The following is a 68,469-nucleotide window of genomic DNA, read 5'->3' as shown; positions in this document are numbered from 1 at the left end:
TGTGTGTCAAGAGCCTGCTCTGATACCAATTGTTATTCCTAGAAGACTAACAATGAGATTTACAGAAGGGGGGTTGAATGTAAATCTCAAAACTTTTTCAAGTTTTGAGCAGTTTATAAAGTTGTGTGTTCAAGAAGAACAAGTGTGTGAATTGCTTTAAGCTAATACAGACAGATATATATTCAAGCACAAATGTAAAGAACACAACAGACCTTAAAAACTTTTCTGGTGGATTTGTTGTTCCACCAGAGATGGTATATTAGAAAATCTGTGTTCAACAATGTTGATCACAGCTGCATCCTAGTACAAACTAGATGAATTTTCTCTCAAGATATTTCTTAACAGCTCTGGAAAAATCTATCTAATTACTAGCTTCTTCTTGGTTCATATATATTACCAAGTGTACAAGTGAAAAACAATATAAAATTACAATAGTAAAATAAGTTCTTCACTTGCTTCTTTTCCTGTTCACTCAAGTACTTTGTTGACTATTGCAACTTTGTACAAAAGAAGAACGGCTGCTTTTTCTGTTGATCCTGAAATTCGGCTACCACATCTCAGTTTTCTCTGTCAACCCACGTGCCTCTGCTTGTAGGTACAACTACCACTTATCAACGGCTGATTAGCAGAACATCCGTTGAAGCTTTCATCCGTTGATGACTTCATCCGTTGAAGGATGTTATCCGTTGAAGCTTTCATCCGTTGATGCTCTCATCCGTTGAAGGATGTTATCCGTTGAAGCTTTAGAGACATCCGTTGAAGCTTAGCTTCTCATCCGTTGAAGGTCTTTTAAGTCATCCGTTGATACCACTTCATTTATACAAAATTACAAGGCATGAAATATTTACAATTGGCCTTCCTATCTGCATATCATCTAGTAGTCAACATGACTCATAGTTTCTCTCAACTTCTAAGAATTACAATTTTAAATACAGAGACTGAAATATGCTACAATACTAGACTTATTTCTAAGTAAAGCTACACCATCAACGGATAGCCAAAGTGGTCTTATCCGTTGAGGCTACAGACACTAAATTTCTACTTAAGTGTTTTGTTAAACATATCATCAAACTAATGCACATATATTCCTAACAAAGACCCTTTCAGATCTTACAAGGAACTTATATTATTAATTTAACGCCTCGTGTCACATAATTGTATGATCATATGAGTACAAAATTATTTATGTTTTGTTATAACTGAATAAAAATAAAAATTATATATATTCAATTATCTTTAAACATTTACCTTGACGGAGGAATTTGTTAGCAACAAAATTCGAGGTTTGTGGCCGGAAACAAGATATGTGATGGTCGTTCTTCGTCGGAAAACATGAATAGTGTTTGGTGGTTGTGATAAATGGTGGTTGAGATTGCTTAGGGTTAGTGGTGGCTTCTTTGTGCTCTCAACTTCTTACCCCTTACAATTTGGCTATGTATCCCTATTTATAGGGAATCAAGCCAACGTAGTTCTTGGGGAACAAGAAACCTAATAGGCTCATATTTCTAATCTTGAAGCCCAGTAGGAAACCTACTGGAAACGTCTTCTACTAGTTTTAGGAATGTCCGCCGATGAGGCCCAACCACAAAGGCCCAAGGCTCGTCCGTCACTTCGAGACTTCGCGGATAATGCATCTCCCCAACCGAGGATAACCTTCCACTACCAGTTGATTCTCTAGTCCGCGGATGTAGGTATAGTCGTGGTTCACCCCAAATATTTAACGCATCCATGTTCCCCGGATAAGGAGCCCCTGCCAGATTGCAGGACAAATGATCCTAAGCTTTTGGGCACAAAGTGCGGGATACTCCGAGGTCTCCCAACGAGGACACCCATTGATTACAGAGACAGAGCTTCCAAAGCACACACCAGTGTTCACCCCGCATCCCTAATGATGACACTCATTGACTACAAGAGGAGGTCTTCCGTCCAGGCATACCCTGGAAGTCTCTGACCACGAACACCGCCTTTCTGTGGTTGTATTACAAAAAGGAGTTTTTCAATAGAGTACCTACAACAAATACGTTAGTAATAATAATCCTCTTCCTTCTTGAAGCTTTCAAAGAATTCGTCCATGTAATATGTTGAAGTTTCCTCCCAAGCCATTTTCTTCAATGAGGGCGCGCTCTAACACTTTTATGTGTTAGTGCCATCTCAAGAAATCAGTCAAAATTTCTTTTCTATACAACTTGAGGGCGCGCCTTCTATTTTTATAACATATAGGGCGCGTCCTTGAGTTAAAGGTTTCCTTTATTCATATCAGTCTAAGAGCGCGCCCTGAGTTTCCAAAGCACTCCTGATCCATACATTGTAGAGGGCGCGCCCTTACATTTACGGGAGAAAGTGCGTGCCCTATCCTTCTTTAATTTTGGGTAGGGGTGAGCATCGGTCGGTTTGGGCGGTTTGGAGGCTCCAAACCGAACCAAACCGAAATTAGCGGTTTCCCTAAAATCCAATCCGAAACCAAACCGTTATGTGAAAAAAACCAAACCAAACCAATCTGTTTAAAACGGTTCGGTTTGGTTTCAGTTTAAACCGTTATTCCCGTAAAACAAAGTTGAAAATTAAATTAAACTTGAATTTGTAAATAAGAATCGAAATTTTGTATCATATTATAGAATTATATTTTTTTTATAATCATATTCAAAAATAATATATAAAAATAATGATTTTGAAAAATAAAAAAAGGCAAGAAGACGAAAAAGATGCGACCAATTCTTATGTTTTTATTGAATAAAAATAAAAATAGTGAAAACATAACACATAACATAATATCTTAGAATAAACTATATTATGATTAGTTCTTTTATATGTTTTAGTTTACACATATGTTGTACATTATAAATTTTATTATTAATTTCACTTACGAATATATGTATATTAATGTTTTAATTTAAATATTCGGTTCGGTTCGGTTCGGTTCGGTTTAACGGTCGGTTTGGAGGTAAAAACCGAAACCAAACCGAAAAAAATCGGTTTTTAAAATGCCAATCCGTAACCGAACCAAACCGTTAATAAACCGTAAAATTCGGTATGGTCGGTTTGGATTAGGCGGTTTCGGTCGGTTTGGATAATTTATGCCCAGCCCTAATTTTGGGCACACATGTCCTAATTTCATTTAATTGACCTGAATTTGACCCGAATATTATTTTTATCAAATATTTGGCATAAAAATTTACAAAGATAAAAATAATATTGCATAAAAAGATTTTTGAGTGAATTATATTAATAACCAAATAAATAAATTGATTATTATTCCCATATCGGACTAATCCAATTATAGATTCGGAACTCGTTAAAATTTTGTAAAGTTAAAACTTTTGGAGACAAATGAATGTAGATTATGATCATTTCCGAGGGAAGCAAATATATATAAAAAAAGTTTGAAATGATGGTCCTATAGTCCTATAGTCCTATATATAACGTGTGTGATAGAGTGATATGTTAGCGTAGCAGTTGATGTACGTGAGGGAGTTATTATTGGCTGTTGCTCAATGTATGGTCAACTGTATACGTAGCAGTAGCAGGAGTACAGTAAAGTACTTCATTATATTTTTAACTCTTTCACTTCACAAGCTTCTCTTTACTTCGTGTGTCTTCGGAAATGCGGGATTTACTTGAGTAAATTCAAACCAAGAAGCAATGTACAGTTTATGTTTATCCCTATGCATGCTATATTTTGTTTCTATCTATCCGTTTAAAAAAACACAAAAAATTATAACACCTCCAATCATATTTTAAATTTGCACTTTTACATCATTTTTGTGTAAAAAATTTCTCCAAGGCAACTCTAAAGTTGCATTATTTTGATGTTACACCAAATTTTGGTGTCACACTAATTTTTTAGAGTTTTTTTTTATATATATATATATATTATCATATTATCCTTGTTGTCCTTTAGTAAAACAAATTTGTTTAATTGGTATCCCACCATTTTATTATATTTAACTTTATTTTTGTATTTTAGGAATAAAATAATGCATATAGTATAAAAATGGTGTAAAATTTAGTGTTGATGGGTTGGAGTTGAATTTGAATATAGTGTAGTTTTTACACTATTTTAATATAAAAATTACACCAAAATAATATAATGGGTTGAAGTTGCTCTTACAAAATAAAAAATAAATTAACCATCAGCACATATATTGGTTGTTTTATAGAATACTCCCTTTGCAGGGGAAGTGGAATGATGATTAAGAAAATAATATAATTTAATAAGAAAAAATAGAAAAAATAGAAAAAATGGATAAAGTGATGAGACAAACTAATATTAAAGTGAGTACTGTGAGGATAGAAGTGATATATTTAATTTTTTATATTATAAAATTTTACTATTTTTAAAATGTATACAATTAAGAGGAGGATAGTTAATATTTTATATTATAAAATTTTATTATTTTTGAAATATATACAATTATGAGGTGGGAAAAGAGCACTAGAGGAGACTATACGCGGACTTGGAACAAAATAAAATTAAAATGAATATTATTGTTATATTTTGAGATAAAAAGTAACATTTTGTTTGAAAATAGAAATTCAACTTTAATACTAATTCTATTTTACAAACAAATATTTTTACATTTAATGAAATTTTGTGCCCCTCTCCTAAATTTCATTAAAAATAAACTAAAATATATTTCATTTATAATTATTTAATGATGTACCAAGGATAATTATAGTTATTTTTTAGTCTTAAATTTAGAATTTATTATTCACTTATATATTTATAAGACCAAATAGTTATGTATTAAAGGTTTTTTTCATTTTAATCCTATAATATAGTTATAATACCAACTATAATTATGTATTGGACTTGCTCTTATATTTTAATATTTTGGTATGATAAATAGTTAAATTCAAACACTATTTATTTAAGAATAGTGTATTTTATTATTATGCACTATCATGCAGTGTTGAAACTAAAAATAAAAATAGAAATAAATATAAGATATCAAAACTATAGGTATTAAATAAATATTATATATTATCATATACAATATAATTACATACAATATTGTAAAAGTATGTATATTATACAATAAAAATATATTTATATATATATTTGTTCTAAATATTATATTTAAGTATTAATGTATAAATGTTGAATATTTTATTCAGTATTCTAAAAATCGATACTCGGTTCGACTCAGCAAAAAATATGGAGTAATAAGAGTACTCGATTGAAAACTCGGATAATAAAATACTAATGTTTAATTTTAATGTTTATTTAACTTAAAATATTTTATAAATAAATGATCTACAAGATAGTTAATTATATTTCGAGTATCTCAAAAGAATACTTAATATAAAACTCAAAATTTTTAAACGACTGGTAATTTTTATTTTAGTATGAATTTAACTTGTATTATTTTATAAATGATATGCAATATATTAATCATTTTAGCATTAAAAATATTTAAAAGTTGTATTTCTTTTAGAAACTAAGTCCATTTGCGACTTTTTTTGGGAATGTTACTCATTTTTTCAATTTATTTTTTAAAATCGAGTTTTTCTGAGTAATTCGAGTTTTGCCCGAATTTGACACGAATAGTGTAAAAAACCCGACTTATGATCGAGTATACCAAATCCAATCAAAATTAGGTCTGAATCTGAGTACTCCCGAATACTCGTCCAAGTGCTCTCGAATTTTATAACAGTGATTTTATGTCACACCTGTCAAAACTACGACACCAACTCTTATAAAAATTGATACTAAAAATATGTTGTATAGTTAAAAATATCAAAATTGTTATTTTAATCTTTGAAATAGTAACTGACTTTATCAAATTTATTTAAATGTTTAATTCATTGAAAAACAAAAATGGGTTTGTGGTGCCTGAGGACTGGCAATAGGAAAATATCCGCACATTAAAAGAAAAATAAGTATGAGATTGAAGAATTTTTGTGAATGCAAGGATGGTTTGTTTTACATTTACAAATTTATTAATTAATTTTTATATTTGAAATGGCCTAATCTCATGTAACTGGTAGACTGCACATGGGTTGGGTTGGGTCGATTCGACCATTTTAACGACCCAACCTATTTAGTACGTGTTATAAAAAAATCAATCCATTAATTTGAAAAAAATGAAAAACTCAACTCTATTTACAGGTTAGGTTGATTATGGTTGGGTTGATCGGGTTGGTTAAAGGTATAAACACACATTATAAACACAACTAAGATAGCGGCATAACAAACACAACTAAGATAGCGGCATAACACTGGGAAATAAATAACACTCAAATGATAAAGATTCCAATTATCTGTAGGCTGCACTTATTGTGTAATATGAAACGATCGACAGCTCCTATGTCTAATTAAATAGAGAAATTTGATATTATTTCTATCCTATAATACAAAAAATCGAGGTTGCAAAATATTAAGAGCGTGCATGCATCAGCACACTGTAAATGTTGTGCAAGACATGCATGTACTATAACGAGACTAAATCAAATTGACAACTCTAAGTAAGTTGTATGGTAATCTTTGTTTGCATTGTGTATTCTAACACTTAAGTCTGTAAAATTGTAAATAGACTAGATTGAAGTTTTTTTCTGAAAACAGTATCAAGGCTAAGAATTTTATCTGAAAGAAGATCAAGAAGATCATGTCTCAGAAGAATTATGAAGAAGTTTGAAGTTGAATAAATCTGTTTTGTGAAAAACATTCTAAGTCAAGAAGTTTACAAGTCACAGATTTTGTATTATAGAGAAGTCATTCAAGAACTTCAGAATGACTTATCGAGAAGTCAAGAAAAGCTACTAGAGAACTCAGAGATATCGACAAGCCAAGTTGAAGACATGAAGAATGGAGATATCGACAAGTCATTTCTTCACCAGAGAACTCTAAATTATCTATAAGCCAATTTGTCACTAGAGAACTCAGAGTTATCGATAAGCCAAAGTGAAGACATGAAGGCGAGAGATCTCGATAAGCCAAATTCTCTTATAGAGAACTCAGAGACTTCGATAAGCTAAAACAACTGTAGAGTGATGAGAGATCTCGATAAACTAATATACTTATCGAGATGTCAAGTTCTCTATATACCAAACTAGAGATCTCGAAGTAAAACTCTAAGTACAAAGTGCAGACCATTTAAATATCCAAGATTATCAATCAACAAACAATCTAATTAGTTGGATTGACAAGTCTACAAAAACAGTTTGAAGAGTACAAGATCAAAGACCAAGATTAACTAGCAAAGTAAACGTCACAGGCGTGCAAGATTAGCAAAGATACACTAATCCAGAAATAGAAAGATTTGGTTATTCAAAAATAGGTTTAGTACATGCTACTGCATACTGTGTAATAACCAGTGTTTACTGTTCTATAAAGTAAACACTGGATGCTTTGTTTAAGTAGTAACAATTAGATAAAAAAATATTGCATTCTCTCAAGGAAGTAGCTAAGCTCTTTACCAACAAAGAGCCTAAAAATTTTGTATCAAAATATTCTTAATTTTAATATAAAATTAAGTGAGTTTTGAAAGATATGTGTCAACTGTTCTTACTTGTTTAATTTCAGTATTAACACATTTCACTACAAGATTTAATTTACTTTGTTCACCACCTTAAACAAATCAAGAAAAGTAGAAAAACACAAAAACACATTCACCCCCCCCCCCTTTGTGTGTAATTCATTACCTAACAGTAAACACGGGGACAAAAACCTAGCAGGCCAACTTAAAACATAAAAACCATTTGGAAGGCAACAAATATTTAAATCTACTAATAGAAAATTCGCCATGATGAAAAGTCAAAATAACACAAACTGTGTAATTTATTTGATATGTAACTAAAGGATTTTTATCATCACGGAAGCATGGTAAAACAATTTACTTGATATAAAATCCAAATAAAGGCATACAAATCCTGATTAAATCATATGTGATCGTTTCTAACCTTTAAAAGCGATCCAAGAACGACGAGCGGAGATCCCTAGCAGCTGCTCCTCAAGTGTGAAGCACTCCACCGGTATCCACCAATAGATCAATGTGATGGAAGAGGAAGGGGTGGGAGAATTAGGGTTTTCTTCAATTTTAGGTTAAAACAAAAATAAGGTTTATAATAGTATATTTATAGACAAAATTTTCAGCTGAAAATTTTCCCATAAAAAATTATTATTATTAACCCTTTATTCTTATTAACCAATTAACCAATTAACTAATAATTAAAACACCTTTTAATTATTAATCCTCTTTCTAAACACTTTAGAAATAATTCTCTCACTTGATTTAATTTCCAAAAAATTAAATTCTTAATTAATAATATTAAGAAATTTTTCTTAATTAATTTATAATCAATTAAATCTCATTTAATCAATTATTAAATTTGCCAATTAATTATTTATTACATAAATAAATAATTATCGGCCATTATTAATTAATTCCTCCACCATTAAATCATTCTCTTTTATGGTGTGACTCTGTAGGTTCAATATTAAGCCGGTAGTAGAAATAAATAATAATAAAACTATTTTATCATTATTTATATAAATTCTCTAATTCATTAAATATGATTAATTAATTAATCATATTTATTCTACATCGTGAGGGATACTTCTCAGCATATCGTGACTATCTGGATAATACGAATTCACTGCTTAGAATACCAAGAACCCATTCAGTGAATAGTTACCGTACAATCAATTCCTTCTACCCTGCAATGTCATGATTAAATACAAGGCATGAAACTTGTGTCAAGCCTATCTTATTTAATCATATGCTTTCCCATTCACTATGCTTAGTTCTAATTAATGTAAATTAGAAACTCCTTTCTAATTTCATTCACTCTGGCCAGAGATTCCTGAACTAGCATAAGTGGATCAGCATTGAACATTCTCTTCCTTCACTGGAAGGGGTAGATCCTTTATTGATCATACACTATCTTCGTGTATAAATTCCTATACCCAGTAGAGCCCTTATAATTGTCCCTAGAGACTAAGAACTAAACTAAAACATAGTTCAGTGTACACAAGATGACTATGATGACCTCAAGTCTAAGGATACTTGTACAACTATCACTATGTGAACATCTGCTGACACGTGAGTGAACTCCATCAGTTGTTCAGCTGTGTGAGTCATGTTCAGTGAACTTATTCTATAATAAGCACCTACATACTAGCTATAGTGTCACCACACAAATGTCTATGAGAACAGACATCCTTCATAATGAATCAAGCATAGTATGTACCGATCTTTGCGGATTACTAATTACAGTTAGTAATCCTACGACCAGGAAATATTTAAGTTCAGAGTTATCATCTTTTAGGTCTCATTATTATGATCTCATCATAATCCATAAAAAGCTTTACTCTAAACTATGGTATATCTTATTTAAACACTTAAATAGACAAAACCCACAATAAAACCAAAACAAGTCTTTTATTAATATCAATGAAATCAAAACAGATTACATAAAAGTTATTCCTAAATTATCATACATGATTGGACTTAGGACACATCTCTTTCAATCTCCCACTTGTACTAAAGCCAATCACTCTGGTATCTAATACCCATCTTGTCTTTATGACGATCAAAGTGACTTTGAGAAAATGGCTTTGTTAAAGGGTCTGCTATGTTGTTATGTGTGTCAACTCTCTCGACGTTGACGTCTCCTCTTTCAACAATCTCCCTAATCAGATGAAAGCGCCGCAGGACATGTTTGGAATTTTTATGAGACCTAGGTTCCTTGGCTTGTGCTATTGCTGCGTTGTTATCACAATACAACACAATAGGCTCTTCAACGCTAGGAACAACTCCCAACTCAGAAACAAATTTCCTCATCCAAACAGCTTCTTTTGCAGCCTCACTTGCAGCTATATATTCTGCTTCCGCTGTGGAGTCAGCCGTTGTAGACTGTTTGGAACTCTTCCAACTAATCGCACCACCATTTAGAGTAAACACATACCCTGACATGGATTTGCTATCATCACTTTCTGAGTGAAAACTAGAGTCAGTATAACACTCTATTTTCAACTCAGATTCACCATCAAAAACAAGAAAAATGTCCCTAGTCCTTCGCAAGTACTTAAGGATGTTCTTCACTGCTTTCCAGTGGTCTTCACCTGGATTGGACTGATATCTGCTCGTCACACTAATTGAATAAGCAACATCAGGCCTAGTACACAACATCGCGTACATGATAGATCCTATTGCTGAAGCATAAGGAATATTACTCATACGCTCTCTTTCCTCAGGTGTCTTAGGAGACATCTTTCCGGAAAGGGACACTCCATGGCTCATCGGTATGAGACCTCTTTTGGAGTTTTCCATGCTAAACCTTCTAAGCACTTTCTGGATGTATGTACCCTGGGTAAGACCTATCATTCTTCTAGATCTATCTCTATAGATCTTCATACCGAGAATGTAGGATGCTTCTCCCAAGTCCTTCATGGTGAAGTTCTTCGATAGCCATACTTTGACTGATTGCAGCATCGGTATATCATTTCCTATAAGAAGTATGTCATCCACATACAATACAAGAAATGTTAGTGCGCTCCCACTAACCTTCTTGTAGACACATGGTTCATCTAGGTTTTTGATAAAACCAAACTCTTTGATTGTCTCATCAAAACGGATGTTCCATCTACGAGAAGCTTTCCTTAAACCATATATAGTTCGCAGCAGCTTACACACTAGGTGTTCATTTCCCTTGGAAAGAAAACCCTCTGGCTGTGTCATATACACTTCCTCTTCAAGTTCTCCATTGAGGAAGGCCATTTTCACGTCCATTTGCCAGATCTCATAGTCGTAGTAAGAAGCAATCGCAAGCAAAATCCGAATTGATTTTAAAAGGGCTACAGGCAAAAAAGTTTCATCAAAGTCAATCCTTTGCCTTTGTTTAAATCCTTTTGCCACGAGCCTGGCCTTATAGGTCTCCACCTGGCCATCTACTCCAATCTTTCTTTTGTATACCCACTTGCACCCAATAGGCTTAACACCTTCAGGCGCCTCAACCAGAGTCCATACTTGGTTGGTATACATAGATACCATTTCGAATTTCATGACACTATGCCATTTCTCTGAGTCAACACTACTTAAATCCTCATTATAGGTCAGAGGGTCGTCATCATCAATGATTGACAAATCATTGTCATTCTCAATGACAAGGCCATAATACCTCTCAGGTTGGCGAGACACTCTCCCTGACCTATGAATGGGCTGTTCCACAGAAGGTTGTTCAGTCTGAACAGGTGTTTCCACTTGATCCGTAGTAGTTTGTGCTTCTTGAACTTCATCAAGTTCAATTTTGCTCCCACTATTTCCTTCAAGGATAAACTGCTTTTCCAAGAAGGTAGCATGTCTGGAGACAAACACCCGATGATCGGTGTAAAAGTAATACCCTAAAGTCTCTTTAGGATATCCCACAAAATTACATTTTACGGATCGAGATTCCAGCTTATCTGGGTCAACTTTCTTGACATAAGCTGGACATCCCCAAATCTTAACGTGTTTAAGACTCGGTTTCCTTTTTTTCCATATCTCATATGGAGTTTGAGGAACAGATTTGGAAGGCACCTTATTCAGTAAATATGATGAGGTTTCCAATGCATAACCCCATAGGAATACTGGAAGATTCGCATAGCTCATCATGGACCGAACCATGTCTAACAAAGTTCGATTTCTCCTTTCAGATACCCCATTCAACTGTGGAGTATATGGAGGAGTCCACTGAGAGACTATACCATTTTCTTTGACATAATCTAGAAACTCTCCATTCAAGTATTCACCACCTAGATCTGATCAAAGAGTTATAATACTATGTTTGGTTTGTTTCTCCACTTCATGCTTATATTCTTTGAACTTTTCAAAGGCTTCAGACTTGTGTTTCAATAAATACACATATCTGAATCTAGATCGATCATCTATGAAAGTAATGAAGTATGAAAATCCACCCATGGCTTGCGTTGATATTGGTCCACATACATCTGTGTGTACCAATCCTAGCAAATCTGCAGCCCTCTCTCCATGTCCACTAAATGAAGATTTGGTCATTTTACCCAATAGACAAGACTCGCATGTAGGATATGATTCAAAATCAAAGGGGTCTAGTAACCCTTCCTTATGCAATGTCCGCAGTCTATTTTCACTAATATGACCAAGTCTGTAGTGCCACAAGAAAGTGAGATTTTCATCATCCCTTTTTCTTTTATTTGTTTGTTCAATCTGGAGCAAATTATGCTCTACGTCACATACATACAGACCATTATTTAAAGTACCACGTCCATAAAGAAAATTATCTCTAAGAATAGAACATTCATTATTCTTAATAATAAATGAAAAACCATCCAAATCCAACATAGGAATAAAAACAATATTTCTCACAATAGATGGAACATAATAACAATTATTCAAAATAATAGTCTTGCCCGTAGGCATATGTAAACTAAATGATCCTACAGATATGGCGGCAACCCTTGCTCCATTGCCCATACGTAGAATCACCTCATCTTCTTCAAGAGTCCTACTTCTCTTTAGTCCCTGCAACGAATTGCAAATATGAGAACCATAGGCGGTATCTAATACCCAAGTAGAAATTTGACTTAGTGACATATTAACTTCGATCATGAACATACCTGAATCAGAAGCGGTAGTCTCACTACCCTTCTTCTTCTTCAATTCTGCACGGTAAACCTTGCAGTTCCTCTTTTAGTGCCCCACCTTGTTACAGTGAAAGCAAACAGCTTTGCTATTGGGGTCTTCAGCTTTTGGTGGAACCGGCTTTTTTCACCTATTTTCTTCTTCATGGAAGGGTTCTTCTTCCTTTTCTTAGGATTGTAACCTTCACCAATTAGAAGAACAGAACTCTTCTTAGGGGGAAAATTCGATTCCACGGTCTTTAACATGTTGTGGAGTTCTGGCAGGCTGACATCCAGCTTATTCATGTGAAAGTTCACAACAAACTGCGAGAACGAACTCAGAAGTGATTGCAAGACCAAGTCTTGGCTCAGCTCCCCATCCATGACAAAACCAAGTTGTCCAAGACGTTCAATCAAATTGATCATCTTAAGTACATGGTCATTCACAGATGATCCTCAGACATCCTACAACCGAACAGCTCCTTCGATATCTCATATCGAGCTGTCCTTCCTGCCACATCATACAACTCTTGTAGATGCATAAGGATAGTGTGAGCATCCATATGCTCATGTTGCTTCTGTAGCTTAATGTTCATGGAAGCTTTCATGGAAGCTATCATGATGCATTGAGCAATATTTGCATCATCTATCAACTTACGATACACAACATGTTCATCATTATGTGCATCGCTAGCAGGTTCAGTAGGCTTAGGTGAGTCAAGCACATATTCCAGCTTCTCAACCCTGAGAACAATTCTCAAGTTTCGAAGCCAGTCAGCAAAATTAGGACCAGTCAACTTGTGAGCATCTAGTATACTCCGGAGTGATAGTTCAGAAGACATAATGTATATAGTAAATCTGTAAATGATGAACACATAACAACACTTAGCAAATATTTAATTTCATTTCAAAAACACTATATGAATCGGGTCTTTATTCATAAGTGGCTCCCACTAGTTTATCTAATTCATACAACCCCTAAGTGAAAATTAAGCATTCATAATGCTAGTGGGAATAGGGATCCTACATTCCATCACACAACCTCGGCTGTAGCACGAAACATCATGTGATGTTCAATAGGCAGACAACTCTTGTCAATTACATCTTATGTTATTCCCTAATAAAACTTTAGCCTCTTGAATAATTGAGTCACAGATGTAGCATGACAAACTCAATATTCTAAGTCAAGTCTAACCCAACATTTTGTACAATTGAATCAGTCTCCAACAGCCCATGGCTGCAGCACGTAACGACCTTTAGATTCTAATTCAATGCACACATCTCTATGTAATAGACAAGTATTTCTTATTTCGAAATCAAAGCCCTAGGCTGTAGCACGAAATGACAATGATTCAAAAATAAGAACTACTTTCTATCATGTTAGAAGGCTTTGACCGACACAAGCCCGTTGTGTCATTGGCCAATTACTACTTGATATTATTTAATTTTAGAGGGATTATATTATGTTAAAATCATAATCATATTATAAAGAGATTCTTCCTTTTAAATTAAATATTTTAAATTAATAATCGATAATCAGATGATTCCCAGATCGGGGGGAACATTGTCAAGAGGCGTCACTTAATACCCCTTTCTTACAGATAGAAATCTGCTTTTGACAGAATCATCCTTTCTCTCAATATTGAAAATTCATATTTAATTACGTGTTTCATAAATACAAGAATTTCATTATTGTATTCATAATATTATTGTTAAGGCAAGAAACGATTCATATTCTAGATTTTCTATAGCACGCCTTATATTGATTTAAGTTCACCTAAATCTGTCATCGCATGGTAAACATAGGCATATATCTCATATATAAAAATAAATAAACAAGCATGCAAGCAATTATCATGTCACACATTGATATAATGATGTATGAATTTATTATAGCATTTAAAATCAATTAAAACAATTAAAACATGCTTTAAAACACTTTCGAGAATATAAACAGTTCAAAAATTTTATATAAAAAATATTTGACCATTCCATTAGATCCTTCTCGGAAAAATGAATCCAACGATATATTGCACGCCCAAAACGGAGTTACGAAACTCCCAGAATCAAATTTTAAAAATAACAGATGGGTTGTAACGCATTACAGGAACGCGTTACAAGCCCTGTAATGCATTCCGATAATGCGTTACAAGCCTTTTAAGTCATTAAAAGGTGTAACGCATTCCGTGAATGCGCCACAGGGTGTAACGCATTCCTGGAATGCGCGACACCCTTTTCCCCGCGTTTCTGCGCCTGTCAGAACAGCCGTCGCCGCCTGTCTTTTTTCGAACGACGTGCAAACCCACCATCAACATCAGTCAGCAGATTCATTCTTTAATACAGCATCAAACAAATATATATATATATATATATACTATATATACATATATTTAATTACGAATTTTAATTAAAACAACTTCAAAAAATCATAATAATTAATCCACACATCAGAAAATTATGAAAAAAATACCCAGATGATCTACAACACTTGTAGAACCTAGATCTACAGTCAAAATAATTTTGAGAAACAATTTATAATCAATTTTAATTAATCCATGATATAACTTGCAAAAATCATAATAAATTAATACAATATCATAAAATTCTGAAATTTTTATCACATATCTATATGCATACAACCTCTGCTCTGATACCATTATAGGATTTTAATCATCACGGAAGCATGTTAAAATAATTTACTTGATATAAAATCCAAATAAAGGCATACAAATTGTGATTAAATCATATGGGATCGTTTCTAACCTTTAAAAGCGATCCAAGAACGACGAGCGGAGATCCCTAGCAGCTGCTCCTCAAGTGTGAAGCACTCCACCGGTATCCACCAAGAGATCAATATGATGGAGGAGGAAGTGTTGTGCATATGTTGTGTACTTGATGATTTCTTAAACAAAACATCTAAGTAGATTTTACTTAGTGAAATTATGTAGCACTCGACGGATAAAAATTATAGTCCCGACGGATAACTCATTATAGTCCCGACGGATGATTAACTTATTATCCATCGAGTGAGTAGCTTATGTAATAATAAGTTTGTAGCACAGTTATGTATGCACCTTTGTATAGAATCTGTAGTAGCATATAAGTCATGTTGACTTTAACTAGATATGCAGAATAGGTTGATTAATTGTACATAATTGATGTCTTGTAATTCTGCATAAGTGATATAGAGTCAAGTGCCAAAATAGCTACCGACGAATGATTAACAAAGCCATCGACAGATGATCAAATGACTATCAACGGATGTTTAATATAGCAGTCGACGGATGATCAATTAAATCATTAACGGATATTCTGAAAGTCGACGGATGATCATATGAAGAATTCAAACAGCAGTTGAACAGTGAAAGCTGACACACAGCCGTCGAGATGTATACAAATACACTGTGGAAGCCCGTTAACTGGGTAATAGAGGACGAAAAGCAGCAAAGCTTAAGACTGTTAGATTTTATATTTGTTCAGTCTTTTTGACTTTGTAATCTTGGTATTATATAAACCAAGAGAGTAGCAAATAGAAAAATAACTGAGATAGCTGAAAACACAAAAACAGAGAAATCTTTGTAAGCAGAATCTTTAGCATTTTATGTATTCTCAGTAGTTCTATTTTGTAAGCAGCGGTGAGCATTTTTGCACACAGAGTCCTCTCGATATATTTTATATATCTCTGGTGGAATTGTTTAAATCCACCAGAAAGTTTTTAAAGACTCTTATTTTTAATTACTTATGTTTTGGTTCAATTAAGTTTACATTCCGCATTGTGCTAATCAAAACAAATATATCTATAATCGAGTTGAACATTTTTATTTCAAGAAAAAGGTTCAAGAATTCCATTCAACCCCCCTTCTGTAATTCTTGCTACATTGTTAAGGGACTAACAATTGGTATCAGAGCGGGCTCTTAATCTACAAAGAGTTTAAAGATCAAAACAATTCAGCAAGATGAACAAGAAAGTTGTTGGAGTCAAGATTCCTTTTCTTGATAAAGATAATTACCATCATTGGAAGGTAAAGATGCATCTTCATATGCTTTCTCAAGATGAGGCCTATGTGCACTGCATAGAAAGAGGCCCTCATGTTCCAATGAGAGCTGCAACAGGAAATGAGCCATCTGTTCCAAAGCCAAGACATGAATGGTCTGATCCTGACATTGAACAAGTCAGGAAAGATAAAAAGGCCATGAAAATTTTGTTCAATGGTGTTGATGCAGATATGTTTGATAACATCATCAACTGCAAAACTGCCAAGGAAGTTTGGGACACAATACAGATAATTTGTGATGGCACTGAGCAAGTAAGAGAAAATAAAATACAGCTCCTGATTCAGCAATATGAGCACTTTCACAATGAAGAAAGTGAGTCACTCACTGACATTTTTAGTAGATTCCAAAAACTACTAAATGCTCTTAAGTTGCATGGAAGAGTCTATCAGACTAAAGACTCCAATCTGAAATTTCTCAGATCTCTTCCAAAGGAATGGAAACCAATGACAGTCTCATTGAGAAACTCACAAGATTATAAGGAGTTTACTTTGGAGAGACTATATGGCATTCTTAAGACCTATGAGCTTGAGATAGAGCAGGATGAAAGAATGAAGAGAGTAAAGAAGAAAGGAGGATCCATTGCACTAGTTGCTGATCTGGAAAAGGAGAAGGAAGTGAAGATGGAAGCTGTAGAATCAACTTCAAAGGTCTGTGAGAATAAGGGTAAGGATCTAGCTGCCAGAAAGTGAAGATTCATTAAGCCAGGATTACATGGAGGACATTGATGAGCACCTAGCATTTCTTTCAAGAAGATTTGCCAAGCTCAAGTTCAAGAAGAACTTTGGAGCAGCCAAGCCAAATAGAAACATGGTGGATAAGTCAAAATTCAAATGTTTCAAATGTGGCTTGGCAGTGCATTTTGCAAATGAGTGTAGAAAGTCAGATTCCAGTAAGAAAAGGTTTGAGTCTGTGGATTATAAGCAAAAATACTTTGATCTACTCAAACAGAAGGAAATGGCTTTTATTACACAAGAGAATGACTGGGCAGCTGATGGTTTGGATGAAGATGAAGCTGTCAGCTATGTCAATCTAGCCCTAATGGCCAAGTCCGATGAAACAGAGACAAGTTCCTCAAGCAATCAGGTAATCACTACAAACCTTGCACATTTATCTAAAGCTGAGTGTAATGATGCAATAAATGACATGTCTACAGAATTGTATCATTAGCGTGTTACACTTAAGTCTCTCACTAAAGAAAATGCTAAAATCAAAGAAAACAACTTGTTTTTAAGTGAGAGGAATAATGTGCTTGAGTCTCAGTTTGTTGAGTTTGAGAAACTAAAAATTGAGTGTAAGATTGCCAAGGAGGAATTAACTGAGTCCTTGAAAAAGGAAGAAATTCTGAAAAAGCAGCTCGAGCGTGAACAAGAGGTGATTAAAGCATGGAAAACATCCAAGGATGTTCATGCTCAAATCACCAAAGTTCAAGGAATTGAGTCTTTTTGTGATGAAGCCTGGAAAAAGAATAAAGAGAAATTAGAACCTATTTTGGTAGATGGGTTACTGACAGATGTAGACTCAACGGATGATGAGGACTATCCGTCGGATAACAAAAAGTGTTATCCGTCGAATGATAAAAATCCTCATTTGTCGGCTGTAAGCAAACCTATTAGCAAAGCCAAATTAATCAAATTAAATGATAAGTATGGGTCTGTTTCCAAGAACTTTGTTTCAGGAGAGTCAAGTCAAGCTAAGAAAGGGAAAAAAGCTAATGTTGGTCACATGACTGTCAAACAGTTAAGTGACAGACTTGAGAAAATAGAGGTAAAAATAGAGACTAAAAAGAAAAACAATAGGAATGGTAAAGTAGGGATTGACAAACGCAATAACTACACACCTGATAAATATGCTCCTAGAAAAATCTGTGTCAAGTGTGGTAGTGTAAATCATTTGTCTGTTAATTGCAAATCTGCCATGCCTACTCCCATGTCTGTTCAGCCTCAATTTCCTAACATGAATGTCATGCCTCCCATGCCTGTTAATGCTATGCCTACACAGAATATGAATGCACAGTTTGCTAATATGCCATTTGCACCTAATCCATATTATGCTGCATACAATATGCCTCAAATTCCATTTAGCATGCCTTACTGGAATAACATGTTTGCACCAAGCATGCCATTTCCTGTTAGCCATAACATGCATGATAATTCTGTTGCATTTAGTGGTTTCAAAGGTACAACCCAATTGACTAAGGAAGAATCTGAAATTCCTAAGTCAAATGAGATAAAACCTAATAAACAGAAGAAGAAAGCTAACAAGGCAAGACCCAAGGAAACTTGGGTACCAAAATCAACTTGATTTGATTTTGATGTGTGCAGGGAAACAGAAAGAATCTTTGGTACTTGGATAGTGGCTGTTCAAGACACATGACTGGTGATTCTACCCTGCTCACAGAGTTTAAGGAGAGAACTCGCCCAAGTATTACTTTTGGAGATGACAGCAAGGGTTATACTGTGGGATATGGCTTGATTTCAAAGAATAATGTCATCATTGAAGAGGTTGCCTTAGTGGATGGTCTCAAACACAATCTGTTGAGTATCAGCCAGTTTTGTGACAAAGGCAACTCAGTAACCTTCAACAAAGAAGCTTGTGTTGTGACTAACAATCAAAACAACAAAGTGGTTCTCACTGGTGTGAGAAGGGGAAATGTGTACCTAGCTGACTTCAACTCAACTAAAGCAGAATCTGTAACTTGTCTTCTCAGTAAAGCAAGTCAAGATGAAAGTTGGCTATGGCACAAGAAGCTATCCCATTTAAACTTCAAGACCCTGAATGAGCTGGTAAAGAAAGAACTAGCAAGAGGCATTCCTCTAGTGGAGTTTACAAAGGATGGACTGTGTGATGCCTGCCAAAAAGGGAAGCAGATCAAAGCATCATTCAGGAAGAAACTTGATTCAGCAATTGAAGAGCCTCTGCAACTGCTTCACATGGATCTGTTTGGACCAGTCAATGTATTGTCAATTTCAAAGAAAAGATTTTGCCTAGTAATTGTAGATGATTTCTCAAAGTTCTCTTGGACATATTTCCTAAAGTCTAATGATGAGGCTAGTGAAATCATCATCAATCACATAAGGCAAGTTAACAATCATCCTGATTTCAAAGTTAGAAGAATCAGGAGTGACAATGGAACTGAGTTCAAGAATTATGTCATGAGAGCATTTTGTGAGGAAAATGGGATCTTGCATGAGTTCTCAGCAGCAAAGACTCCACAACAGAATGGAGTAGTGGAAAGAAAGAACAGATCTCTTATTGAAGTTGCAAGGACAATGCTTGAAGAATCAAAATTACCAACATATTTCTGGGCTGAAGCTGTAAACACTGCATGCTACACTCAGAACATCTCTCTGATTAATCAAGCAAGATGCATGACTCCTTATCAAGTGTTCAAGAACAAGAAGCCAACTCTAAACTTTCTTCATGTCTTTGGCTGTAAATGCTATATTCTGAGAAATCAAACTGATCAAAATGGGAAGTTTGATGCTAAAGCAGATGAAGGAATTTTTGTTGGATATGCTGTTGGTAAAGCATATAGAGTCTACAATCTAAGAACCAACATTATTGTGGAATCTATACATGTTGTGTTTGTTGATAAAAAGATTGAAGGACTGAAAGATGGAGATTACCATGAGAGCCTCAAATTTGACAATGTTGAGATGGTAAGTGATGGAAGTGATGATGAAAGTGATCAAGAAACAGTGTCTAAGGATAATGCGGACAAATCTACCACCAATAAAGCACAAAACTCAATATCCGTCGAGTTATAAAATGCTTCATCCGTCGGAAGGCAATCTGTGTTATCCGTCGGTAGACAACCTGCCTCATCCGTCGGTACTCATAATTCACCATCCGTCGGGTTATCAAAAGAAGCAGGAAGTCAAGGCAGATCACCCATAGAAAGTACCCCTTTCTCAAATCAAAGATCCACAAACTCAGGGGGAGTTTCTAGCAATCAAAACTCAATCACACATCAAGACAACATTGAGGTCTCTTCATCTATAGCTAATCTACCTCAACCAAGGAAATGGACAAAAGATCACCCCTTTGAACTGATTATTGGTGATGTTTCTTCTAGAGTTCAAACCAGGAGAGCAACTCAAGAAGAATGTCTATACAGCAGCTCTCTGTCAAAGGAAGAACCAAAGAAGGTAGAAGAAGCCTTGTTAGATCATGATTGGATTTTAGCTATGCAGGAGGAGCTAAACCAATTTGAAAGGAATAAAGTATGGAAGCTGGTACCCAAGCCTAAAGGAAAGAATCCAATAGACACCAAATGGGTATTCAGAAACAAGATGGATGAAAATGGCATAGTAGTAAGGAACAAAGCCAGATTGGTTGCTAAAGGCTATTACCAGCAAGAAGGAATAGATTTTGTTGAAACATTTGCTCCTGTTGTAAGACTTGAAGCCATCAGAATCTTCTTGGCCTATGCAGCCCATGTCAATTTCAAGGTCTATCAAATGGATGTCAAAAGTGCCTTTCTGAATGGAGATTTGGAGGAAGAAGTGTATGTTAGTCAAGCTCCTGGCTTTGAAGATCCAAATTTTCCAGAGTATGTCTATTATCTACTGAAAGCACTTTATGGACTGAAGCAAGCACCTAGAGCCTGGTATGATACTTTATCAAAGTTCCTTTTGGAAAATTACTTCACAAGAGGTACTGTAGATAAAACTTTATTTTTCAGAAATGTTAATGGCTCTAGCATACTTGTTCAAATTTATGTAGATGATATTATCTTTGGCTCTACAGATGAGAAACTTTGTAAAAAGTTTGCCAAACTGATGCAAAGTAAGTATGAAATGAGTATGATGGGAGAACTAACTTACTTTCTTGGTTTACAAGTTAAGCAAGTTAGTGATGGAATATTCATTAGTCAAATTAAATATATTTTTGATCTTTTAAAGAAGTTTGATCTAATGGATTGCACATCTGCAAAAACTCCCATGGCCACTGCAACTAAGCTTGAACTAAACACTACTGAAAAGTCTGTGGATATTTCAAGCTATAGAGGCATGGTTGGCTCACTTCTGTACTTAACAGCTAGTAGGCCAGATATAATGTTTGCTACATGTTTATGTGCTAGATTTCAGGCTGATCCTAGAGAGTCTCACTTGATAGCCATTAAGAGAATTTTCAGATATCTCAAGGGAACACCAAAACTTGGCATTTGGTATCCTAGAGATTCTGGTTTTGATCTAATTGGTTATTCAGATGCAGATTATGCAGGTTGCAGAATTGACAGAAAAAGCACAATAGGAACTTGTCAATTTCTAGGAAACAAGCTTGTGTCCTGGTTCAGTAAAAAGCAAAATTCAGTTTCTACTTCTACAGCTGAAGCTGAATATATTGCTGCTGGCAGTTGCTGTGCACATATTTTATGGATGAAAAATCAATTGCTAGACAAAGGTTTGCAAGTTGAGAGGATTCCTATTTTCTGTGATAACACAAGTGCAATTGCCATCACTGAAAATCCAGTGCAACATTCAAGGACAAAGCACATAGACATCAAGTATCATTTCATAAGGGAACATGTAATGAATGGTACTGTAGAGTTACATTTTGTTCCAAGTGAGAAGCAACTTGCAGATATATTTACCAAGCCACTGGATGAATCCACCTTTTCTAGGTTGGTAAGTGAGTTAGGAATGCTTAATTACTCATGAATCTATCTGAGTTATTTTGCAAGTTGATATGTAGCCAGAAATTTAACTGATTTTTAGTCATGAGTGAAATTTTGGCCAAGTAAAAATTTGCATCTCGACGGATGACCATTATCCATTGAGTTGAGTCATCCGTCGATGTACTATGTGCAAATAAAAATCAATTACTTTTCTGGAATCTTTTAAAACTCGACGGATAACAGTTTATCCTCATCCGTCGAAGTGTCTAAATCTTAACCGTTAATTCCCTGAACATTATTTATGAGTATACTTACAGTTTGTAAGCATTACACGACGGATAATGGGTGGAATTTTTACAGTTTATTTTTAAACGGCTATTTTAGGCAATTTCTATTGGGTAATTTACTTTTCTTTATTATTTTCATCCATTGTTTTTGAGATAGTATAAAAGCTTATTTCATTCTAATTATTTTCTTTTATTATTCTCAAATTCAACTGCTTTTATTTTATTCTCTCTCAAGCAAATATCCTCTTTCTCTTCAAGCTTTCATTCTCTAACAATGGCACATGTAGTAAAGATCATGTCTCAGACTGGATTCATTTATGAGAAGAACAACTTCACTGCTTTGGTCAATAAGGGTATTCAGCAATCAGAAGACTATCACAAGATGATGGACTTCGTGAAGAACTGCAAGTTAAGTTATGCCATGCTTGAATCACCCATAGTTTACTGTGAAGTTGTTGAAGAGATGTGGACCACTGCAATCTACAACTCTACTGACAAAACCATCACTCTAACTATCAAAGGTAATGAGTTCTGTATCAATAGTGATGCGATAAAAGCATGTTTCAAAATTCCTGATGATAATGTAACTTCACCACACACTGACACTGATATTATCAATATGCTTAATTCCATGCATTATGCACTTCCTACTAATATGCTTAATTCCATGCATTAGGTCTTAGGAAGGAATGGAGCTTCATGTGTGATGTTGTGACTAAAGTTTTCTCTGAAAAAGTCAGTAATTTTGATTCTGTGAACATTTCCATGCTTAACATGCTATACATGCTAGTTACATATAAATTTTACAATTTCAGTGACCATGTATTGTATGAGTTAGGTTTTAAACTAGGTGAGTTAGCCAAAAGGGAAAAGAATGTATATTATGCTAGATTTTTCATGATATTGGCTAACCATCTTTGTCAAGAGATTGTACTTGAGAACCCAAACAACAAATTAGCTTGTTGGGTTCAAGAGAGAAGAATTATTGCAGATTTGAACAGAGCCAACCATCATAGGGATGTGCCAATGTTCTACTTTCCTGTAATGCAGACACCTCAGGTAAGTGAGGTAAGTTCATCCATACCCTCAACTATTCCAATCTCCTCAATTTCTTTGAGTTCAGAAGTAGCTATGGCAACTGTGTCAATGACCAAACAGTTGCCTATCAAAGCTGCCAAATCAACTACAATTTCTAAATCCAAGTCAAAGAAAACCCCCTCTGGTATCTCTCAAAAGGTACCAGTTGAAAAATCTACCAAAGCCAAAGAGGGGAGTGTGAAGGAGGGTCAGTTAGGTGAGGGAAGGGGTGAACATCAAAGAAACCCCAAGGATAAGGTTGGAAAGTTGAGTGAATCCCAGCCTAGCCACACTGCAGTTTCCCAACAAACTATAGTGCTTAAAAAGGACAAAAGCTCACTTCTAGCTGCATCCTCCCAAAAGGATGTGGCTATTGAACAAGGCTCTCAGCCAAGAGCACAGGCCAAAAGGGTTAGGGACACAAGCTCACCCCAAACTTACACAAGAAAGAATAAATCCAAAATAACTGGGGATGCACAGGGCACACACACAGTGCAAACTAGTGCTAAAGACACAGTCCCTGCACTTTCTCAAATTCAGATTGATGTGGCTCTAATAAATGTGGAGTCACAGCCAAAATCTCTTATAATAGAAACCTCTGAAACACCATACTCACCAACAAACTCTCTGGAAGTGGATATGATAAACACTTCAATTTTTGATTCCCCTTCTTTAACTCTGTTGGGGAAGCCAAAATCTAGTACAAGTGAGCATCATCTTTTAGATGATTTGTTGGCTCACTTGCCAATTCTTTCAGATACCATTGTGATATTTGTGCCTCAAATAACTTCAATCAACACAGAGTCAACAATAGTTTCTCTTCCCACCTCATTCATTTCTACTCTCTCGATGGATATTTCTCATCCGTCGAGTAGTGATTGTATCCCGATGGATAAGCTTAACAGCAGTTATCCGTCGGATAGCTTTACCACTCACCCGATGGATATCACTTATCCGTCGAGTGTCTCTGCACAACTTCAAACTTCAATTATTTCTAGTGCAGAAGACTTAGTGGTAATACAGTCACTCTTAGGACTGAGAGAGGAAAGTGCATTGAGTGAGAGGCTGGGTTGCTCCCAGGCAAAAGGAGAGGAAAAGAGTGAATCTCAGCAATCCATTTATTCAGGATTGGCAAAAGTGAGTGAGAGGAGTCCCACCTTAGTAGGTGAAGGTGAGGGTGTGAGGGTGGGGAGCTAGGCTAAGACCATGATACAATAAAAGAGAGATTATGAGAGAAAGGCAGGTACAGGCGAAATAAGGATAAATCCAGCCATTGCTAGTGAGTCAATGATTGTGGATGATGCTGAAAAAGGAAGATAATTTCAGCAACATTACAAAGCTGAAATTGATAACATTTCCTTGGATGCTGACACTTTTACTCATCCCGTGACAGCCTATCAATTGTTGGCTACTCAGGGCAATGTGGAGGCAGAACAGACTTTGAATTTAATACACACCTCAGAATCTCTTCAAAGAGATAAAGCTGCTGTCAATAGGATGCCTTCTCAAGCTGGTGAGCCATCCGAAGAATTTGGAGTAAATTCTAATGATGATGACTCTGTTTCTTTGGATGGAAGCATGAACTTAAGGGGAGATGAAGGCCCAAGTTCTGTTTTAAATTAACCTGGATGGGCATGGACAAAGGAATTTACACCAGGACAATTTGATGTGTCTTTGGTCAAGCAAGTGGTGGCTATTCAAAAGGCTCTTCAGGAGACTTCAGATGCTGGTACCAAGGCTATTCTTCAAGCTCACCTAGACTCTCTACATCTCATGAAGATCCAACACTTAAGACAGAATATGAGTGTGGATGAACTAAAAAGAGATATAGCTGACTTGAAGACATACAATTCTCAGAAGCTGGATTCAGTAATGCCATATGGTACCATGCAAGATCTACTACTGAGATTAAGGAGAGAATCAGATTCTGAAAAGAAGCTAGCCAAGCTGGAAAACAGAGTTCAAGTTATTGAGAATTCAGTGGCTATCCTTCTTCAAAATCAACAGACTCAGACAAATCTTCTTATGCAACTGGCTAAAGCACAAGGCCTAACTCCTCAACTTGATGATAACAAAAAGGGGGAGATAGAATCAAGTAAGGGGGAGAAAGGACCAACTGAGGGGGAGAAACTTCAAGTACAAATCAGCAAAGTAATTGTACCTTCAATTACAATCTCCAAGCCAACAGTTGCAGATGGTATAGATCTAATTAAAGCAGCAGCAGCAAATTTGAAAGTTGCTGAAAAGGGAAAGTTGAGTTTGATCAACTGGAATAAGATTGATGAGGAGATACAGAAAAAGTTTGAACTAGTCAAGGAGCCAGTTCAGTCAGCCATCCATCACTCTCATGTCAAGCCAATCAGTGTGAATGAGATGAGCATGAACTATCTGGAAAAAGGACAATCTTCCTGCATCAAGTCTAAAAAGGCTGAAACAATTCTTAAACCAAGGGCAAATTATCCAAAATCATCTGGGAAGAACCCTATGGACACTGTGTATGAGACACCCAAGCCTGATGAAAAGAAGCTTCTGTCAAGATCTATTGTCTTCTATAAAGATCCAGCTGATTCAGCTTCAAAAAGGAGAATTGCTAAAATATTCAGAAATGGAAAGGAAATTTGTGTGGTAGTTGGACATCCACAATTTGCTCAAGCAAAGAAAGAAGAAAAAGCTAGATTAAAGCAGGAAAAGAGGCAAGCTGCTCTAGATGCAAAGAAGTCTAAACAAAAGAAAGAACAGATTGCTATCTTGGCCAAGCTACAGGCTGTGAATTCTTCTTAACAAATTCCCTCTCAACCATCTGAAGCTGCTGAATCAAAGAAGAAGATTGAAGAACAGAAGAAATCCCCAAGAAAGAAAGAATTGGCTAGAAGAACAAAAAGGAAAATGGATGTTGTTGACAAGGAATTAGAAGATCAATTTTCTAAGGAATCCACTCAAGCTACAACTCAAGATCAAAGCCCTCTGTGGTATTTGAAGACATAAGGGTGGTGGATCCCTACAAGAACATACATGGTGAACTTATTGTGCCAAAGGATGAGCCAATAGAGTGGGATAACATACCAATTCCTGACTTCAACTTACGAATCCTTAGCAAGCCAAAAAGGACAAAGTCAAGGGCAGTCAAGAAAGTGAAGCTGTCACCTCTCAAATCTAAGTCAGTAGTTAAAGCTCAACCCAAGGTCAACAGGGGAGACTACTTGTACTTGTGTGACATCAAAGAATTTTCAGACCTAAACCTTTATCTGGATGAACTGGATGAAGTAAGGGCAATTGATGCATACAGAAACCTACCTGAAAGGTTGGTGTTCAAGTACAAAGGAGGAAGGGAGATTCAGTGGCCACTTCACAGGATTCTTCAAGAAAGCCAAGCCGTGCTGATTAAAGTCTATTCATCCTTCAAGAAAAACTTTGGGTTCAATGTAACTGCAAGAAGACTAGTATTGAAAAAGATTGAAGAGCTGAGGAGTGTTAGAGCTAAAGATGCACTCCCAAAAACTCTAATCATCCCATACACAGGGAGAAGAGTGCATCTAAGGCCCTAGTGGCTGATGGAATTCATGGATGACAAGGGTGTGAGAAGATTCTTTAGATTAGAAGACCAACTGAGTATCTCTAGCAATGAGACTCTCTTGGAAATGCAAGAAAAGCTAGATCTCTCAGAATCTGATGAACTAGAATTCCACAGGCAGCTCCAGAATCAAATTGAAGAAAATAACAGAAAGCTTGGAAGAAGATCCAGACCTTCAAGGAACTAGAAAAATCTGCTCAGGCTAGAGGAGCATCTTGAATTGACTGTGAGCCAAACCTTGCACATTTTAAATTAATTGAAGCACTTTCAGTTTATCTACTTCTCTTTAAAGATATATGTTTAGGATGTTTTGTTATCATCAAGTATCTCTTAATTTATGCCTACAATTCCAGTATACATAAATTGGGGGAGATTGTTGTGCATATGTTGTGTACTTGATGATTTCTTAAACAAAATATCTAAGTAGATTTTACTTAGTGAAATTATGTAGCACTCGACGGATAAGAATTATAGTCCCGACGGATAACTCATTATAGTCCCGACGGATGATTAACTTATTATCCATCGAGTGAGTAGCTTATGTAATAATAAGTTTGTAACACAGTTATGTATGCACCTTTGTATAGAATCTGTAGTAGCATATAAGTCATGTCGACTTTAACTAGATATGCAGAATAGGTTGATTAATTGTACATAATTGATGTCTTGTAATTCTGCATAAGTGATATAGAGTCAAGTGCCAAAATAGCTACCGACGGATGATTAACAAAGCCATCGACGAATGATAAAATGACTATCAACGGATGTTTAATATAGTAGTCAACGGATGATCAATTAAATCATCAACGGATATTCTGAAAGTCGACGGATGATCATATGAAGAATTCAAACAGCAGTTGAACAGTGAAAGCTGACACACAGCCGTCGAGATGTATGCAAACACACTGTGAAAGCCCATTAACTGGGTAATAGAGGACGAAAAGCAGCAAAGCTTAAGACTGTTAGATTTTATATTTGTTCAGTCTTTTTGACTTTGTAATCTTGGTATTATATAAACCAAGAGAGTAGCAAATAGAAAAATAACTGAGATAGCTGAAAACACAAAAACAGAGAAATCTTTGTAAGCAGAATCTTTAGCATTTCCTGTATTCTCAGTAGTTCTATTTTGTAAGCAGCTGTGAATATTTTTGCACACAGAGTCCTCTCGATATATTATATATATCTCTGGTGGAATTGTTTAAATCCACCAGAAAGTTTTTAAAGACTCTTATTTTTAATTACTTATGTTTTCGTTCAATTAAGTTTACATTCCGCATTGTGCTAATCAAAACAAATATATCTATAATCGAGTTGAACATTTTTATTTCAAGAAAAAGGTTCAAGAATTTCATTCAATCCCCCTTCTGTAATTCTTGCTACATTGTTAAGGGACTAACAGAAAGGGGTGGGAGAATTAGGGTTTTCTTCAATTTTAGGTTAAAACAAAAATAGGGTTTATAATAATATATTTATAGGCAAAATTTTCAGCTGAAAATTTTCACATAAAATATTATTATTATTATTAACCCTTTATTCTTATTAAGCAATTAACTAATAATTAAAACACCTTTTAATTATTAATCCTTTTTCTAAACACTTTAGAAATAATTCTCTCACTTGATTTAATTTCCAAAAAAATTAATTCTTAATTAATAATATTAAGAACTTTTTCTTAATTAATTTATAATCAATTAAATCTCATTTAATCAATTATTAAATTTTCCAATTAATTATTTATTATATAAATAAATAATTATCAGCCATTATTAATTAATTTCTCCACCATTAAATCATTCTCTTTTATGGTGTGACCCTGTAGGTTCAATATTAAGCCGGTAGTAGAAATAAATAATAATAAAACTATTTTATCATTATTTATATAAATTCTCTAATTCATTAAATATGATTAATTAATTAATCATATTTATTCTACATCGTGAGGGATACTTCTCAGCATATCGCGACTATCCAGATAATACGAATTCACTGCTTATAATACCAAGAACCCATTCAGTGAATAGTTACCGTACAATCAATTCCTTCTACCCTGCAATGTCATGATTAAATATAAGGCATGGAACTTGTGTCAAGCCTATCTTATTTAATCAGATGTTTTCTCATTCACTATGCTTAGTTCTAATTAATGTAAATTAGAAACTCCTTTCTAATTTCATTCACTCTGGCCAGAGATTCCTGAACTAGCATAAGTGGATCAGCATTGAACATTCTCTTCCTTCATTGAAAGGGGTAGATCCTTTATTGATCATACACTATCTTCGTGTACAAATTCATATACCCAGTAGAGCCCTTATAATTGTCCCTGGAGACTAAGAACTAAACCAAAGCATAGTTCAGTGTACACAAGATGACTATGATGACTTTAAGTCTAATGATACTTGTACAACTATCACTATGTGAACATCTGCTGACACGTGAGTGAACTCCATCAGTTGTTCAGCTGTGTGAGTCATATTCAGTGAACTTATTCTATAATAAGCACCTACATACTAGTTGTAGTGTCACCACACACATGTCTATGAGAACATACATCATTCATAATGAAGCAAGCATAGTATGTACCGATCTTTGCGGATTACTAATTACCAGTTAGTAATCCTACGACCAAGAAATATTTAAGTTCAGAGTTATCATCTTTTAGGTCTCATTATTATGATCTCTTCATAATCCATAAAAAGCTTTACTCTAAACTATGATATATCTTATTTAAACACTTAAATAGACAAAGCCCGCAATAAAACCAAAACAAGTCTTTTATTAATATCAATGAAATCAAAACAGATTACATAAAAATTATTCATAAATCATCATACATGATTGGACTTAGGACACATTTCTTTCAGTAACCAGAAAAGTAACTAGGTTTCCGGTAAAAAAGGACCACAACTTAATTATTATTCATTCATTTTAGGTATTATACTATGCAATAAGATGGGCTTAAAAATTGAACCGGGTTGGATTGGTTCAAGATTTTAAATAGGTTATGAACGACCCAAGTATAAAATAACCCAACTAACCCATAGGTTAAAACGACTCGGTTTAAACAACTCATTTTAGGGTTGGGTTGAGTCGGGTTTTGCGGGTTATGTAACCCATGATCAGCCCTAGTAAGTAGGGCCGAGAAAAATCAAGCCAAAACCGAAAAACCGAACCGAACCATGCTAATTCGGTTCGATTCGATCCTGACTTTTTAGAAAATCGGTCTATTCGGCCTGAACCAAATAGATAGAAATAAAATTTGGTTCGGTCTGATTCTTTAAAAAAATATTTTGTCGTGGACTAAATAGATCAAATCATAAGTATTATAATTTTATATTATATACATTTTACATATATCTTAAAAAATATGATCATAATTTTTAATTTGTAATTTTATTTATACACTCTTAGAACTCTATATATCACGTTACTTTAATTATGTTCGATCTGATCCATAACACAGCTTCGGTTCGATTCGGTCCAAGTAAAAATGACATTTCAGTTTTTAGGTCTATTTTATTCGGTCCGATTTTGAATCGAACGGACCAAATGGTCATCCATACACGTAAGATCTTATCAACGTAAGGAGGTTGAGGTTTAAATTTATAAATTTGCCATTAAAATTTTATACTAGGGCTAACCTCATGTAACGTCTTGAGTACAATTTCAGACCTAGTTTTCTCAACAAAAATTACTCATAATATTTATATTATATTATACTTGTATAAAGAAGAAAACGGGGGCGTTTACGTGGCGGCTCTAAAATCTTATCATTTTATTTTTCTAATTTTCTCAATTTTTTAGTATATAATTAAATATCAAAAATTACAATTATCTTATAATATGCTAAATAGTTCGCAATATTCTCCTAAAGTTTTTTACACCCATTAAATTTTTTGAAATCAACTTACTATCGTAATATTCTCTTAAAACTTCTACTTTAATTTTTAAATAAATTTACCATGTTTATATTAACCTAAATTTCATTTTTAATACCATTTATTCTCATTATCCTAAAATCAAATTACTATATTATATTTTCCTATTTTTTTTTAAAATTTTAGACTATAAAATATTATAAAGACAAGTATCTAAAAATATTTATTATCATTTTTATTATTCTCCAAATAATTCTACAAAATCTTACATTAACATTCGGGAAATCAACTTACCATGATAACATTCTCCTAAAAAATATTTTTTTTTTCTTGAAATTAACTTACCATCTTGATATTCTCCTAAATTTATTTATTTATAACAATTTCTCATCTTTATTCTAAAATATCTTATTATATTATTTTTTTCTAGAACTTTTTTTTATTAATTTTTAACCAATAAAATATTACAAGGATAAGTATCAATAGATATGTTTTCTCAAAATTTTGTATAATCATTATATCATTATATTACTTATGTAAAGTAGAAGACTAATACTATAAAAATTATGACTCTTATATCGTTTCAATTTGTTTATGTAATTTCTCAAATTCTAATATTATGAAATAGGAAAAAATATTATATTTATTAGTGATTAATAAATAATATAATTTTATGATATTAGATTTGGGAATAATGATAGAGCGACTCATTAAATAAAACATTGTTAACGAAAAAAGGCTTTTTATTTTTTTGATATATTTTATTTATTATTATTCATAATTTCAAAATGATAAAATTTAAAGAGATAAAAAAAAGTTCGTGCTTAATAAACTACTCCCTCTGTCCCAACTAGAGCGGGCAATATGGTACACGATACGTGAACACGACACGAAACAACACGGAAAATACGGATATGGGTTTTAATTTTTGGTACACGAAACACGAATGAACACAAATACGAAATTACACGATAGATTTAGTGTCGGATATGTGTTTCAATTTAGGTACACGAAATTACACGAGATAAATATATTTATAAATTAATATATATAACACATGCATATATTTATGTATATAATATAAATATAATAGAAATATTTACAAGTGTTTATAGAATACTATGTAAATATATATATATATATATATATACTCTCCATATTTCATTAAATTATATATTAAAATAGATTTTTTATATATTATATGTATATATAATATTAATTTTTTATTTAATATACACGAAAAGTACACAACACGATTCAAATCGGATATGAGTTTCACATATGGGTACACGAAATCATTTCGGGTTGGATATGAGTTTCATATTTACGTACACGAAACACGAAATTACACGACACGACCCGATTGCCCGCTCTAGTCCCATTTCTTTACACTTTCCTTTTTGAAATGTCTCATCCAATTCTGTACATTTCAAAACTTACCAAAAATAGTAAATGAGTCCCACCACTTTCCCACTTTTTTCCCCTTTCATACTATTTTTACTTAACTATTTTTTTTTTATATATACATATTTATTAACCTCCGTGCACAAAACAAATATAAATAATTGACCGAGATGGAGGGAGTAGTTAATTAGAAATTACAACAGTCTAGCAGCATCAAAGGCCCATACAATTTCACAATATTTGAATAGTCAACCCGAATCATGAACGAGATGAAAATAAACGTCTCTGCCCAATTTCATCCATTTCACCCCTTAGACCACTTGCGGCTAGAGGCTAGAGATGCACAAAAAACCTGAGTCCGAAAATCTGGCCCGGCTCGATCCGGTCAAAACTCAGTCAAGCCCGGCCCGGTCAAAGCCCGGTCCCGTCCCGGCCCGAGCTTCGGGCCTCGACGGACCCTATATTTTTAGGCAAAGCCCGGCCCGACACGGCTCGGTTAAAAGCCCGGGCTTCGGCCCGATCCGGTCCGATTAAAAACCCGAAAAAACCCGGTTAAAATCTGATTCTTCTAATATATTTTCCTATATATTTATGAATTCACATATACTATAAATATAAATAATACATTAAACACGTATATATTTACATATTTGTGATTAATAATATTATTTATACACTTCGTTGTATAAATAATGAAAGAAGATATAGTAAATACACTATATATATTTGGATAACAATGATAAAACATATTATTCTATAAACATGTTTATTTTTTGCCGAACTTAAATGTTTTCAACGAAATAATGTTTTCATAATATATTCCATATAAACTAATACATTTTTACGATGATATAGTTGCTAACATATGTAGTCTTCAGAATCTCTAATAAAACTCGATCCGATTTAAATTAGAAAAAAGTCCGGCCCGATCCGATCCGGCCCGAAAAAAGTCAGACCTGGCTCGAGGGCCCAAACGGGCTCTGACATTTTCGGAAAGCCCGGCCCGGTTCGGTCAAAATTAAAGTCCGAAAAGCTCGGCCCGGTCAAAGTCCGAGTTTTTTAAGGACCGGTCAAAACCCGGCCCGATGGGCCTTCTGTGCATCTCTACTTGCAGCTGCAAATTTCATTCACTCCACTCTTTGCGACGACATGCTATTGTCATTTTAAAAAAGCTTTTTATTTATGAAAAAAATTCTGTGAAATCAAGTTGTACTTGAAGAAAGGAATGAATACACGAGAAAAAGCAGTGATGAAACTCGTGACCAGCTAAACCTAGTTCAAAAGTTAAACCAGAAAAGGGCAATTATTTTGTAGTAAATTTTGGCTTTAGCTGTTACGTTTACGTCGTGTTTATCGTTTTTTCATGCCAAGTATGTGAACCGTTTCCGTTTGTCGTCGGCGTATGCCCCAAATTAACATGATTACTTGTGTTAACTGATCGACTCATCACACGTAATAGAACTGCATCTGTTTCATCTTTGACTTGCTTTTTACGTAATACTATTAATGATGAAGTAAATGCAGCCATAAAAATTTGGCCAAAAAGGACACATGTATTTGTCTGGTCTTTAAATTTTTTAGCAAGGGAATAGACATTAAGTAAACACGGTTTACCCTCATTGCAAAGGTTGAGAGTTGAGACTATTACATCAGATAAACTCCAAAAACTTAGTTATTCGATGTCTTAAAATATAAAATAAAGAATATGAGAAAAAAACTACTCTGTAACGATTTCTTAAATTACTAAGATCTCTTCTAATTTTTTAATTTTAAATAAACTCTCTCAAACTTTTAATTCTTATTTTATACTCCTTTTTTCCCTTTTATTACACTTTCCTTTTTGAATGTTCCTTCCAATTGTTTACATTTCAAAATTTTCTAAAAATAGTAAATTTTTTATAATTTTTAAAATAACTACATCCACTACTTCACTCCACTATACTCACTTTATACATATAATATTAATCAGTCTCATTATTTTATTAACTTTTTTAACTTTCCTCTACTACTTTATCGTTTTTCTTAAAATCTTTGTCTAACCCAAATATAAATATTTGGGAGGGATGAAGGGAGTAATATATATTTAAAATAAGAACTTTCTCTTTATTTATTTTTTGTAATAATGATATTTTTTAATGAAAAAATATTATATAAAAAATGGATATAGGGAATGTTGTTGAAGAATAGAATAAATATTAATGTTTTAAAATTATTAGGATCAAATATTTAATATTAAATTTAAATAATGAACCAAAATACCTGGAAATACTCTTACAACAAATAGAGCGAGAGTAAAGTTGTTATTCACCCCATGTTATTTACACGCTAAAGATGTATGTATGACACAAAATTTCAACCTTATTTTTGTATCTGTAACTAATTGATCACGCTCACTCCGCGCATATCAAAAGTAGAATTTTTAATTTTCCTAAAGATAGATAAGAACCTAATAACCTTTGATTAATATGGTTTGAACCCTACTTCACGTCATATTATCTAGATAACCGATTGTTATCACAATATTTTATGAGATTGCCGTTAACAATCTTTCGTCATCATCACACCAACATTTGAAGTTCAAAAAGACAAATGAAAATAAGCAAAACTAACATTAGAATTTGGAAAAAAAAATGAAAAAGAACAAAATTTGATGTGCACACAATATTGTAAATGATGTGCTAGGGCCTAGGGTACAATAACAAATCATTGCAATATTTGTGGGCAATAAATAGTGATGCGCCGATTCAAATCAATGAATCATTCGATTCAAATGCATCATTCAACAAATTTAACATGTCCACTAGTACACAATCAGTTGCAGCAATATTTTCAACCAGATAACAAAATATTAGAGTCAACAAAATTAAGATATTGCTTTACATGTACTTAAAAAGAACAAAATTCAACCGGGAAAGTAAATCAGTTTATTAATTTGTCCAAAAATAAATGGTGTGTAAAAACTAGAGGAGATACTCTCTCTCAGTCTCTCTCTCATAATCTCTCTCATAATAAATCATAGTCTGTCATCACTCAACCTCCTCCTTACTTCCCCATACAAAAACACAAACATCAGAGAATAGGGTTATATATACAAGTATCATTTCCCTTTTGTTATATATATTATACAGCTAGCTAGCTGCAGGCTGCAGCTTCTTCTTAGAAAAATACTAGGACATGGCCATGTCTAAGATGAAGATCTTGATATCCATGTTACTTATAGCTGTTGCACAAATGGGTGCAACTACAACAGCAGCAGCTGCAACACATGGTCATCATCACGCGAAACAAGAAGAAGAAGCTGACCGGATAATCTCTCTTCCGGGACAACCCATTGTCTCTTTCCAACAGTTCTCCGGTTATGTAACTGTTAATCATTTTGCTGGGCGTGCCCTCTTTTACTGGCTTACTGAGTCTCCTCATCTCCCTCTCTCCAAGCCTCTTGTCATTTGGCTTAATGGAGGTATACAACATATTCACTAACGCCCTTTTCTTTTTTACCTTCTTCATCTATTTTTGCTTATACATCTACTATGTTTATGCAATTATAGTTACTACTACTAGTTTTAGATTTTCAGATGTAGCTAGGCTGTAGTTTACTGTTTCATTGCTAGTTAAAATTTATATTGCAAGAAAACAAAATAAATTGGTGTAGTGTTGTGTGCACATAGGACAATGATTTAGGATGGTTCCAGATAAAAATCTGTAGGGATATTGTTGAATTTGATTTGTACAATAAAATTTAAAAAAGATTGCAGCTTTTCTTGATTTTACCCGGGGTGAAATATTTATTACTCATTGTCTTGTTAATTGTAAATGTAATTAAGAATGACAGAAGAAAAGCAGAAAAAGGGAACATGACTCTATCAGTAGGGTTGCTGCAGAAATGCATCATGAGCTAACTACCCATGGTCACAAGACATAACCCCCATTAATGAATGCATTATCCACATGTACATTTCTGCATTATGTGGAGAGCGAAGAAAATTAATTTACTTCACAAAGTTATTCGTCGATCCCGAATATTCATTTATCAGACTTTCCAGTTTCACAATATGTGTATGCATAAAATATAAGGTGTAGTAATCAGTAAATTACATAGAGAAGGGAGATAATGAATGCATGAAAGCAACTAAATAGTCTAGAAAAGCAATACTCATTTATGATGCATGGTGGGGGTGTAGTGTACAACCTGCAGCTGCATTTGCTCTACCCACTATTGTCAGCATTCTTGGACTTTACTTCTTTCTTTACATTTGCATCACCTACAGTTTTTTATTTTTATTTTTTATTTTACACTACCTTAGTTTTGGCTCTTTACTACTGCTTTCCTCATTTTACTCATCCGTGTAATGTATACTTCTATTGCTGTACCTGTACTCCTGCTTACGCCCCCCCCCTGTATTATATCTTATCTACATTTAGAACACAAACATATTTATTATGAAAAATGGCCCACAATAAATGCATTTGTGACCTCATTCATGATCTAGTTTAGGACATGGAGCATAAGACAATGAGCATAAGGCTAATTCAATGTTAATTGTGATGTTTATTGTGCTATTGGCTTATGAAATTAAAAATTTACAGGTCCAGGATGCTCTTCAGTTGCATATGGGGCATCTGAAGAAATAGGACCATTTAGGATAAACAAAACATCTTCAGGTTTATACCCTAACAAATTCTCCTGGAACAATGAGGCAAACCTTTTGTTTCTTGAAACTCCTGCTGGAGTTGGCTATTCTTACAGCAATCGCTCAAGCGATCTCTTTGACACTGGTGATCGTCGTACTGGTATGTTCAGCAGGGCTCATGCTACATCTTCTTACAGTTTGCAGCTGGTTCATAGATTACTCATATTGATATTGTTGTGGTTGTATTCACTGCTTTCACTTTATTGACTTGTTTGATCTTATGGCAAATATCTGGATTTCAGCCAAGGACTCGCTACAGTTTATCCTTAGGTGGATGAATCGATTTCCACGTTACAAGAACCGAGAAGTCTACTTAACTGGAGAGAGCTATGCTGGTCATTATGTTCCCCAGTTAGCCAGAGCAATAGTGCACTACAATGCCAATGCCAAGCAAAAAATTAATCTAAAGGGATTCATGGTAATGCATTTACGCGCTCTTCATTTAAGTATGGATGTGGCGCATTATGTTTGCTTTGACTTTAAACACAAGTTGAATTGTGAATGCAGGTGGGGAATGCAGTTACAGATAACTACTATGACAACATTGGAACAGTGACTTACTGGTGGAGCCATGCCATGATATCGGATAAAACGTACCATCAACTGATTAACACATGCGATTTCCGACGACAGAAAACATCAAATGAGTGTGAATCATTGTATTCTTATGCCATGGATCAAGAATTTGGAAACATTGACCAGTACAATATATATGCACCTCCTTGCAACAAATCTGATGGCAGTTATGGTGCTACTCACAAGACTATGCGATTGCCTCATCGACCTCATGGGGTATATGCGACAATGATAACAATAGATGTTGCAATTAGTCAATACAGAAGAGTAGTAATAAACTTCATTTATTGATGATAACTAATTGTTTGGCATTTCTCAGATGTTCCGGCAGTTATCTGGATATGACCCCTGTACCGAAAAATATGCAGAGATTTACTATAATAGGCCAGACGTCCAGAAAGCTCTCCATGCAAACACAACAGGAATTCCATATAAGTGGACCGCCTGCAGGTAAATCACATAAATTATTCTTAAACTTATTGGCCTATGTTTACAATTGGTGCTTGTAGAACTAGGATCAATTTGCTACTACCAACAATTTATGCTCGATTTGAATCAAAATTTTATATTTTTGTCGTCATTTTTTCTAAATGTGTACGTTATTGGCAGCGAGGTTCTGAATCGAAATTGGAATGACACTGAAGTATCAATTCTTCCAATATACCGGGAACTAATTGGTGCTGGATTAAGAATTTGGGTTTTCAGGTTGCATGATCTACCTTACTAGCACCATAACTTAATTTTTTTTTTCAATTTAATAGATGATTAAATTGATTAAATTTTGGGTGCAATTGTGTATTTTAGTGGAGACGTGGACTCAGTTGTGCCAGTCACAGCTACAAGGTATGCTCTGGAACAACTCAAGCTAACAACAAAAATCCCATGGTATCCATGGTATGTCAAAAAACAGGTGAGTGTAACTTGCATAAGCCTATGGTTTATGTACTTGTTGTCGTATTGGTATTCTGTCTCTGCATGAGGCTCTGATATCAGCGGAGTTATATGAATGTGGAGACTGATAAAATTCGTGTTAAAAATGTTTGAAGGTGGGAGGGTGGACAGAGGTATATGAAGGGCTAACATTTGCAACAGTGAGAGGAGCAGGTCATGAAGTACCACTATTTAAGCCAAGAGAGTCCCTTCAACTTTTCAAATCATTCTTAAGAGGGGAGCCACTTCCAAAGTCTTGAAACACCTTTTGATTCAATCAAAATCTCTATCTGAACACCAAGTGTTCTTGTATTATTACTATGATGATTGATTAATTGTTGTACCAAAAAAAAGGGTGATTATAGCTTGGATTTGATTGGTTTAGAGGGAAACAAAGACAAAGGGAACGAGTAGATGTACGTGAGGGGAGTAGTAATTGTAAGAACAATATATAATTGGTTTAAGTTAAGCTTTGCGATTATGGGGAGTGGGAATAATCCGAGGGTTGTTTAAGGATCTTAATTAAAAAAAAAAAAATCATCTATGAAGCATACGTTTGTTAGACTACTTATTTATTTTATTAAGGAAGCGGTCGTTTTAAAATTTCAAGATGTTATTTCAGTAGCAATCTTATAATAGTATTTTTACATATTTATTTGGTACAGTATTGTTTATAAAGAAGAGATTACAGAAAAGAACACATGTAGGCTGTGGAAAATAGACAAAATATTAGTCATACTGCTGGAAAAAGAACAATGACGGTGAAAACGTAAAGTTTTGTGTATCTTGTGAATGACTTTTGTCCTTCACAGGACCAGATATATCAAAATGTAATTCTGCAAATCATTCTACTCCTACTATTGTGTATCACCAAACTTAAAAACCAGGCTTCTGGTTCACAAGTGGGATGAGACAATGCAGAAGCGTAAGCAAGATGCATCGGATCGAATTTTGACTAGACGAGTTCACAAGTTGTCATAAAAAACAAACAATATTGGTTATTTTAACCATTGACATCAGTAAAAAATCCCTTTCCCAAACTCTAAAGCCTACTAGTAGAATCCGCAGTAAAAAAACCTGCCATTCAACTGAAAATTAAAAGGATATCCAACTAAAATTTAAACAAAGCACAGCCAATGCAAACAATCTACGAGGCTGTTCGTATCTGATGCACGAGAATTTTCGGTACATAGTTAGGGTAGTTAGGGTGTAATGATCAAGTTGACTAATGCATGATCACCCTATTGAGGTGCTATCGGGATGATAATGTCAAATTGGAATTTAAAATATAGCATAATTATACTATCTTTAATTATTATTTATTTTTAAATATATTATTTTTATTTCATTTTATGATTTTTTATTCCTATATAAATAATCTTATTTTTTGGTAAATTCAAGAAACCCTTGTGAATTCAAGGTTTCAAAGGATTTATCGTATAAGAGTACTTGCGAATATTAATACTTATTTCTTTTACACTTTTGTATTTCGTCAATTGATATCAGAGTCATGTTTTTTCTGTCATTTTCATTATTTTGATTCATTATGAGAAAATCAATTAATCTTCGAGAGGTTACCTATAACGACTCGTATATTTTTGTACTATTTAAGTGTGTAATTATTAAATAATTAAGTGAATAAAGTATGTGTATGTTTTCTGGTAGCCGTGTGTTGTTTTATTATTAGTTATGTGTGGTTGGTGGCTTACAAGGATTATTTGTATAATTGTTTGTTGAGCTGTATTGTCTCGTTATTACTTTTAAAAGTGGTTTTATAGTAGATTTATTTTCATAAATATTTGGAATGCCTCTAAAAATTATTTTAATGGTTTTAAAATTTCAGTAATTATTTTTGGGATTTTATAAAATTTAGAAATCAATATTTCATTAATTATTTATCCCTGAATGATTTTTTGATTGTATTTAAGTGTAAATTTCGTATAAAATTTCAGAATATTTCAAAAATTATGGAACTCATATTTTATTAAGTTTGAATTATTTCGAGAATTTTAAAATTATTTTGGAAATTTTTGGGATTAATTTTACCCGCACGTTGATTCGTTTAATTGCTAAAAGCGGGTATAAATTGTATTTCAGAAATGACTTTAAAATTATGAAATTAACTTCGGGATATTTATAACATTTTAAGATTATTTTCGTGATTTTATAAATTTATTTTAAATGCAACTTGGTTCGTTAATTATGAAAATTTTATTTTATTAAATTTCAAATATTTTAAAAATTTTAGAACTAATTCGGTAATTGTTCGAGCATTATTTATTCGCATGTTGATTCGTTAGAATATACAACTCGAGACAAACTCAGGCAGGAAAACAGAAAATATTACACGTGTTCGATTTTTAGGAGTGGACTTGCTACGTGTTACATTGCTGCCATTTATTTAATTCATTCATGTACTCCCTCCCCTGTACCGATTTCTGTCTCTCTCAATCTCACAATCTCACATTCTCTAATCTCTTCCTCTCTCTTTACTCTCACCCTCCCATTCTGTTTCTATTTATTTTCCGAGCTTGTTCCCCTGCTTCCTGTTCCTTCCTTCTTTTGTCGTCTACAGTTATTCGCCCCGTCCCTGTTGCGCCTGTTTATTCCGGTTTCTTTCCCTGCCGTACTCCGGTTTACTCCGGTAATTGTCCGGTTGCCCTGTACTCCGTTTACTGCTTTGCTTTGGTCTCTGTTCCTTCCTGATTCTTGGTTGCAGTGTGTGCGTGCGTGTGTTTCAATTTGTGTGGCCGTGTGTCAGCGCGTGAAGCGCGTATGTGCTGTGTTGGTGTGAGTCGATTGTTGTGCTAATTAGTTCCGTAATTATTGATTGGGTTTTTATATTTTTGTATGCAGGAAATTAATTGAATGAATATTCATGATATAAATATAGTTTTTGTACGAAAAGTAATTAATCGGTGGAATTTATTTGGAAACCCGAAAATCATCGGGCACCAATAAATTTTGCCGCCGTCGGCGATGAGCCCCGGCGAGCCGATGGTGGACGGTGATGAATTATTTCTGAGTCCTAAAATTTTAAAATAATTAATTAATTTCTTTTTAAGTCGTATCGTTAATTGAATTGATTGTGATTTTTGAGTTGTATCGGTCGTTAGGAATGTAAAATTGTGTATTGTTGTGGTGAATTGACGTCGAATTGTTCGACGGGTAGGCCGATAAACATATATATATATATATACATATATAATTATAAATAAGTATTTTGCAGGACCTGCTGGTGTGTTGTGATAGAATATTTTGCAAAATATATGACAACCCTATTTTCTCGAAACTACGAGTATATGTACATCCCGGTAGTGATTGTCGAACCGATTTTCGAGAACGTGAATCTTAATTGTTGCGTGTGTTATTATAATATGTATAATTATGAGTTGGGATTTGATATCGAATGGGTAGGTTTGTTAGCAAGGATATTGTTAGATATATTTGATAATGTCATGACTAATATGATTTGTGTTTAGTTTGCAGATCTTACTTAACAAGAACTTACTGAAATCAGCACTTACTGGAAGTCAGAACTTAATGATATCAGTACTTAAATTATCAGGAGATAATTATCAGAAGAGGGATATCAGAACTTAAGTGCGAAATGACGAACAGTTAAGGAAAGGCTGATAGAAAGGAAAGAAGATCAAGACTAAATAAAGAAGAGATATGCATAGAGAAGACTTCTATGGAAAATAGAAGACTTGGAAAAGAAGATATCTAATTGATATATTTTAGAATACAGAATCATATTCAATATCAATTAGCGATTATCTTGTAATTGTGTAGTATATAAACACAGACATAGGGTTTACACTATAAGTGTTATCATTATCGAGAATATTATTTATCGTAACCCTAGCAGCTCTCGTGATATTTGTTCATCACTGAGAGAGAACAGTTCCATATTGTAACATAATTTATTATATTGAATAAAGTCTGTTTTCTGTTACTTGAGTTCTTTAATTTGATTTGATTGTGATAAACACTGTATTCAACCCCCTTCTACAGTGTGCGACCTAACAAGTGGTATCAGAGCCTATCTGTTAACACATAAACAGTTTAAGATCCAAAAATAATCATGTCTGAAGCAGAAACTCCAACCAAGCCCATCAAAACTGAAGAACCCCCAAAGACTCAAATCTATAGTCGATATGAGGCTATTAGATTCCCATACTGAAACCATCTGAATGTCCCATATGGAAGGTGAGGATGACTATGTTTCTGGAAGCTACAGATCCAGAATATCTTGATAGAATCAATGAAGGACCTCACAAGCCAACAAAACTCGCTGTTGTAGTTGCAGGAGAAGCAGCAAAGTCTGTACCAAAGGAGAAGAGTGATTACACTGTTGAAGATATCGCATCAATTGCTAAGGATGCTAAGGTACGACACTTGCTGCATAGTGTCATTGATAATGTAATGTCAAACAGGGTAATTAACTGCAAGACTGCAAATGAGATATGGAATGCCTTGGAGACGGTGCCAGAGAACTGATTCGATTAAGAAGAACAGGAAGACAATACTCACTCAAGAGTATGAACACTTTGACTCAAAGCCTAATGAGTCATTGACTGATTTATATGACAGATTTGTCAAACTCTTGAATGATTTGTCACTAGTTGATAAGGAGTATGATCTTGAAGACTCAAACCTTAAATTCCTGTTAGCTCTTCCTGAAAGTTGGGATTTGAAGGCAACAATTATAAGAGACAACTATAATCTTGAAGAAATAACTCTTGATGAAATTTATGGGATGCTCAAGACTCATGAACTTGAGATGGAACAAAGAAGCAAGAGGAAAGGAGGAAAGTCAAGGACAGTTGCTCTTAAGGCTGAGGAAGAATCCCCCAAGGCAGCTACCTCACAGAAAGGCAAGGGAAAAGCGCTCATCACAAAGTCTGATACTGTGTCATCAAGTTCTGATAGTGATGATGACTCAGAAATTGAAAGCTTTCCTGAGATGGATGTTGATGAAGAGATGATGAAGCTGTGTGCTCTTATGGTGAAAGGAATCACAAGGATTGCATACAGGAAATTCAGAAAGGGAAAGAGGTTTTCCAGGAAAGGTGCAAGTTCTGATAAGAAGAGTTTAAGAAAATCTGAAGGCAAAGGAGGGAAGTCTAACAGAGGAGATTACACAAATGTCAAGTACTACAACTGTGGTGAGAAAGGCCACATATCTCCTGATTGCAAGAAAGTGAAGAGTGACAAAGGCAAGGCTCTTGTCATAAAGAAGAAAAGCTGGACAGACACTTCAGATTCCGAAAGCGAGGTGAACTATGCCTTGATGGCAAATGCTGATAGCAGTTCTGAAGCTGCTGAGTTAAAGGTACCTCAAACTACTTATGCCTTTCATACTGATGACATTAATGAGTTGAGAAGATATCTTAAAACCATGTTTATTAGTTATAGAGATCAAACTTTAACATGTGAAAGATTAACTTCTGAAAATCTTGCTTGTAAAAAGAGGAATGATTATTTAGAAAAAGAGTTAGTCATGTTCCATCAAACTCAGAAAGATAGAGATGATGCTCTCTATGTTAGGGATGAAGTACTTAAAATGAATGAATCTCTAAAGACTGAGTTAGAAAAGGAAAGAGAGATTATCAGGACTTGGACTAACTCTGACAGAACAACTCAGAATTTGTTAAGTAGTGGAAACTGGAAAGAGGGCTTAGGTTATGGAGATGATAAGAATGATAAAGGAACTGTAGATATTAAGTCTATAGTTGTTAAACAAAAGCCAAAGTTAAAACCTGTTAAGTTTGTAGCTGTAAAGTCTGATACTGAGAAATCAGAAGTTAAAGAGGAATTAACTTCTGACAAACTAAAACAGGAAAAGACAACTGAAGTAAACGTAGGCTTAATGACGAAGAAGCAGCTTAAGCATAAGCTGAAAGATGTTAAGAATGTAAACAAGGTAAAGTCACCTAGGAAAAATAGAAATGGAAAGGAAGGTGTGAATAAAAACAATGATTATAAGCCTGTTCCTAATGCTCCTAGAAAAACATGTCATAACTGTGGAAGTTCTAACCATCTAGCTTCTTTTTGCAGGAAGAATAAGAACATAAACTCCTTACCTTCAAAGTCAGGAGTTAAGAGTCAGTCTGTTAGATATAGGCCACAAAATCCTTGTTTTCATTGTGGTAGTTTATGGCATTCCATTTATACTTGTAAGGAATATCATAGTTTGTACTATGATTATTATCAAATAAAACCTTCTTTAAAGAAATTTAGTATTGTTCCTTCTAGTGTAAGTTCTGATACAAAGTCTGATAATGTAAATGCTGATAAGAAAAATGTTAACATAAACTCTGATGCTAAATCCGCTGCAAATGTTAACAAACTTAATAAGGCCAAAGGATCCAAGCAAGTCTGGGTCCTTAAAAACTAATCATTAGTGGTCTTTGTGATTGCAGGGCAACAGGAAAAACATCCTAGTTCTGGACAGTGGATGCTCAGGACATATGACTGGAAATAAAGCCCTGCTATCAGACTTTGTGGAGAAAGCTGGCCCAAGTGTTTCTTATGGAGATGGCAACATTGGAAAAACACTGGGATATGGCAATATCAATCTTGGGAATGTCATCATTAAAGAAGTAGCTCTAGTCTCAGGACTTAAACACAATCTGCTGAGTGTTAGTCAAATCTGTGACAGAGGTTATCATGTGGATTTCTTTGAAGAACACTGTGAAGTTGTAAGCAAATCTACAGGCAAAGTTGTTCTGAAAGGATACAGGCCTGGTAACATTTATGAAGCCAAGCTTTCAACAAGTACTGATGGTTCTGCAATCTGTCTGTTGAGTAGAGCATCAATTAAAGAAAGCTGGAATTGGCACAAGAAACTCTCTCATTTAAATTTCAACAATATAAATGAATTAGTCAAGAAAGATCTTGTGAGAGGACTGCCAAAATCAGTATTTGCTCCTGATGGCCTTTGTAATTCATGTCAGAAGGCAAAACAAAGAAAATCTTCATTGAAGAGCAAGACTGAATCATCAATTCTTGAGCCTTATCACCTACTACATGTAGATCTATTTGGTCCAGTGAATGTCATTTCTATTGCAAAGAAGAAATATGCTATGGTCATAGTAGATGAGTTCACCAGATACACATGGGTGTATTTCTTGCACACAAAAAGTGAAACTGCATCTATCTTGATTGATCATGTCAAGCAACTAAATAAATTGGTCAAAGATTCTGTAAAGATAATAAGAAGTGATAATGGCACTGAGTTCAAGAATTTTATCATGGAAGAGTTCTGCAAAGACCATGGAATCAAGCAGGAATTTTCTGCTCCTGGAACTCCACAACAAAATGGAGTTGTTGAAAGAAAGAATAGAACTCTTATTGAAGCTGCACGAACAATGCTTGATGAAGCAAAACTACCAACCTATTTTTGGGCTGAAGCTGTGCAGACTGCTTGTTTTACTCAGAATGCTACACTCATTAACAAGCATGGAAAGACACCATATGAGATGGTGAAAAAAAAGAAGCCAAATCTGAAGTATTTTCATGTATTTGGATGCAAGTGTTTTGTTCTTAAGACTCACCCTGTATAACTATCCAAATTTGATTTAAAAGCTGATGAAGGAATTTTTGTTGGATATCCACTTTCCACAAAAGCCTTCAGAGTCTACAATTTAAGAACAAGGGTAGTCATGGAATCTATCAATATCTCCTTTGATGATAAGAAGATTACTGGACTGAAGATTTCAATGATCATGATCAGCTGAGATTTGAAAATGAAGACTTAAATTCTGATACTGGAAATCCTGACAGTCTAAATCCAGATACTGCAAACTCTGATGGATTAAACTCTGAAGTTATTGAAACTATGGTGACTACGCCAAAGGAAGAGGCACCTGTGCAGGGGGAGCATACTGAAGATACAACCACATCTCAAGAAGCATCAGAACATACAACTGGCTCTTCAAGTTCTGATTCATCAAATTCTGATAAGCCAAGTTCTGATAATTCTGAAAACTCAAGTTCTGAAGGATCCAACTTAGAGAGCATAGTTTCAGGGGGAGCATTAGAAAATGTTGATGAAGATAGCATGGATCATGGGGGAGCATCCAGTTCTAGAGAAAACCTTCCATCTGCAAGGAAGTGGACTAAATCACATACACCTGACTTAATTATTGGAAATCCTGATGCATGTGTCAGAACTAGAACAACTACTTCAAGTGAATGTCTCTATAATTCTTTTCTTTCTCAGACTGAACCAAAGAAAGTGGAAGAAGCTCTTCAAGATGCTGATTGGGTGCAAGCAATGCAGGAAGAGTTAAATGAATTTGAAAGAAATAAAGTTTGGACCCTAGTGTCAAGACCAAAGAACAGATCTGTTGTTGGTACAAAGTGGCCAAAGAACAGATCTGTTGTTGGTACAAAGTGGGTGTTCAGAAACAAAACTGATAGTGATGACATAATTACAAGGAATAAAGCACGGCTGGTTGTAAAAGGATATTCTCAATAGGAGGGAATTGATTATGATGAAACGTTTGCACCAGTTGCTAGATTGGAAGCCATAAGGATATTTTTGGCTTATGCTGCTCACAAAAAGTTTATTATCTTTCAAATGGATGTAAAAAGTGCTTTTCTCAATGGAGAATTGGAAGAGGAAGTATATGGTGAACAACCTCCAGGCTTTGTAGATTCCAAATTTCCAAATCATGTCTACAGGCTTGATAAAGCACTTTATGGCCATAAGCAAGCTCCAAGAGCATGGTATGAGACTTTAGCTCAGTTTCTTCTGGAAAGTGGATTTAGCAGAGGAACTATGACAAAACTCTGTTCTACCTCAACCATGGAAAGGACTTACTTTTGGTTTAGATATATGTTGATGATATCATCTTTGGTTCTACAAATGACAGACTTTGCAAGAAGTTTTCCAAAATGATGCAGTCAAGATATCAAGTCAAGCAGAATGAAGAAGGCACTTTTATTTGTCAAACCAAGTACACCAGAAATTTGCTGAAGAAATTTGGAATGCAAGATTGCTCAAGTGCATCCACTCCCATGGCCACTACAACTAAATTGGATAAGGATACTGGTAAATCAGTAGATATTACTGATTATAGAGGTATGATTGGCTCTCTACTCTATCTAACTGCTAGTAGACCTGATATCATGTATGCAACCTGTCTTTGTGCAAGATTTCAAGCAGATCCAAGAGAACCTCACTTAATAGCTGTGAAAAGAATTTTCAAGTATCTTAAGGGAACAGCTGATCTGGGATTGTGGTATCCCAGAGAATCAGACTTTAAGCTAATAAGTTACTCATATGCAGATTTTGCAGGTTGCAAAATTGACAGGAAAAGCACAAGTGGAAGCTGCCAATTTCTTGGAGGCATATTGGTTTCTTGGTTTAGCAAGAAACAAAAGTCAATTTCCACATCAACTGCGGAAGCAGAGTACATTGTTGTAGGAAGCTGTTGTGCACAGATTCTTTGGATGAAGAATCAGTTACTGGATTATGGGTTAACATATTTTAAAATCCCTATTTACTGTGATAATCAAAGTGCTATTGCTATGACAGGTAATGCAGTTCAACACTCAATGACAAAACACATCAGCATTAGGTACCACTTCATAAGGGAACATGTGGATGAAGGTACAGTGGAATTGCACGTTGTTCCAACAGATCAACAACTAGCAGATATCTTCACAAAACCACCGTGTGAAGCTACTTTTACAAGATTGGTAAATGAACTTGGAATGGTTTCAGGTTCTTTCTCTAAATCTGCTTAGTTTTTGTTCTGATGCATCAGATTTTATGATCAGTATTTACAGAAATTACTATCTTTGTATATTCTGTGCTTAATTGAAAATTGCTTAAGTACTGATTGTTGTCTGATGTGAATTTCTAAACTCTAATAGTGATATGAATGTTTCTGTGATTATTCAATCCAATGAGGATAAATATGCTAGATGCTGACCTAGTAGTCTTTAATATACTAACAAATCCCATGTTTGAAGTAATTGTTTATGTGGAAATCTGTTGACACAAGCAAATTCTGATACCGAGCTTAGTTGAAGTTTACTTTGTGTATCTCATTACTAAGTCACAAACTGGAATAGTGCTTCTTATCTGTTAAGTTCTGATGTTAGTAAATCTGATGAATGTACTAAGTGCTGATAAACCTCACTAATCAAAAGGAAAAGAAAAAGAAATAAAAATCAGGTACTCCTTTGAGATCTAGAGTAAAAACTGTGGAAGGGAAGACCCAAGTGCATTGCTGGTATTAAGTAATATGCATCAGAAAAACAAAATAAATATTTTTCTTGGTGACTTTTCACACTCTATGATTACTGGAGAAATACTCTGATAATAGCATAAATTCTGATAAGCAATCGTGACTCACTTACACTGAGAAGCCACTGTAAAATGGAATTTCAAAAGATGCATAAAATGAGCACAAAACGGTTGAGGTGGACTCATACATGAACTCATTCTAAAGTAGACTTCAGAATCATGACAGATTTTGAGCAAAGTTCTTAGTTATGCCTTATTTCTAAGATGTACTGAAGTGAATCAGACTTTAATCTTTATCTGATATTTAGCTTACTGCACACACATACACTCCATATGAATGATGAAAATTATTGTGGTGATAAATGTTCTTTTAGATGAACAGTTTAAGTGTCAGTTGCATAAATTCTGAGGACAAGTTCTGATGGAAGTTCTGATGATTAAGTTCTGAAGAAACAAAATCAGAATTTGTGTGACGAATTACAGAAATAGGCATTCACTTTTCAAGTTAAGAAATCATGTTCTGATGACTGTTAAGTTCTGATATAAGTCTAAGTTCTGATATTAGACTCTGATTCTTTACTTGACTTATTTGTGATTAAAATCTGAAACAGTCTTATTTAAAATCAGAATATGTTTGGGTGAGATATTAACAGTCAACATAATTTGGGTTAGTGGTATACGTCTATGCACAGTAATTTTTACTTGTTTCGTGTGCGCATTAAATCCTGTTTTAAACTTTCAATGGCTGTTTTTATTCTCATCAGTCTAGGGAGACGAGGTAGAATTATTTCTACCTATAACCATTCAATTTTCCTTGCGTCTCTTGGCATTCTATTGGCTATATAAACCAACACCTCATTCCAGTTAACACATCTCTCATTTTCTCTCAATCTCTCAAACTCATTTCTTTTTCACTCATCACAACCATGGTTCATTACAACTTAGTTCTGAACTATGACACCTTCACTATCAATATAAGGTGTACATAATGGCAGCTGGAATGGCATGTCACTGCCATTCCTGATGAAATTTGGGACTCAGTTCCCCAAGAGGTCCTCACAGACCTCTTGTTCTTCTACATGGACTACCATCGCCATCTTGAGCGACGGGAAGAGGAACGGCTGGAAGCTCTCCGACATCAGGAGCGTATTATTCATCTTGCTATTCTTTTTGTTGAGAGCAGGAAGAAGAAATAATTTCTGCTCCCTGTTTCTCTTCACCGTCAGCTTTGTCTGGCTTCTTAGCTTAGGACAAAAGCTGTTGATGTTAGGATTTGTAGCTTAGGACAATCTTGTACTTTTGAGCTTGTAATTTAAATTTCATGAAATATATTTGCTCAATATATTAATGAAATTTTATATTTATGCAAGATTTTGTCTCTGAGTCGTTTGATATTCAGATAACATTTTAAATCCTGATACTAACCATATTCTGATGACCTTTTTAGCTCTGATACAAATCAAGTTCTGATTCTGATGTGGCAGTATTTGTTTACTTGGTTTATTAATGGTCATTTTCTCATTGGTTATAAATTTACAGAATATTGGTAAGGCAATAATAATTTTAAGTGGGAACAGTTTTAAATTTTAAAATAAAACTGAACTACCTTGATTAATGGGATTACTTGGTAAGTGGAACGGTTTTTCCTTGAAAAACTGCATAGGATAAGTAATGATTACTGAAAACCCGTGCCCATTAAATATCTTTTACTGCTGCATGTCTGACAGGTGTCTCAACGGTTACTTTTTCTACCGTGTATAAGTAAAAGAGAGAAAAGATTGTAAAATCTTTTATTTACTTTCATATTTTATCTCTCTCTCTCTCTCTCTCTCTTTACTTCTATTATCTCTCATCTACTGACGATTTTTCATACAACCATTTTCTCAAACACCTTACAGGCAATCTTCTTTCTCACGAATTCTCATGGCACCCAAGGACATAATCTTCGATGGAGCAACGTTTGTTTCTAATAACTTCTCTGCTATTCTTAGCAAGTCAGAAGCACCCTCTGAACTTCACTTCATTCAGGACTTTCTTGCTAGTTCTGATATTGGGTATGCTCTGACTGAACCCGAAGCAGTTTCTGGTACTCAAGTACTGAAGTTCTGGAGAAGCAGTGTGTATGATGATGGTGGTGCTCAAGGGTCCCCAAGCATTATTTTTTCATCTGGGGAGGATGAGTATGTTGTGACGTTGTCTACGGTTCGACAAGCACTGCAGCTACCTGAGAACTGTATCTATTTTACTGTTGACGAGCCAGTTCTTCAAAACATGATGGCCAGTCTGGGATATGAAAGAACATTGGCAAAGATGGACCAGTTAAAGAGATCTTTCATAAGGAGGGAATTGAGTTTCTTCTTTGATTGCATAACTAAATCTTTTACAAATAAATGTTCCAATTTTGATGCAATTCCCATATTCAGCCAACAAATCGGGTATGCTCTTATAAATCGAACTGATTTTGATTATGCACGTGCTGTTTTAGGTTTTATTGGGGACATAATGAATGAAGATAGATCTACTGTTTATTTTGCTAGATTCTGTCAGCTTATTTATAGTTTCTGTTGTGATAATAAGCCCCAAGGTTATGGTGAATTAATTTCATCATTTAGAATAGCTAAAAGAGCTTTTACTGACTTATTATCTACTGATAATAAGAAGGCTGTGTTAAGACCCCTATTAATTCCTTTATCTGTCAAACAAGCATTAATAACCTATGACCCTGTTATGTACACTGTATTATATCCTGATGTTCAACCATCTGAACCTCATCCATCAGCACCTACCACCTCTACTCAATCACCACAAACTTCTCAACCTCAACCATCAGAACCTACAGTGCAGCCTTCATCTTTCAAATCTAAGAGGACTAATAAAGTACCTCAGACATAACAGAAGAGAAGGAGATTCATTCTGCGAGATAAATCAGATGCTGAGGAACAGGTTCCTGTCTCGGAACCTGTTGTTAAAGAAGCTGAGAAGGTCTCTTCTCAGAAGGATGATGATATTGGGAGTTCTAGGCCTCTAAAAAGGCTTAGAAGGCATAATTCTGATGATACAGCTCCTATAGTCACCTTAAAAGCTAAAAGAAACATTGGTAAAAAGGCCTGAAGATTCTGGTAAAGGAATGGAAGCAGCAGATAAGGAAGGGGATCATGAATCTCTGATCTTACAAGACCCTGTTGAAGTTCACAATTCTCCTAGTGCTGATTCAGACCCTCATGCTACTCATCACTCGCCACTATATGAGCCAGAATCTACTCACATTCCTACACCTCCAGTATCTCCAGTAAATGCTGATACCCAGGGGCCAAATGATGAAATTGACATTCATAACTTGGAAGTTCCTCAAGTTTTGCATCTAGAAGCTCCACCAACTCAAGTCACTCCAACCACAACACCAATTCCTGATGCTGATTTTAATCCAGAATTGCCTACAACACCTTCTCTGCATCTAGGTACTGAAGATCAGATTTTAGGTGAGCATCAAAATATGGATGTTGATCAGAACTTAGTTGGAGATCAGCTCTTCGAGGATGATGTTGAAGCATCCATAACTTCTCACACTTTTCTTTTATCAGAAGATGTTGAAGCTGTTGACTCTGTAAGTTCTGATGTTGCACATGTTGATGCTACTGGTAATGCTGCAACAAATGTAGATGCTGATGCAGCTGGTCCATCTGGACATGCACCTCAACAAACTGTTCATAAAGCTGAGATAGTCAAGAAGTTTGTTACAGGGGAAACACCAGTACCTTGGAGTGAAACTCCTAGAGGACAGGAGTGGACTAAGGTAGGCCTGTCAATGGAGCGAAAATCCGATCCGACCCGATCCGAGGCCATTTTAGCGGATATGGATCGACCTATTAAAAATCCGATCCGGGATCCGATCCGATAAGAAATATCCGATTATAAATAGAGCGGATATGGATTTAGGCCGATCTAATCCGTTAATAACCCGATCTGGTTATATATATTATAATACAAATATTTTTTAATAGTTCTAATTTTAAACATATTATCCTCGAGTCAAGTTTCAGTATCTATATTTCGTTCAGTTTGGTCTCAAGCGACAGTCCATTTTATAACCTCATTTCTATAACACTAGTTCTTTTACCTTTTAGAGCCGCATAACCTAAAGTCTCAATTCATATAACACTTCCATTTCGCAACATCAATTTTTTTCATAGTTAGCATTAAAATATTACACAACTCGGTATATTTATTTCAAAAGGCGAATTTTAGTTTGTAATTTATTTTTGAATTTCGTTGTATTTTACTTGTATTTTAATATTTTTCGGAATTGTAAATTTTAAATAAATTTTGTAATAAGTTAAGTTAAAAAAATAAATATACATAAATGGAGCGGATATCCGATCCGAAATCCGTGATCCGAACGGATCCGGATATGGATCAGCCTATAAAAAATCCGAAGCCGATCCGATCCGAATCCAAATCCAAAAAAATAAATGGATATGGATATGGATTTAGGCCGATTCGATCCAAACCCGATCCATTGACAGGCCTAGACTAAGGAGTGGAACACAGTTACCTTTGTTCCTTCTGAAAAGATTCTTGCTGAGCATCTTGCAAAAGCTGATGAAATGCTGATCAATGATGATTTCAAGACACAACTGAGAGTTACTGCATTGAGTACACGACACCTTCAAGGTCAACACTCAATAACTCATGACAAGGTGAATAAAATTCAAGAAAACTTGATCCATCAAGATATGAATCTGAAACTTGAAAAGAAAAGGTTTTTCCAACCTACCTTTGACAGAATTGCCTACATTGAGAAAACCCAAGAGAAGCAACAATCTCAGATTGATGAAATTTTGAAGAATTAAGCTTCTCATCAAAATCAACTCAATGAGATCCAATCCTCAGTGGAATTGTTTGTCTCTCTTTTATTACCTACTGATGCCAAAAAGGGGGAGAAAGTAATTAAGTCCAAATGCAAACTTGATAAGACACTGAAGAAAAAGGATGATGGTAATGACCCGGGAAACTCTGGAATGGGTGGAGGTCGTGGTCAAGGTGGAGGTCTCTCATCAAGTAGAGCTGGAACTACAAGGCATAGAACAAGTTCTGATACTGGGAGAAGAATAACTTCTGATACTGGTAAAAGGATAAGTTCTGATGAATTTTTGGAACTTGATGAAGAAATTTCAAGACAGATATTTTTGAAAGAAAATCCAGGAATGGACTTTGAGAGTCTAATGGAAGAAGAAGCTAGACTTAAGTTAGAAAAGGTCAACTCCAAATCTGAAGCTTCTGTTGTTAAAAAGAAACTTCCTACGGCTAAAGGCATTGTGATAAAAGAAAGGACAAATCCTGTGGCAACCAAGGCCAAATCACAATTGCAGATAGATCCATGGTCCAAGGGCAAAGAAAAAGTTGGTGAACCTGTAAAGGTTTATGTGCCTCTTATGGATGAAGAAATTTATGTTGAAGATGCTGATCTTACTCTGACTTCAAGGAAGATTTCTAAAACAACCTCTGACATGGCTCAAGTTGTTCAGAGTCAAGATATAGTTAGTTTTGGTATAACAATGAAGCAAGCAACCTCTGACATAGCTCAAGTTGGCTTGATATCAGAAGATAAGTCAAAGGAAACCTCTGAAATTGCTCATGTTAAATCCTGGAAAGGATTTAACCTTTGAAGAATGCAGCAAGTGGTTTTGAAGCAAGAGTGGTTACTGGAAAAGAAGCAAGAGATAAATCTGGATTGGGTAGTGCTGATGAAAGAAGAGTGCAGAACACAACCAATGATCCAACTTCCTTAAATGAACCAGGTGTTGGAGCAACTCCTGAAAGATTGAATCAACTAGAATCTGTACAGATGGTCTACCATACCTTCTTGAAAGAACACATCTTGTTATATTTCATGACAGATGGAAGGGTTTACCATATAAGGGAAAATGCTATACCACTGAAGTATTTTGAGGAACTAGAACATGTTTTATTTTTACTTCAAGTGAATGACAGAATAACAGAAAGTGCTGCAAATTATTTGAAGACTCAAATTCAGAGACAGAAAAGGCTTTATTCTGTAAAGTCTGACAGCACATACTGTCCCAAGTACAGAGATCACAAGGGTGATATTGTTGATATGAAGCATAATACTGCAAAGATCATAACATATCTTGGTATTAAGGGACTTGAATTTAATATAGAGTCTGACAAAGCCTATGTCATAAGACTAGATCAGGAGTTGGGAAAAGCAAAAATTAATGATCTCAGATATGCTATTTTCCAAACTGGTGAAGAAACTGCAGAGCTTAAAGATGCTAAAAGGAGAATGATTGATGAACTCAGATATGCTGAGAGATGTTTGTTAAAGAACTATCTCAGAACAACTCCTGATATTGAAGAGATCAGAAAGTAAAGCCAAGTCAAGATCTACAACTCCTCAAATTCTGATGTGTATACAGACTGAAGTTGTTATCAGAAGTTAAAGTTGGTAAAGCTTTAAGGACTGTAAGTTGTAGTTATCTAGTCAAATTCTCATGCATTTGTACTTAATGTTTTTGACATCATCAAATATCTGTTAAACTTGTATATTATGTTAATTTACAAGTTGGGGGAGATTGTTAGATATATTTGATAATGTCATGACTAATATGATTTGTGTTTAGTTTTCAGATCTTACTTAACAGGACAAATCAGTACTTACTGAAATCAGCACTTACTGGAAGTCAGAACTTAATGATATCAGTACTTAAATTATCAAGAGATAATTATCAGAAGTTGGATATCAGAACTTAAGTGCGGAAAGACGGACATTTAAGGAAAGGCTGATTGAAAGGAAATAAGATCAAGACTAAATAAAGAAGAGATATGCATAGAGAAGACTTCTATGGAAAATAGAAGACTTGGAAAAAAAGATATCTAATTGATATATTTTAGGATACAGAATCATATTCAATATCAATTAGCGTTTATCTTGTAACTGTGTAGTATATAAACACAGACATAGGGTTTACACTATAAGTGTTATTATTATCGAGAATATTATTTATTGTAACCCTAGCAGCTCTCGTGATATTTGTTCATGACCGAGAGAGAACAGTTCCATATTGTAACAGAGTTTATTATATTGAATAAAGTCTGTTTTCTATTACTTGAGTTCTTTAATTCGATTTAATTATGATAAACACTGTATTTAACCCCCTTCTACAGTGTGTGTGACCTAACAGATATGTCAAGCATACATAGACGTCTAACATAGAAAATTTTGACCCTGTAGGTGTTAGTCGAATGACTCGAGGAGTAGTGTTGGACTAAAGATAACCTAGTGATCAGTTGACGAGCTCAGCAGATTCCAAGCGAAGGACCTGAGTGTCAGAGTCAGATCCAGGATAGTCTTCTAGTAAGACGTTAAAGTCGAACGTCCAAGTCAGTCCAAGATCAATCGATATTAGTTGTAAAGCTCTGCAAGGCAAGTAGCCCTGACCATTCTTTTATGGTTCAGTACGTATGAATAGCTAAATGTTTTATTCTCGTAATGGAACAGAAACGTTTTAAGTTACGTATCCCCTGTAATTATAAATCACCGTTTTCATTCTGTTTTGGTGAAAAGTAACTTCTGGAAGCACCTATCTCTAAACGTGATTAAAATGAAAAGAAGTTTTGAATAGTGTGCTGTGACAGAATGGTTTAAAAAGAGATAGGTGACAGTGATTTTGAAAACTGGATAAAGAGACTGTTTTAATCCACCTATGTCGTGGAATGTTTTGATCCACCTATGTCGTGGAACTTTGGAAAGAGGAAAAAGGGAATTCAGTTGATCTATTGGAATTGAGTAGGCGTAAGTGGCTAATTGGGTTGGGCATTCTGTTTAACCGATTAGTCCAGCGTTGGGGGAAAGACCTATCTAGTCTTTTCCCAAGTTCCGGAACACATTCTTTATTCTGGATGGTCGTTAGTCGCTGTCCGGTGAGGGTAGAATGATCAACTATCTTCACCCGTTGAACGTCCAGTAGATTTGATTGATTCAGTTTTAAAATTGTTAACAAAGCAACTTGTTTGAGACGGATGATTTGAAAATGAAATAGCATGCTAAGATTTAACTCTGGTATTTATACACAGCACACGTCTGGTATTGTTATTTTTCAGAGCATGCTAGTTATAAATATCCAGTTTATAAATGTTACCATGTGTTGTAAATAAGCTATAATCTTTGTTCCTGTCACTGTTTTATTATAAACTGTTTTACTTGTTATTCATATAGTGGTACTGCTGAGCAATTGATTACTCACCCTTGCATAATATTTTATATATGTATTGCAGATGCCTAGAAGATTCTTCCGCGGTAGTCAGGGCAGAGTTCCAGTGCATTCCGTGTCATGCTATTCTGAGGTAGTTGTGTTGGACCAAAGATGGTCTATTGAGTTATTGTATTAAGTTAGTTGTGTCAAAATGGCTTGTGTAAGTTGGTGTTGTAGTAGTTGTAACATAAATCATACTTAAACCTAGAAAAGATCTTGGTAAAGGGGTCATAGTTATATTTTATCATTGAATTGTTTATCTTATGGTTGTTGTTGATGACGTCAACTCCTGACCCCGGGGTTGAGGCCGTCACATTACCACAGTTTTAACCGCGGATTTGAAGGTTTGGATACGTTGATATTTAAAACGAATAACACGTTAAATCAACATAGAGGTGATTGAGAAAATTGGAATCACGTTCCTCGAAGCGACAAGTATCATGTTGTTGAGAATTCTGACTTGGAATCTAATAACAATGATTATATGGAAAAGGCTCGTATACCATTAATTTACCATTATTTTTTGCAACTTTAGGGGTTGAACGGTTTTTAAAGTGGCATATAAATGTTGATAGATTTTTCAATGTGATGGAGGTTCCTGAAAATAAGCAGGTTAAGATAGTGGCAGTTCTATTAATGAGTGTTACTTTTTTATGGCGGGATAAACTTGTAATCCCGATAGAGAAACAAGTAAAAAGACTAGTTAGAACATGACGGAGGATGAAAGAATTGACGATGGAGAGGTTTTTACCGAAGGGATACGAGTCTAAAATGTATATTATGGTTACGCATGATGATTATACAGTTAAACATTTTGAACCCGATAATGATGATAATGTGTTTAATGAATCCACAACTAAAATACGATACTTTGTTCGACATAAGAAACATAAAAGAGCTTAATTACATAAACACAAAAATTCCCTTGAAAGAATATTTAAAAGGTGGGAAGATATTTGGAGAAATATATAAGACACTAGGTTCTGAAAATTATATGCCTACAGATTGTAATGAAGTTGATGTGATTTAAGAGCAAGGCAAGTATGAGGATGAAGAATACGGAGATGAGGACGCTAATTACCTACAGTACATGTTGAAAATGTGCATAATTTATCCTTGGACAATTATATAATGGTGGATGATATGCGACATCAAACTTAACTCGGTCATTATGCAATGTGAGTTCCCAATTTTTTGAAATTGTGGTAGATTGTCAATATCACGATACATTTAATTCGAGAGATGTTGTTAATGAATTGAAGTTGCATCCGTAAATTTCTGTCACAACAAATAATGTTATTTGGAATAATTCATTAATTGTCACAATCATAAGTGAAGATTTTGTGATTGACATCGCTGATTTGAGGTACAAAGATGATACAATTTTTGATAATTTTGATGTGAATTCATGTGAGTTAATATATAAACCATATAAGTTTAATTTGAATGTATGTCACAAAAGTAGAGAGAAAATAATTGATGATGGGGTGTGTGTGTTTTATATCCACCGGAGGATATGAGTACATGGAATTCTTCTTTTATATATGTGATGTTTGTTTATGCGAGTAATCGGTTTAAAGAAGTTAAAGTTGGTTCGAGCTCTAAATCGGTAGTGGTTAACAAAGACGTGATTAGATTAGTAAGTGTTATTTTCACAATGTTTTAATCTTGGAGAGGAGTTCATGTTCAAAAAAAGGAAAAAGAACATACATTACCTTTAAGTGTACCACCATGGCAATATAAACAGAAAGTCGATACAATTCTTATTCTAGATGAGAATTCGAGTTCGAGTTTTTTTTAAGGTGGAGTAATATGATGTAGAGGGATTTGTGATGCATAATGAGGGTGCATGAGACGCGAGAAAATCATTATCAAACTGAGTATTGCATGATCACGCTATTCAGTACGCATGAACATGATCACGATGTTGGACCGCATGTTCATGTCAAAATTGGGATTTTGTACCATAAGTTTTCCAGAAGATGGGGAGATTGTGTTGTTGGACCGCTTGTTCATGTCAAATTGGGATTTTGCTTTTGAAGGATGGGGCATGATCATGCTAAAATACTCACGTCACCTTTAATTATTATTTATTTTTTAGTATTAGTGTTTTATTTGATTAAAAATCCTAAGAGTTTTTCTCTTATTTTTTTTTGTGAATTCAAGAAACTGTTGTGAATTAAAGATTTGTGCGGTAAATTTAACGTTTCAAAGAATTTATTGTATAAGAGCATGCTAGAATTAACACTTTTTTCTTATATATCTCCGGGGTGCTGCGTCAATATCTTGTATTCAACTGTAAATTAAAAAAGTATCTACGAGACTGTTTGAAGAGATTCTAACCTGATTCAGTACGTGAAATGTACCTAAATTCTTTTCATTTCTATTAAGTAGGCTGAAAGCCTATGATCCAATTATCCAAACAATTGTTTCCTTTGAATTCGAAAGGAAGCGGGATATTCAAGCTATAAGAGGGGCATGCATAAGGTTTTGCAAGACCTTTTAAGAGTTGAATTGTTCGAACCAATACCCTCTGGCCTCTCTGCCAAGGGCCGTCTCATAGATCCAGGGGTCATGAGTCCTTTATTTTCAGTAGTGGTTCTTAAGTTTTACAATATCAACGTATTATATACTATCCTTGACCTTGAGGAATTGTAATCCTTCTAGTGTTCTTCATAGTGATTTTATTAAAAAAAAATTATATACAAAGTGCAAGTTTGAGGGACACATTTTCACAACACCACGAGGTTCTTGATGCTATTACTTTTCTCTATTTTATATGTTTATTTATTCTTATAGTGACATTAGTTCTGATTGTAAAAGTGCTGTTCGAAATGAGTAATCTTGAGCTTAGTGCTTGAATGAATATATCAACAATTGCAGAATACTGATCACGTGTTTATGCCATCTTTTTCAAGCTCAAGTTTCTATACCAAAGTAGCCATACAAGCTAGGATTAACTGATTTCATATATACACTTTAAATTCTCAAAATTATTTGAAATTAATTTTCTAATTTTTTTTTTAATTCCATCTGCTGGAATAGCTCAGTTGGTTAGAGCGTGTGGCTGTTAACCACAAGGTCGGAGGTTCGACCCCTCCTTCTAGCGGTTTTTTTCATAAAATAACATTTTTTCATAAAATAACATTTTAAGAGAAAATAATTCTTGTAGAATTCTCAGTACAACGAAATACATATAAGACGGTACAAAATGATGGTAAAATAGAAGAATTGAACCAGTCTTTCAAACCAAATTATTCAGGACAATTTTATGTCTTTCGATGCCCTGACGATGCAATGAGCACGGATACTGCAACAATGAACATAAACAACATATTCTGTGGTTTGAGTTTGAGATGATCTTAATATGCAATTTTTATTGGTATCATAACTATCTAGAAGCACACTTGGTTGCAAGAATTTCGTTAAAATTACAATCTTGCAGTTTTCTTATTTTCCCAAAGAAAAAGAAGATGTGGAAGGGTTCGCTGATCTTAAGTATAGAAAGACCGAAATGCAGAAAGCAATGTGGAAACTCACCTGAACAGCATCAGCTGCGGCATAACCTGCTGCTTGCCCTCCCATGAATTGAAGACCATTCCCGAGACCACACAAAATGCCAGCAAAGAAAGCCCAGTATCTTCCATTCCAATCACTTAGATACTTTGCCATGGATGATTTAGGTGACTTGAGAACAGGACGGTAAAGAAATATGAAATTTAGAACTATTTGCTGTGTAGACCACCAAATGAGGAACCTCTCTTTTCATAGTGTTCCACTGATCATTTGTAGCCAAATTGAAGGCTGGCGAAAATAAGGAGAAACAACAGCCCGCGAACAATTTTATGACCAAACCAATCATAATGCTTTTACCATATACCTGATTATGATAAGATTATAAGCCACTAATATTTTTGACAACTTTCTATTTATCCCTGAAATAGTAAGCAATAGTGAAGTTCTAGTTAGACCTTTATTGATCTTGTGTTTTCGAGCTCTATTAAGAAGTCTGCAGTTCCGGCCTTCGTTTTCCCCCCCTTCTTCATTTCCATTTTCAAGGTCTTTCATACCATCTAAGATTATTTAATTTTAGCGTTGAATGTTAGCTACTTAAGTAGTGCAAAAATCTTATTATAAAAAAGATAAACTCTTTACCTTCAAATGAACTTGTGACTTTACGTTTAAATGAATTAACTTGACATCTCTACTGCCCTGACAATAGCAAGAGAACATTGTTAGAATCTGCCTAGAGGAGAAACAACTTATTATTATATTATAGGTGCCCGCATGTATATTGCACTTGGCATTATCTGCTGAATTAGAAGAATGTACAGCAGAAGCTAAAAAAATGGCAACAAGAAAGCATCCAACGCCAGGGAAAAGAATTCCAGCTTTGTTAATTCGATCATCCAGAAAATAGTTCAAAGTTGTTCCTGTTACAATATAATAATAGACAAATCATTTTGGCTTAGGTATTTAAGTAAACATATTAAAGAAAATAATGATTGCTTGTGGATAAGACATCATCATCATATACAATATTTCGGTCAGCAACAGACTTATACAAAATATTGACAAAATTGTATTCACCTATAACAACGGCTATGCTAGATGTGATCACCTCGGTCACTGAAAGTCCTACGAAAGCCCAAGCATACTGTGTAGATAGGTTCCCTAAGCTTAAAAATATTCCACCAGCCATAGCCATCAAAACACAAGGCCAATTGTCCTGCATCATTTATCCTCAATGTGATGATGGCTAAATCTAAGTTAACATATGTAGGCTTCAGTATCAAAATATCAGCAAAAAAGAACCTGATAGGTAAAAGATCAAACTCTTGGCGCATATTTATTAATTACAAAGTTAACAAAGGAAGTGAAAAGATAGATCCAGAACTTATAGAGTAGAGACCTAATCATTAAAAACTAAATAACAACAGCAAACAGTGTTGACAAAATTTTATGCGAATATGTAATATTAACTTATTAAGTTCATAACTAATTATAATCAACAGACCTGAGAAAGTTGAGTGATAAAATCTGGCATGTTCTGTCTGCTATCTCCAATCTGGCAAGTGTGAGAGCAATGGTTATTGTTATGCCCAAAATTTGGTATAAACTTTATTCGGGTCAAAACCGGGTCAATTTGTCAGAATTGGGATGTCGGTGCCTAAAATTAAGAAAAAGATAAGGCATCTATTTTACTATAAAGGAAGAAGGCGCGCCCTACAGGTATGGGGAGGCGCGCCCTTATACATACGAAAAGAGTAATGCGGGCTCCTTACATAATCAAGGCGCGCCCTCGTTGGTGAAGGAGGCGCGCCCTATTGATATATGAAGAAAGTAATTCAACTGATTCTTAGAGCTATCCCCTAAGGTATTAGGGCGCGCCCTAAGTGAGAAACATAGCTTGGATAGGACTTCAACATGGTTGCTTGGCCAAGTTCTTTGGAAGATTCAAGGAAGAAGGAGATTATTATTACTAAATGCAGGTACTCTATTGAAGAACTCCTTCCTGTAGCATATGTCCGTGGTCAGAGACCTCCAGGGGTATGCCTGGACTGAAGGCCTCTTCCTGTAGTCAATGGGTGTCCTCATTGGGGATGTGGGGTGAAATCTGGTGTGTGCTTTGGGAGCTCTGTCTCTGTAGTCAACGGGTGTCCTCGTTGGGAGACTTTGGAGTATCCTGCACTTTGCACCCAAAAGCTTGGGATCACTTGTCCTGCAATCTGGTAGGGGCTCCTTATCGGGGGACAATGATGCGTCCAACATTTGGGGTGAAACACGGCTATACCTGCGTCCGCGGACTAGAGAAACAGCTGGTAGCGGAGGGTTATCCTTGGCCAGGGAGATGTCTTATCCGTGAAGTCTCGAAGCCACGGACGAGCCTTGGGCCTTTGTGGTTGGGCCTCATCGGCGGACATTCCTAAAGCTAGTAGAAGACGATTTCCAGTAGGTTTCCTACTGGGCCTCGGGATAAAAAATCTAAGCCCATTAGGTTTCTTATTCCCCAAGAACTACGTGGGCTTGATCCCCTATAAATAGGGGTACGTAGGCAAATTGCAAGGGGTCAGAAGCGAGAGCTCAAAGGAGCCACCACTAACCCTAAGCAATCTCAGCCCTCAATAATCATCACCACCAAACACTGTTCATCTTTCCCGACGAATACTGTTCATCGGATCCGCGGTTACTGTTCACGTTTCCGACGAAGAACCGCCATCACAGATCTTATTTCCGGCTACGAACCTCAAATTTTGTTGTTACCAAATTCCTCCGTCAACAAATTGGCGCGAGAAGGAGGGGCTAATCAAGATCAAAATCTCAGGAGGAAGAGATGTCTCATCACGATGAGGTTCTTTGACGCAAGAATTGAAGGATAGCCACGAAGGAGTTGCATACAACGACCACGAAGGAGATCCGTGAATAACTGTTTTCGGCAGGGGGGTCGAAGGAGATTTGAGTGTAGTATCCGCGGCCACGAGGGAGATCCATGGATGATGATATCCAGCCATGGAGGTTGAAGTTTGCAGCTATAGCCACGAAGGAGCGAAGTTGGATGGAAAATTCGGATTTGATGGATTAAGCGATTGGCTTACACTGTTTGGGCCGTATCTTGAGTTCCGTAAGTCAGATTTGAACGATCTTACAGACTACGCGAAGCTTGTTGAATTCCCGTTAATTCGGAGATGATATGATTACGAGAATAAAAGTTGAGCAGTCCAAAAACAGAGGAAAACAGTAGCTGCAAATTTTTCCAAAAAATCCTATTTGGTTTAGAAGATTGGGAGAATCCTATTTGGTTTAGAAGATTGGGAGAAACCTCTTTGGCATTGAAAATTGGAGTATCCTATTCTAATTAGAAGATTGGAGTATCCTATTCTAATTAGAAAATTGGGGAATCCTATTCTAATTAGAAAATTGAAGAATCTTATTCCATTAAGGAGATTGGAGAATCCTATTCCAACAAGAAGACTGAAGAATCCTATTTGATTTAGAATATTTGAGAACACTATTCAGTTTAGAGGACTTAACCAGGAGCAAATCTAAGGAGGATCGGGAGGAGAACACTTCAAGAAGAAGACATTACTACCATGAGCTAGTCATCGCCGTTAAGATGATTCCACGAGGTAACACGTGACTAGTTTTGTTGTGTTTTTCGTTAATTGTTTCTAGGACTTGTTCAGGAAGAATATTGTGAAAGAGATTTAGCACGGAGGAGACCCCCACAAACACTTCGAACGTGCCTTGATGAAGATATCTGAGGCCCAGGAGACTTCTAACATATTTCAGGAGAGTTCGTTGGTTGGACACGTCCGTCCCTCTAGGATGCGTCCTCCAGGTAATATTTAAAGTTCCATATTAATTGTATTTCTTGCAGGTAGGAAATCTTATCTGGGAAAAATCTCATGATTTGCGAAGCACAGTATCACAATCTATTAAGGCGCGCCCTCTGCATGTGAAACATTCAGTGGAAAATTGCCTTCCCAGGGCACGCCCTCAGAAGAAAAATGGAAGTTTTCAATGAAGATGTCTTGATGATCAGATGAGTCATAGTCAGTACATTAAGAATGGCTCGACTAGAACTAATTTCTTGTCTCTCAAGACACGCCCTTTCTTTAAGGCGCTCCCTCAGAGAAATATTGAGAGCGAGATGCCCTTTATTGGATGACACTTCGTGAGATGCCCAAGAGATGTTTCTACATGAGATGGTTTCGGCATCCCTTGAGCTTTGTAGAAGATAGGAGCCTTCTAAGAATATTGATCTTTGATTTGGTTTACTTACATGAAGATTCTGTAGAAGACCCATGTTGAGGTAGATGCTCTTGTTACAGTGGACGCGCCCTCTAAGGATGATTTCCCTTGTCGAGGTAGATGCTCCTGTGACAGTGGACGCGCCCTCGACAAGTTGATTTCCCTTGTCGAGGTAGATGCTCCTGTTACAGTGGACGCGCCCTCGACAAGATGATTTCCCTTATCGAGGTAGATGCTCCTGTTACAGTGGACGCTCCCTCCAAGGATGATTTCCCTTGTCGAGGTAGATGCTCCTGTTACAGTGGACGCGCCCTCGACAAGATAATTTCCCTTGTCAAGGTACATGCTCCTGTCACAGTAGACGCGCCCTCGACAAGATGATTTTCCTTGTCGAGGTAGATGCTCCTGTTACAGTGGACGCGCCCTCCAAGGATGATTTCCCTTGTCGAGGTAGATGCTCCTGTTACAGTGGACGCGCCCTCGACAAGATGATTTTCTTTGTCGAGGTAGATGCTCCTCTGACAGAGGACGCGCCCTCGGCAAGATCATTTCCCTTGTCAAGGTAGATGCGTCTCTTCCAGAAGATGCGCCCTCCAAAAATGAATACCCTTATCGAGGTAGACGCGCCTCTTACAGAGGAAGCTCCCTCCAAGGATGATTACCTTTATCAAGGTAGACGCGCCTTATATAAAGGACGTGCCCTCCAAGGATGAACACCTTTTTTGAGCAAAACGCTCCTCGTAAAGAGGACGCGCCCTCTTATTCACAGATAATTTTATTTGAGGAAGACGCCGCCACTATAAAGGGCGCGCCCTCTAAAAGTATATGATTATAGAAAATCGTAAAGGTTTTGACTTTGAGTTAAAATGAATCACACTATTTGTGGAAAAGACGAGATCAATGATTTAGAGTTATGATTTGACAAGGAGAAAGAAATCAAACATGGAATGGTATTGTGTTGTTCATGGACGGATCACTTTCACCAACAAAACACGTCCTCCTTTCATTAAAGATTATTTATTATTTGAAGATCAGAGAACTGGTCTTTTATTCTGGTTATGCCTTCCCTTAGAGAGCGCCCTCTAATGATGACCCTTTCTGTTTAAGGCGCGCCTATAGGAAACCAATTGTTAGGAATATATGTGCATTAGTTTGATGATATGTTTAACAAAACACTTAAGTAGAAATTCAGTGTCTGTAGCCTCAACGGATAAGACCACTTTGGCTATCCGTTGATGGTGTAGCTTTACTTAGAAATAAGTCTAGTGTTGTAGCATATTTCAGTCTCTGTATTTAAGATGTAATTCTTAGAAGTTGAGAGAAACTATGAGTCATGTTGACTACTAGAAGATATGCAGATAGGAAGGCCAATTGTAAATATTTCATGCCTTGTAATTTTGTATAAATGAAGTGGTATCAACGGATGACTTAAAGACCTTCAACGGATGAGAAGCTAAGCTTTAACGGATGTCTCTAAAGCTTCAACGGATAACATCCTTCAACGGATGAGTGCATCAACGGATGAAAGCTTCAACGGATGTTCTGTTGATTAACCGTTGATAAGTGGTAGTTGTACCTACAAACAGAGGCACGTGGGTGAACAGAGATAACTGAAATGTGGCAGCCTAATTTCAGGAACATCAGAAAAAGCAGCCGTTCTACTCTAGTATAAAGAGACATTAAGTCAACAAAGTACTGGAGTGAACTGGAGAAGAAACAAGTGGAGATCTTACTTTATTATTTTATTATATCCTTGTCTTCACTTGTAAACTTGGTAATATATAAACCAATTAGTAGCTAGTAATTAGATAAGAATTTTTCCAGAGCTGTTTAGAAAAATCTTGAGAGAAAAATTATCTAGTTTGTACTAGGATGCAGCTGTGATCAAATTCTTAGATCACAGAATTTCTGAAATACCATCTCTGGTGGAACAACAAATCCACCAGAAAAGTTTTTAAAGGTTTATTGTTTCTTTACATTTGTGTTTGAATATATATCTGTCTGTATCAGCTTAAAGCAATTCACACACTTGTTCATCTTGAACACACAGTCTTTATAAACTGCTCAAAACTTGAAAAAGTTTTGAGATTTACATTCAACCCCCCTTCTGTAAATCTCATTGTTAGTTCTCTAGAAATAACAATTGGTATCAGAGCAGGCTCTTGACAAACAAAGAGTTTAAAGATCTTGGAATCTAACAAAGATGAGTAAGAAGGATATTGGAGTAAAAATCCCAGTTCTTGACAGAGACAGTTATCACCACTGGAAGGTGAAAATGCACCTTCATCTACTCTCCCAAGATGAAGGTTATGTAAACTGTATTGAGAATGGTCCTCACATTCCCCACAAAGTAGCCACAGTTGCTACGGCCACAATTGCTGTTGGTCAATCCATTCCAAAACCTAGAGCAGAATGGACAATGGAAGACACAGAAGAAGTCCACAAGGATAAGAAGGCTATGAACATTTTGTTTAATGGTCTTGACAAGGATATGTTTGATAATGTGATAAATTGCTCAACTGCCAAAGAGGTTTGGGACACAGTTCAGCTGCTGTGTGAAGGTACAGAACAAGTAAAAGAGAACAAGATGCAGCTTCTCATTCAACAGTATGAGTATTTTCATTTTGAAGAAAATGAATCTTTAAATGACACATTTAACAGATTCCAAAAGCTGTTGAATGGATTGAAGCTGTATGGTAGAGTGTACCAGGTGAAGGATTCAAATCTTAAATTCTTAAGATCCTTGCCAAAGGAATGGAAACCCATGACTGTCTCCTTAAGAAACTCTCAGGATTATAAGGACTTCACTCTTGAAAGTTTATATGGAATCTTGAAGACTTATGAACTAGAGTTGGAACAGGATGAGGTATTGGAGAAGGGGAGAAAGAAAGGAAGTTCAGTTGCATTGGTAGCTGAAAATGAGAGGGAATGCAGACAAGAAACTGTGAGATCTACATCAAACTCCAAAGATGGTACAAGATATCAGGAATCAAGCAAAGGAAAAGAGCAAGTTGCTGAGAATGAAGACAACTCCAGTCAAGATGACTCTGATAGTGTTGATGAGCATCTTGCATTTCTGTCCAGGAGATTTGCAAAGATGAAGTTTAAGAAAAACACTAGAGCCACTAAACCTCATAAGAACATGGTGGACAAATCAAAGTTCAAGTGTTTCAATTGTGGTATAAGTGGACACTTTGCAAGTGAGTGCAGAAAGCCAACCTCTGAAAAGAAGAAATTTGACCAAGTAGATTACAAGAAGAAATATTTTGATCTGCTCAAGCAAAAGGAAAGGGCTTTCATTACTCAAGAAAAAGATTGGGCAGCTGATGGAGAGGAAGAGAATGAAGATGTGGAGTATGTCAACTTAGCTCTCATGGCTGATTCTGAGGAAAATGAAGTTAGTTCATCAAGCAATCAGGTAACAACTCAGGTAATCACTACTGATGTAACACAACTTACTAAAGAAGAGTGCAATGATGCTTTTAATGACATGTCTACTGAATTGTATCATTT

At 35.3% G+C, this 68,469-nt stretch overlaps 2 protein-coding genes and 1 non-coding gene across 3 annotated transcripts; 2 read left to right on the top strand and 1 right to left on the bottom strand.

The window, feature by feature from the left end:
* Window positions 1–35,449: 35,449 nt before the first annotated feature.
* On the top strand, window positions 35,450–39,248 carry LOC141700047 (serine carboxypeptidase-like 25). Its single transcript, XM_074503821.1, has 8 exons — window positions 35,450–35,927; window positions 37,055–37,258; window positions 37,401–37,576; window positions 37,666–37,950; window positions 38,054–38,184; window positions 38,344–38,439; window positions 38,539–38,644; window positions 38,781–39,248. The coding sequence occupies exons 1-8, from the start codon at window positions 35,642–35,644 to the stop codon at window positions 38,922–38,924; spliced, it is 1,428 nt and encodes a 475-aa protein (XP_074359922.1). The 5' UTR covers window positions 35,450–35,641; the 3' UTR covers window positions 38,925–39,248.
* A 20,991-nt stretch (window positions 39,249–60,239) lies between these two features.
* TRNAN-GUU (transfer RNA asparagine (anticodon GUU)) lies at window positions 60,240–60,313 on the top strand. Its single transcript has one exon. It is a non-coding gene; the product is annotated as a tRNA-Asn (tRNA).
* A 735-nt stretch (window positions 60,314–61,048) lies between these two features.
* On the bottom strand, window positions 61,049–62,338 carry LOC141700046 (ureide permease 3-like). Its single transcript, XM_074503820.1, has 6 exons — window positions 62,222–62,338; window positions 61,795–61,933; window positions 61,537–61,637; window positions 61,360–61,416; window positions 61,176–61,277; window positions 61,049–61,084 (listed from the first exon to the last, which is right to left on the bottom strand). The coding sequence occupies exons 1-5, from the start codon at window positions 62,249–62,251 to the stop codon at window positions 61,269–61,271; spliced, it is 336 nt and encodes a 111-aa protein (XP_074359921.1). The 5' UTR covers window positions 62,252–62,338; the 3' UTR covers window positions 61,049–61,084; window positions 61,176–61,268.
* Window positions 62,339–68,469: the final 6,131 nt, after the last annotated feature.

The sequence above is a fragment of the Apium graveolens genome, unplaced genomic scaffold (genome assembly GCF_009905375.1).
Source record: "Apium graveolens cultivar Ventura unplaced genomic scaffold, ASM990537v1 ctg1685, whole genome shotgun sequence".
NCBI classification, from domain to species: Eukaryota; Viridiplantae; Streptophyta; class Magnoliopsida; order Apiales; family Apiaceae; genus Apium; species Apium graveolens.
The sequence above is the reverse complement of the archived record's forward strand: the minus strand, read 5'-3'. Positions and strand labels throughout refer to the sequence as shown.

Coding starts and splice junctions, on each gene's coding strand:
- LOC141700047 (XM_074503821.1), top strand. CDS start 35,642: ATGGCCATGTCTAAGATGAAGATCTTGATATCCATGTTACTTATAGCT. Junction 37,259..37,400: donor CACTGGTGATCGTCGTACTG/GTATGTTCAGCA, acceptor TCTGGATTTCAG/CCAAGGACTCGCTACAGTTT. Junction 38,440..38,538: donor TTAAGAATTTGGGTTTTCAG/GTTGCATGATCT, acceptor TGTGTATTTTAG/TGGAGACGTGGACTCAGTTG.
- LOC141700046 (XM_074503820.1), bottom strand. CDS start 62,251: ATGCCAGATTTTATCACTCAACTTTCTCAG. Junction 61,934..62,221: donor TTATCACTCAACTTTCTCAG/GTCTGTTGATTA, acceptor TAAATGATGCAG/GACAATTGGCCTTGTGTTTT. Junction 61,638..61,794: donor TAGCATAGCCGTTGTTATAG/GTGAATACAATT, acceptor ATATTGTAACAG/GAACAACTTTGAACTATTTT.